Genomic DNA, 72,089 nt, shown 5'->3' with positions numbered 1-72,089 from the left:
TGCTCCATAACACTTGGATTGTGTGCTTACAGGTAATTGAGGATTCTCTACAATGCCTGGGAACATTTGCTGCTAAATAGTATACAGAGGAGATACTAACAGGGGTATATCTAGGGGTCCGAGCTCCCCTGGCAAACCAAGGGACTGGCGCCCCCTCCAATGATTGTTTTTACTGGTACAAAAAAAACTATAGCACTGGGGGGTAGTTTAATTCGCACACCTGTAGAAATAGGGAGAATATATATATCTTTTATAGAACTTACTCTATTGCAACCCACAATTTATTAATTTATTTATGCAAAAAAAAAATGCATTATGGGTAAAGTAATTTACATATATTCAAATACGGCTATCTATACTGCATTATGCTTTTTAACAACTCCACCTTATAATTCACTAGGATGACAGCCCACAATGGTCGTTTCCTAAACCCACATAAGAATATAAACTGTCCATAAGGATCTTGTTCTATTCCCCAATATGGAGGTATCCACAACCTACATGGATCATGGTTAGTTTCTCAAACTGAGGAAAGATAAATTGACTATACTTAAGCTGGCCACACACTAGACCAACTTACATCCAACCAGCCAACTTGTTGATTGGTTGGAATGAAATTCTGGTAACGTATGGGAGTAAATGATGATCAGCAATTTGCTACTAAATGCCAGAAAACAGATGAAAATGGTCGTCAGACAAGTTTGTTAAATGTTTGATCTAAACAATTTGTTCAAACAACAGTTTTTGTTCATTTTCCAGCGTTTGGGAACAAATTGCTGTTTGTCATTTGCTTTCATACCTTACCAGATTTTCATTCCAACCAATCAACAAGTTGGATGTAAGTTGGTCTAGTGTGTGGCCAGCGTTACACTGGGGGTAGTTCAATTTACACGCCTGCAGAAATAGGGAGACAATATATATTTATATATATATATATATATATATATATATATATATATATATTTTATATATTTTTTCAGTTATCACACTTACTACATGCAATACACTATTTATTAATTTCTATATGTCAACACAGGAAAAGAGGGCATCAATAACAAACTAGATGCATTGTGGGCAAGATAATTTGCATATATGCAAATTACCTTGCGAATAGAGCCTTGTGATTGATATGGCACTCTTGTCCTGCATGATTGACATATGGGAATCAGTGAGTGGTGATTGGTATATGGTGGGTATTGTGGGGGAAGAGATATATTAGGTAAAAAAAAAAAATGTTAGTCTCTCTAATTTTAAATGTTTCTGATATGAAGGGACATATAAGAAGCCTGATATACATTAGTAGTCAATGGAGGGCAGAGCAGAGCTATAAGAAGCCTGATATACATTAGTAGTCAATGGAGGGCAGAGCAGGGCAGAGTAGAGCAGAGCGGAGGTGACAAAAGGAGACCAGGGATCCTTTCCTAGTGATGGCTAACTGTGGGACAATGGTAAGAAGAGACCAGAGATCATTAATGTCGGCAATGGCACACCTGGCGAGGGCCATCTAGACCAATAGGAAGGTACGTTCTGGGTCCTAATACAATGAGAGATTGGGGAGTTTAACAAGTGATCTATGTTTACTACATTCTATTCATGGTGCACTCAGATGTTTGATTTTATGGCTATAGAATTTTAACATGAGCAAGTAAATACTATTTCATTTTGATATAACTGTCCTGTTTTATATATTTATTATTTTTCTGCTAGTGACATCTCTCAGCTAGCGCTGGTGTACATATTTATCATTCTTTTTTAACTTAGAGGATTGACAACACTCATACCAGCTGCTGTTTGACAGCGCACCCTATTGGTTATATATTGTGCTATTGCCTGTGGGGGGGGGGGTATGGCAGCCTGAGAGCTGGTGGGATGATGCCTGCTTTCATGCTTATGGGGGCAGAGTGGGGCTTTTAAGATAACTCAGGGGGGTGGCAGGAGTGACACATGAGGGGCCGCTGCCGCGGCATGGGAGATGGGCTGCAATGACACATGAATGTGGGCTGGAATGGCAAAGGAGGGGGCTGGAATGACACATGGAGGAGCAGAAGTGTGTATTATGTGAGTCTTGCTTTTTCAATGTATTTTATGTGGTTCTGGATTTCAAAATGTATTTTATGTGGATGTGGTTTTTAAAACATATTTTATGTGGCTCTGGATTTTTCAGTGTCTTTTATGTGGATCTGGCTTGTTTCAGTATATTTTATGTGGATCTGGCTGGTATTTTCAATGTGCTGGGCTCGCCCCCAGCGTGACTAAATACAGGGGTGTGACACAAGGTGACTCCTGCAAATGTCATACCAAAGACATGCACACAAAAATGGGGCGTGGCCTTGTGACAGCTAGGCTACGCCCCATTTTTGAGCGGCACACGCACCTGCTGTTGACTCTTTAACTTGACTAAAGATATTTTTGCCTCTGACTGGTTAGCTACCCCTGCGTTTTCCACCTGTTATTCTCTTCCCCAGTAAAACCTTATTAATCATTAATATTACAAGCTAGATGTCCTTTTTAACCGGTACTTTTACTTAAATAAAATAAATAATGATAACATAAATAATATTTTAACAGCATAATTTTCTACCATTACATTTATTTTACTGTTCTTCACAACTACATTTTGTTCTCTGTTATGACAAGGAAACATTTAGTTTATGACTGTTTAGAAGACTATTTAAACTTCATAAATAAACTTGTCATGCAATAAAACAAATGCAATTAAAATCAGTATTACAAGATTTTGCATATTAATGTTAGCACTTAATTGTGTAATGAATAATCCATCATCCCTGGAGTTCTTACAGGTTTTCACTTCCACAGTATATTTGTCTCAGTAATTTACATTTAACGTATATCTTTCCCACAATGAGTTCTCTTGGGCTGCGTTTCACCTCACCTTAGTTGTATTAGCAGAGTAATCTGTGACACACTCTGGCTCCATAACCTACGGCAGAGTGTAAATGTTGGAGATATGAGCACCGAACCTATAACCTGTTAGCGGAGTGTGAAGTGTGAGCAGACGTGCAGGGTGCAGTAGTCCTCCACACAGATTGCTATGCCAGGATACAATATACTTGGCCAAAGTACATGTGGTATTGAATACAGTATGTAATGCAGTTGTAGGGGTTGGTGGCAGTTAGTCCACACTTGGTACAGCTAAAGCACCATACACACTTGGCGCGATATTAATGAGTGATTGAACGATTACGACATCGTAATTGTTCAATCACTCATTAATTGTGCACAAATCGTGCACTACAATTTTGGAAACGACCAGCGATGCACGCTCCCGCTGGTCGTTTCCAACATCTATTATCACCTGAACATGCTGGTCAATCTGCCGATAACGACAGATTGGCCATGTTCAGGGATGAGGGAGGGTGCTTAAAAACTAAATGATATATCGTTCAGTGTAGGCACTACAGGGGATCAGGAACGACTGTACGATTACGATGTGTGTAGGCTGCTTTAGCTAGTTCTTAAGGTGCATATACACGTAATGATTTTTGTTACCAACGATTTTCGTTCACATTTTCCCTCGAAAAAGTCAACGATTTTTTTAATATGTAAGAACGATTTTTTCAACGATTTCCTGAACGATGAATGATGAATTAAATTAGATGTAAAATGAAGTTGAAATAGAAAATCAGTTCAGGGAGTGGCCGTTGTTCATCGTTCATTCTGTCAAACATGAACAATTTTCTGAATGAAAATCATCATGTTGGACAGTCAGAAGGGACGATGAACGAAAACTACAAACGGGAGCGCGCATTTGTGATTTTCGTTCATCATTATAACTCAGAAACTGAACGATTTTTTTAACGACTTAACGATAACGACGTCGTTAACGACAAATCGTACAAAAAACCGTTACGTGTGTATGCGCCATTAGATATATTGCATCAGGTAGAACAGCAAGTAGCATTAGACACAGGGATGTCACTGATGTACAACGGTATGGAGATATATACTGTATATGAGCAGCCTGTAGCTTAGGGTATTGCTAGGCATTGTGGCATGATAGCAATAAATACACTGGTGGATGGTAACATTATTTCCCCTCTACTATTGCAGTGGTGATACAGTGTACTTGCAGTGCGCAGTAAGGTGAATCTCCTGGGTCCATCCATTCTCCTACAATGGAAAGATGCATGTAGACGCAGTAGCGCATGTCAGCGGGCGGTTCTGCCTGTCTGAGTTCCGGCTGATCCTAATGGTCTCCCAGTCAGCTTACCTTGCAGGAAAGCACTCCTTCCAACAAGTTATTTCATCCTGAGAAATATAACTGATACTTCTGATAAAGTGCACACACCTGCTTAATACAATCATTTTACAGACTTTGCAGACACCAGAGAACAAAATAAAGAATAGGCGAGAGAGGTTGTTTGTTCTGCATCTGCTTCGTATTACTCATAATCAGTGGTGGATTTTACCTAGGGGTTACAGCTCCCCCCCACACTAAAATCGGCCACGCCCCTGTGATCCCCCAGTCTCCCTGCATGTGAATTAGCAGACGTGGCTTCTCATTTGAAGAGCTTTCTGCTAATCATACGTCTTTCCTCCCTTTGGGACAATCAGTTCGGACTGTTATTAGACCAGTGGTCGGGGAACAGGGGTAAATTACCCCACATGGGGTAAAAATTAAATTCCTGGGGGTAATGGACGAACAGCCGGGCATGCATATGAATCATTCTATATGATTCATATGCATGCCCGGCTGTGCTGCAGGGAGGCTCTAAGCCGGACGCCCGCTGAGATGTTATTACCAGCGGGTGCCCGGTTCCTTCCCTGCAGCGCCGCGTTAGCCAGAGGCTGGAGTTCTCTTCTGAACTCCAGCTTCTACCTCTCTCCAAGCGCACTGTAGGAGAGATGTCATGACGTCTCTCCCATAGTTCCAAGGAGCAGCCGGGCGGACAGGACGGTTGCGGATGCAGGAGCGGGGATTAAGGTAAGTGTGTTTTTTTGTTTTTTTTTGTACAAGCGGCACTACAGGGGCATTATATGGGGGCACTACTACAGGGGCATTATATGGGGGCACTACTACAGGGGCATAACTATGGGGGCACTACTACAGGGCATTATATGGGGGCACTACTACAGGGGCATAACTATGGAGGCACTACTACAGGGGAACACAATATAAAATTCTTTAAAGTGACACTAGCGCTTAAGGTTAAAAAATATATTTAATGAATATAGAATAAATAAGACAAAAATTTCCCACATTGTTTAAGGGAAAATTAATAAAAAACAAATAGCAGCAGAGTATACAGTGAATGTACAGTACATGTAGATAAAGCAGCAGATTATGCAATGAATGTTAGGAACGAAGTAGTCCATAAACTTAAGTCACAGCCTTGATAAAGAGCTTCCAGCTCAAAACGCGTCGGCGCTAGTCTGCAGGATCACATCCTTTAAGCCTGTGAGTGTCTGGACCAGGGTGCTATCCAGATCCCCTGTTTCCCCACCTAAATAGACACTCACCTACGTCACACGGTATGCATTGTATCACATATGGGAGTTAAGTTTATGGACTACTTCATTCCTAACATTCATTGCATAATCTGCTGCTTTATCTACATGTACTGTACATTCACTGTATACTCTGCTGCTATTTGTTTTTTATTAATTTTCCATTAAACAATGTGGGAAATTTTTGTCTTATTTATTCTATATTCATTAAATATATTTTTTAACCTTAAGCGCTAGTGTCACTTTAAAGAATTTTATATTGTGTTTTCTATTCCTGGGGAAAGGGATTACCCCATTTTAAAGTGTCTAAGCTGCTGAGGTTTTTTGCGCTAAGAGATCCACCTTCTCACCTACTACTACAGGGGCATTATATGGGGCACTACTACAGGAGCATAACTATGGGGGCACTACTACAGGGGCATTATATGGAGGCACTACTACAGGGGCATAACTATGGGGGCACTACTACAGGGACATAACTATTTGGGCACTACTTTATGATTTCCTTCCTTTCAAATCAAGGGGGTAACGTCTGCATATTTAAATATATTTTGGGGTGAAAGGTAAAAAAGGTTCCCTGACCCCTGTATTAGACGAAAGCCCTTGCAATGGGAATCCGCTTCTGTTTTTATTACTGCAACCTTATTCAGCTTCTTTGGGCTGCAGCAGATACAGCCTCTAGCCAATGCCGTTTTTCTGCACATGAGCAATTTTCTTTGTGGATTTTTTTCCCACACAAGGCTTTAGTACTGCAGCCCGGGCAGCCCATGCATTAAAAAGGTAGGAACCGCTGCTGTTCATAATTTATTAGACAAGCACTAGAACATTAAAAATCTCTTTGCAGAAATACATTATAATACAGTGTTCTCCCCAGAAAATATTTTTATCTGGGTGGCATCAACAAGTAGCCAGGTCGTAATAATGAAATGTTGAAATCCTGACCTTATATTGATTTAGACTTAAAATTAACATTTTATATATTAATTCTCCTTTTCTTCTTAGAGTCCCAGTCATCACAATTGCTTGGTCATGGACACAAATAAGTTTTTTAAGTGCCCAGATACTGCCCAATCGCTTTGTGGATGCTAATATTTTTTTTTACAGCTCTCAGATACTGTCCTCATTTGCTGACTTCACTGCCAGCCCAGACATTGCCCCCAATTGCTGGCTACACAGATTTTTTAATTGCTCCCAGATACTGTCCTCACTTGCTGGCTTGACTGCTCACCAGCCCAGATACTGCCCACAGTTTCAGGCTACACAGATTGCCCCCCGGTAACAAACACGTGAGAGACTGGCATTAGCAGGAGGACCACTCTCTTCAATGTGCACAGGTGACTGTTCCCGCCAGACAGCGTGCCTTTGCCTTTATTCAGGATGAGGGATCTCTGCCCTCCAGCCTGATGCTGTCCTGCACTGTGAGGCAGCAGAATGTCGCGTCACATCGCCATCTTCCATCCCCTCTGTCCGGTGTCAGTACACAATCTGGGTAGTGAGCATATCTGACTGTCCTTCCGGCAACAAAGACACATTGGAGGGGAGACTGTCTGCCAGAGTGAGTGCTAGGAAGCAGTTGATTCTTGCCGGAAGAACCATCTGAAAAAAACAGCTCGGGGAGAACACTGTAATGTGCATATCCGGAGTCACATATCTGTCACACAATGTAAGAACGTATTATAGGCAAGTGTTTTTGTGAAGTGCATGCTCTGGAACTGAGAGTATGCAAGTTCATGTAAGGGTCTAATGCATTTAATTGGTTTCTCCGTACAGTATGTTTGAAGACGCGTAACTGGGCTTATAAAGGCATTGTCACATAGGTAGTGTCAGGGCCATTAAGAGATCAATGGGGCCCAGGTACTGGAGGTGTGGCCAAATCCAGAAGGTGTGGCCACGTCCCTTTAAAAAAAAAAACTTGAAAAATACTATTTGTGACGCCGCTAGCTGCACAGAGGGATAACAGTCCTGGGCCCAGGTAATTTGTACCCACTCTCCCTCCCAGCTCTGCTACCCTGGGCAGCGTTCAGTGAGGGCATGTTAATGAGACTGCGGGTTATGTAGAGTAGGATATAAGCGTAACTGTGTCTATTTTTTTAGGGGTATCTCTGGCACCTAGTATAGGGCTGGTGCAAGTGCACCCTGATGATGATGATGAAGTTATCAAACAAAGCAGTTAATTTATTTAGCTACATGTCAGCTCGCATCACGTGTAAGTGCAGCCATATGCCGCACTTGCGGTAGCCCCATATCCACAGACTATGGTTCACAGTCTCAAAGCACCGCGTTCAAAAATCCATGAGTCTGGGGTGAGATAGGTGTGATAAGAGGGCGAGATGAGGTGCTGTTGCCGGTATTTCTACACCGTTGCAACATCACTTCACAAGTTGTGTACACAGCTGCATTAATATATGCATTGGTTTCCATGAACACAGTGTGGGAGCACAATGGTCCTCATTCAGACCCGGTCGCAAGCACTGAGCGCTCGCAACCGGGTCGATGTTAAGGCCCTGCGCACATGCAGCGGCCGCACTGCGTGTGCGCAAACCCCGGAGCGAGAGAGTAATTCTCCTGCTCCATAGCTCACTACAAAAGGGGCGGCTGTCAATGTTGATCGACAGCTCGCCCCGTTTTGTAGGTGGGGCGGGGGGGGTGGCTACACAAATGGAGGCGTTCCTAATGGAACGCCTACCGTTTTGTGGGCGGCCACACTGACATCAGCAGTGATGTCAGTGGGGAGTTTCCTGCTCGATCAGAGCAGGAAGCTCCCTGGGGCTTGCGGTTGCCGAGACCCAACCTTAGGGTCTCGTCGCAAGCCCTTGACCATTGCGACCATCAACCTGGTTGGTCGCTAAAGCTGTGGGTGTTAACCCACAGCTTAGCTAGTGACCAGGAGGCTGCACTTGAAATGTGAAGAGGCCGCCCTCATTCAGAGAGAGCGCTCGCTTATTGCGACCGCCTCTGAATGAGGGCCAATGTGCATCAAGACCACAGTCCTTTGGACCTCATTCAGAGTCGGTCGAAGCAGTTTTAGAGGAATTAACAGGAAAGTATCAGACTGGAGCGTAACACAAAATTATTAGCATACAGAGAAACCTGACTGGAACTAAGGACCTCATTCAGAGTCGGTCGCTGCGGCCGCACGGTCGTACGGGAAAAGGGGCCGGGTATGCAAATGATGCACTCGCATGTTGTGTCCCTAAGATCGGATCGGTAGCTGGCCGACCAAAAAATACGCCCACTTCTCGTACGCATTGCACGTCATCTCCGGGCATATAAGGATTAATCGAGACCATCGGGAACCATCGGAACTGGTCGTAGAGCTTAAGGTTGAGCATACCCTCTCTTAAGCTCTACGATCATGTCCGTGTAAAAACCTCCCATGTCACATGTGCCATGACGCTACTTTGTTAATTATGCACTCCCATAAACCGTATGTACTCCCATAAAACACCGTTTTCATAATTAGGCACGCCTGCGTTCGGATCTCCACTCCCCCGTTTTCAAGCACCTCCCCCTGTTAACACCCACAAACGCCTCAATCTGTCACTCAAACTACCGACCTGGCTGTGTTCAAGGAGAGAGAAATTTCTGATCGTAGCGGCTAGTTTGCGCACGCGCATTGCGAACTTTACGCATGCGCAGTATAGCGAACATCGGTGGCGTACGCCCGTGCGGCCGCTTCGACCGACTCTGAATGAGGTCCTTAGTCCTTACATACAAATAGTAAGAAAATAGCAGAAAACATACAGTAGTAAAAGTAAGGTTAACACACTGTGCAGAATCTGCTATAGGTTAAGTTTAAGTGATGTCAAACACTATAACAGATGAAACTACTGTTTCAGATGTACTACTAGACATACACTGAATGAAATGATTCACTTGATCTTGACTGCACTTCTGTGCACAGCATGTGATCATCAATAGGTACCACTGTGACTCTCCTGGCCTCAGTTAATTTACCTTTCAGTCACGTTACTATGTGGATAGCTTTGTACAGTAAAAATGACACTACAAATACAGTAATCTAAAAGTAATAAATGTAAAATAACATTACATTGCAAGCTGTTAAGACACAAAGCCCTATTTTTACAGCAAATGTTTTGATTGAAGAAATTATTTTTTATTTAATTTTTTTTTACTTTTCAGTTATCCGCTACAACATATTTTCTATTGGAAAGTATGGGTCAAAAGGTTTGTCATTTATTTTTTCATTGATGTTTCTTGGTTTGTTTTTACGTATAACTATGATTTCCTAGTGAGCGGTACGGTACATAAAACCACAGCATGTTTCATTCACCATAAGCAGTGTGATCGCCCATGATTAAGTGGGGGAACTATCTTGGTTAGGGTTGAATTATTGGTACTATGAAATCATGCTATGGGGTGGAAAGAGTGCACATAGCCATAGCTAATGCAGTCTAATAATAGCACCATCACTTCTGTATAAACAATTCAGCTGTGATTCCCTATGGAGAACAAGGACCAATTGTGAGGTCTTTAAATATTAACAGGTTCTATTTAAGCTCCAATTTTCTTTTGCCCTTGTGAACCTTTAACGGTAATCTCATTACTGGTTCATTTAGATTCTCATTCATTTAGGTTACTTTTCTGCCATATGTTAACTCATTAACATTTAATTTATTCACTCTATTATTATCATATACCTTCATCACACAAACCACAAGTAATATCAATATTTAGCATATTAATTTGAACCAGTATATATTCTCAAGGGACAGAAATAGAATAATTAGAATAGAATAGAATAGAATACATAGAAATAGAATAAAAAATGGTGATAAGAGGCAGTGTACAATAAATTAGATATATAATTCTTATTTTTCTATGTTAGTACCTGTTGGTATTCATCACTGAAATTATTCTTTTACTGTTTTATTTTTTTATTTCTGGAAATGTAGTAATTCACAAATTTCTATACCTGCCACATGGGATATTAGGTATTTAGATCAATAAAAGATATTTATTTAGTTTACAATTACAACATCAATACAATATAATTTAACTGCAGCAGTTCAGTAATGTTTCTAAAAAGAGAGCAGATGCTATAATGTCTACATGGACCAGAATCTTTAAGGAATGTTTCCAGCACCTTGTTGAATACGTGCCACAATGAAATCAGGCTGTTCAGGTGCAAAGGGGGTTCTAACCTGTACAAGAAAGGTGTAGCCATACGCCCTAAGGGTTCTGCTTTGGGCGGGGCATTGCTGCTTTTTGAAGACTGTCCCTTGGGGGGCGAGGAGTTGGGGAGAGCACTCTCACACCGCTGCTCTGTACAATATCTTTGCAGTGCGGGTAGAGATTTGGGGCAGCCCAGCATCCCCGGGAGTGCAGGGCACTCACTCAGACTGGTGAAAACATTGGTGAACCACAAGGTCATACCCCTTCCTGAAAGAACATTGTACCTCCCATGTGTTGGAAGGTATGGTGAAACAAATAAATTGGCCACTGATATATATGTGTGCATAGACACTAAATAACATAAATACAGTAGACCCACACATTAGCTCCCACATGGCTTTACTACATCCCACCTACATAACATTATCACAGCTCCCACACTTACTCCTACAAACATTACCTCACCATGTACACTATACACATAGCACATAACATTAATACAACCTCAAATAATATTAAATCACCACCCAGATAATATTAATCGTGCCAAGATGTCATTAATACATTGCCTAGATAACATTAATAATACACTCCCCTGGATAACATTAATTCTGCCCCAGCCTCCTCAATAACATTTGTAAACTGCCCAAATACATTGCTTTGAAGAAAGGACTGTGTTTTCTGTACCAGCTAGTTTGCATAGTGCAGGAGAATGATAAAGGAATTGAATGAAGAGGAAATGAAAGGGACAGGGAGAAGGAAGGGGAGGGCAGAGGAGGGAAGAAAACGGGAGGTACAGATCTCAGTGGATTGTTGGTTGGTCTCAAAGAAGGGGTCAGACACCAGCAGTGCCAGCCCCCTCTAAATTGGAGCCAATCACAATAATCCCAGTATTGCGGAACGCCAACTAGACAGAAAATGTTGGTGACAGCAGGTGTGCTCAATGGGTAATCCGGTCTTACTAACAATGCTTCTACATCTAATTGTAACTCAACTACATGAACATGTAGCCTGGAGCATTAGGGTATTGCTGGGTGTTAAGTTGTGCTGGGCATCAGAATGGTAAAAACAGTAGCAGATAGTTGCACTATGCCCCTCTAATGTAACGATAGTAATATTGTGTAACTGCAGTACTCTGTGGGCTGTGCACGGTTGATATATCTGATGGATTCTCCCAAGGTGCGTCCATTCACTAGAACGCTAGGAAAGAAAGACATGTGAACAAGGCTGCGCATGTCGAAGGACAGGCTTACTGCCGAGCTCTGGCGAATACTACAGACTGCAAGCTTAGATACCTGACTGCACTGAGGATGGAGGCAGCGCAGGAGAGCTTCTCATCCAACAGTTTCAACTTGGCATGACTAATGCACATACAAGACCATAAGGTCATGTATAGGATTCCAAGTTAGATTTTGAAGATCCCTCTTTGGAGTAGAGCTTCAAAAAAGTAGCCCATAGGCTACAATGGCTAAAGCTATCTAAAGATAGGGGATGATGTGAAGATGCTGGTAGACGGGATCCCGGACATCAATATACTGATGCTGAAATCCAGACACCTTGCAGAATGCCGACCGTCGGCATCCCAAAAGTAAGTATGAGGATTAACCCATTGATGGGGGGCTAGGTTTAGGGACCTCCTGGGGGTGGTTAGGCACCAACCAGGAGGGTTAGGGTTAGGCAGTTGGGAGGGGGAGTTAGGGTTAGGCACCACCCGAGGATGGTTAGGTTTAGGGTGCAGGAAGTGGGTGTTAGGGTTAGGCACCACCGGGGGGACGATAGGGGTAGGCACCACTCAGGGAGGGATAGTGGGGGAGAGGGGGAGGGTTAGTTTACTTACCGGCTCCTGTCGGTATGTTGAATATCGGGATGCCGCTGTCTGTCTTCTTACCGCCGGCTTCTTAACTGCCGGTAAATCATACTGATTCCAAAGATAGTATCAGCTATTGGTGAGGTAAGTCCATGAAAGGCTTTTTTATTGGAGCTTGATAACTTGAAAAAGACTGCAGTAACCATTGAAAAAAATGGGAAATGCAGTGTCCTGCAGTTCCAATATCTCCTTCGTTCAGCCTTTGCTAAATTGCAGGAACACTTAACTCATGCGGAAACTACAATTACAAAACAAGACTTACTGTACCAGCAAAGGGCCATCGGCACACGGAACGGCTAGGGAGAGTACAGTACCTAGGGTAAGATACTGGCCATTTGGATCTTACCCCCAATCCCCAATTCTTTCACTAGGTGAACTATAATACATTTTACCTATATACATTTGTGTCTGGTATTGCTTTCACATACCCTTTTATTTTCTCACAATCATGGCTCTTGTTATAATACTGTTTTATATCCCATACACACATACATGTATTCAGTGTTTTTCCCCTCTCCCCTCTCGTGCCTGCTGATACATACTCTTATCACTTGTTAATCATCTATCATTTGTATTTATTTTTATTTATTCTTGTTTTTATTTTCTCTGACTTCTTGTAATTAATCACTCTTGAATTTTATTTTTTATTTATTCTGATATTTTTTATTTGTTTTTTATTTCTTATTTTATATTTACTTACATTTTATAGCACATTTATTTCTACATACCAGTGTTTCCTATTCTGTCTCGTAGCTGTATGTGCCATATTCCCCCTCAGTTTTGTACTCTGCTGCATGTGTTCCTGATAGCTATTAAGTAATAAAGAAGCTTGCTTGATTTAAAATACAAAACAGAGAAATATTACAGGATAAATGTAAAAAGTTAGATAAATTCAGCAGGTTGTTTGAATAGATGAACTCAACATTATCTCAAAAGGAAATTATTTTGTCGTGACTATAGGTTGTAACCTCTAAACCTGAATATTTTAGCAGTGTATTACATGTGCTAAATGGAGACAGTGATTAACATCAAAGTTAGTAAGAGAACCTGGTCGGGTCAGCGATTATAGTGACAGTTACTGAATAATTCAATACTTGTCACAATAATGCCACCCCCGCACAGTGTGCTTTGAATTACTATGATCTCAATCTATGCCGCGAGTTCTATGAGTCTGAAACTCAGACCCATTGTTATGAGCCAAATTACTTATTGATGCAGTCAGTATTATCTTGTAAGGTATTTATTTTATCTTGAACAATATTCTAATTTAACCTAGGAACATTATTTGAGAACATTTTTTGATATTATGTTGGCTGAATCTATAGCTACAGTATATACTATATTTCTAGTAGCTTGATGCAGAATATGTCTTATTGGTGAAAAACACAAATGATAGTTTCCACATACTGATTACTACACTATGGGCCTGATTCAGACCCACTCGCGAGCGGCTGTCCGCTCGCAAGTGGGTCGATGTTAGGCACTGAGCATGCGCACGACGGAGGGAGCGCCAGACGCGACGAGTGAAGGAAAGTCCTTCGCTCGTTGTGTCCGATCAAAGGGGGCGTGCTGTCAATGTTGATTGACAGCACGCCCCCTTTGGTGGGCGTGCCGGGGGCGTGCCTCCCTGACGGGGGCGTTCCCACGGGAACGCCTCCCGTCAGAAGCCGGCCCACTGACATCACTAGTGATGTCAGTGGGAGTGATTTTGGCTCTGATAGAGCCAAAATCACTCCGGAGCTTGCGGTTGAAAACCTCAACCGCAGGCTCCGGCTCGCAATTTCGATGGTCGCGATGGTCTCGACCATCGCGGCCATCACAAAGCACGCTCGTATAGCCTGTGGGTGGTGACCCACAGCTATACGAGCGTCCAGGAGGAAGCTCCATGAAAATGGAGCCCGGCCCTCATTCAGAGCGTGCGCTCTGCTCAGAGCGTACGGCTCTGAATGAGGGCCTATGTATTGATTTAGTTGTAATTGAAAAGCATATTTCTCTATATTAACTGATGCCATGTGCAATGTGATGTCTACAACATGCACATAAAGGTCACAAATATAGGAGCACTGAGCATGACCAAAGAAATAGATTCATTTTCCAAAGCATCCATCTGATCAGTGACTATGTGAGTGAGACAGATATAAAAATGACATTACAGTATTTAAAGGGAAGGCAAACACAAATAAACAAAAATGTCAACATTGGACTTAGGGCCTGAGTCTGAGATTTACACAAAGCCATTATATTTGCAGATTGAGCAATTGTATGTAAATGCGCTTGCGTGAAAACAGCATTGCGCACGTGCAGCGATTGCCTTACGATTACTCTCCAACATTGGAACTAGAGATGAGTGGGTTCGGTTCAATGAGAACCGAACCCACCCGAACTTAGCAGATACGAGGTAGATCCGAGTCGGCTCGGGTTTTCCCGCCTGACTCGGATCTCAAAACGAGGCAAAACGTCATCATGCCGCCGTCGGATTCTCGCTGGTTTTGAATTGTATAAAGGTCCCGCGATCGCTGCCATTTTTCATTCCGGCTGTGGAGAGTGAAGAGGGAGGGAGCTAGGAGCTGTGCTGCGCTGCTGTTGCATAATAGTGACTTGTGAGGTTGTGCTGGAAGCTGTGATGTGCTGCTGTTGTGCATAATAACTGTGGGGCTGGCTGGCTGTTGTCCAATCCATACCATATAGGGGCTGGCTGGCTGTTGTCCATAGGGGCTGGCTAGCTGTTGTCCATTCCATACCATATAGGGGCTGGCTGTTGTCCTGTCCATAGGGGCTGGCTGGTTGTAGTCCATATGGGCTGGCTGACTGTTGTCCATAGGGGCTGGTTGGCTGTTGTCCATATTAATCCATATAGGGGCTGGCTGGCTGTTGTCCAGTCCATAGGGACTGGTTGGCTGTAGTCCATAGGGGCTGACTGGCTGTTGTCCATAGGGGCTGGCTGGCTGTTGTCCAATCCAGGGGCGGATTGGACCACCGGGACAGCGGGTCATTTCCCGCTGGGCCGGTCCCCTCTTCCCTTTGCTGGGCAGCTTGACACCCTGACCGGCAGCTCTAATGGCTGCTACAGCAATCAGAACGGAGATGAGCATCTAACCTGTAAAAGATGTGACGTGAAAATGGCCGTGGGAGGGCTGCTGCGCATGCCCAGCGGCAGCAGCTCCTCCCATCGGCCATTGCGGAGCTCGTGAGTGACAGGCTGTTCACGGCACCACCTCCTGCAATCGCGAGCACAGGACAGGAGCCGGGACTTGGGAGCGGACCAGGCAGCTGCAGCCTGCAGAACTCGGGAGCGGCCGCGGCTGGCTGGCTGACTTTAGGTGCGTACAGTACAAGTTAGTCTCTATGTATTAAAGCACTATCTTAAATCTTTTATACAATATATTGCAGGAGTCGGGGGAGGAGGGGGGGCACGAGGGGGGCCCATATTGTGAGCAAAAATGTTCACTGTGTGTACATGACATATTAAAAAGATCCACATGTAGGATCCTCTCTCTCTCTCTCTCTCTCTCTCTCTCTCTATATATATATATATATATGTGTGTGTGTGTATATATATATATATATATATATATATATATACTGTGTATATATGTGTGTATATATATATATATATTTTTTTATTACCAGTTATTTATACAGCGCACACATATACCACAGCGTTTTTACAGAGAATATTTGTTCTTTCACATCAGTCCCTGCCCCAGTGGAGCTTACACTCTATATTCCCTACCACATGTACATGCATATACTTACACCTAAAATACTATGACAACTTGTGGGATGTGATGTATATGTGTGTAGATATATATTCTAAGCATTAACCTTAGTATAATGTATCTGAAGATGACTTAACAGCAGCGGCATCATCAATATTCCAGGACACTCTAAGGGTGGTATTGAATTGTTTTCGCGATCCTGATCTCCCGTCTAAAGTGACGGGAGATCGCGGTGCATGATTCAATTGTTACTGCTTTTCGCGCTGATTGCGCCCAAAGTGGTCGGGGTTTAGCTGCATAAATTTGCTACACCCGACCAATGTGATGTTTGGGCGCCCAAACATGTCACTTTTCGCCCATTTCAGCTCGCACCCCCCTTTGTCTAAATTGCATCGCGCATATATCCTGATGGTGTTTGTACTGGCACTTATTCAGATGCACACATGCAGAAGTGCATTGTAAATGTGTTCGGCGTTCCTGGGTAGTAACAGGTGGTTGGCTAATCATATGCAGATATATTGTAGTATGTGTGTAGTATTGGAGCATCGCGGGTGTGTCACTGGAATCAGTATGAAATACCATGCGGCCGGCGGTTCGATTCCCGGCAGCGGAAGCCGAACAGCGCTGGAAATCCCGATTGTAGCTAAGGTAAGTATAAACTAACCTAACCTAACCCCCTAACCCTAATCCTCCTTAGGGGTGCCTAACCCTAACCTCCCCCCCAAGTGCCTAACCCTAATCCCCCCTCTAAGTGCCTAACCCTAACCCCCCCTTCCCCACTGCCTAAACCTAAGTCCCCTGGGGGGTGCCTAACCCTAAGTCCCCCCCGGGTGCAATAAACCTAACCCTCCCCCCCGCGGATGTCCGCTCGCGGCGCCCGGCATCCCTTGGATCGGGATGCCGGGCGCCGGTCTCCCTTCGTCGGGGAAATGACAGGCGTCTAGATATAGACGCCGGTCATTTATCCCACGCCGGGATAAAGCAGTCGGAAACCGGCTGACGGGATTCCGGCAGCCGGCTTCCCGATTGTATACCGTGTCACTGCAAGTGGTTGCATACAGAGACGTAGAATCGCTCACATTGAAGGCCATTCTCAGATGAATGGTCCTGCCCCTAAACAGACCCCACCCCACAACAGACTCCCCCTCTGCAACAGACCCCAACCCCATTAGGGCTGCTTCCAGAAATTTCAAAGGCTGGTTTTCCATCCCAATCCGCCCCTGGTTCAATCCATACCATATAGGGGCTGGCTGTTGTCCTGTCCATAGGGGCTAGCTGGCTGTAATCCATAGGTGCTGGCTGGCTGTTGTCCATAGGGGCTGGCTGTTTTGAGGTTGTCCTGTCCATAGGAGCTGGCTGACTGTTGTCCATAGGGGCTTGCTGGCTGTTGTCCATATTAATCCATATAGGGGCTGGCTGGCTGTTGTCCTGTCCATAGGGGCTGGCTGGCTGTAGTCCATAGGGGCTGGCTGGCTGTTCTGCTGTGTTGTCCAGCGGGTGCTCTGTCCATCAGGAGTGCTCTTCTTCACCCCCAGTGTAAAAAAATAAAAACAATCTTTTGTGTGTGCGTGTTAGCCACACCACCACTGTAAAAATAAAAAAAAAATTTTGTGTGTGCGTGTTAGCCACCCCACCAGTGTGAAAATAAAATCAATTTTTTTGTATGTTCGCATTAGCCATATTTATCAGCAATGTAGGTGCGCAGGGGTGCTGTGTTGCCTGTGTCGTTTATCAAGAGGCTTCTGCCTCCCAAGTGCCCCCAAAAAATGAATTCAATCAAGCAATCTTTTTTGTGCGTGTGTGTGTGTCAGGAGTGCTGTCTGTGTCATTTATCAAGAGGCTGCTGCCTCGTTTAGGGTGCTCTCCCTCCCAAGTGCACAATAAAAATAATTCAATCAATCAATCTGTTTTTTTTGTGTGTGTGTGTGTGTGTGTGTGTGCGCGCGTTAGCCATGGCATCACAAAATGCCTTTGCTGAGATTTGCATAAACATTTTCAAAGGTGAAATTAAAAATTATGGTTTAAAAAATGAAATTAAGCAGCTAAAACTGTGTTCTCTGATTATAGTATCCCTACTCCTAGTCCCTAACCATGGCCCCTCTACTTGAATTTCAGTGAGGCAGAGGGGCAACTCCATCCAACCGTATTCCAGAGTGCAGCTGCTCCTCCTGTAGCCCAGGTTAGAAGATGTGTAGGAGGTGTGGTGATGATATGGACTAAAATGAAGCTCACATCCTCTAAAGTGGACAATGAATCCCCAATCTAACAAGGAGCGCAGCTGTAATTTATACACAACACAGGATGGGATGACGATATAGACTTGGGTGATGGTATAATTTGGTGTGATGTATACATCATCTTCTTCACACAATATTAATTTGTCCCAGCTGGAATCCACCATTACAGGTGCCTCTGTAATTTTTGCACGTAATTGATGGTAAAGGTCTTCCTCGTAGAATTTGCAGTTCATTTTGATGGGCATCATCTTTTTCACATTTTGGGGAAGTAGTCTTAGGCTGATCACTGACAAGGTTCCCGACTGTGCTGAAAACTCTTTCTGAGTACGCACTGGAAGGTGGGTAGCTCAAGTAAAGCAAAGGTAGTTTTGTGTAAGGGCCTCCAAATTGCCTCTTTTTCCTGTCAGAAGTTATTTACATCTCTTCAGATCTGTGTCTGTTGGGAAGAAAAAACATTCTGGGATGAAAATCCACTCCCAGCAGCAGGCATGGCGCTCAAGACATGATGTAAGACTTAAACCTTAAATCTTAAATGTTGCATTTGCTACTCTGTTCCGCTTGTCCACAATATCTGCTCCAGTTAAGTGGACAGTGGGTACAAAGGCAGTTTGAACTCAAGGCCACTAACTAACTATGTTTTTTTATTGTCCCTGTACAAGTTGGGAAAATGATTTTTCGGAAGGTTTGCAAAAGATTATTTAACAGTTAATTGTTTTTGGAAAGCACTCTTCCTGGTCCCCTTCTCGGATGAAAATCCACTCCCAGCAGCAGGCATGGCGCTCAAGACACAACATAAGACTTAAACCTTAAATCTTAAATGTTGCATTTGCTACTCTTTTCTGCTTGTCAACAATATCTGCTCCAATTAAGTGGACAGTGGGTACAATGGCAGTTTGAACTGAAGGCCACTAACTAACTATGTTTTATTTAATGTCCCTGTACAGGTTGGGAAATGTTCTTTCGGAAGGTTTGCAAAGGATTATTTAACAGTCAATTGTTTTTGGAAAGCACTCTTCCTGGTCCCCTTCTGGGAAGAAAACCCACTCCTAGCTGCAAAATCAGGTGCAGGATTCTCAAAAAAGACACAAAGTAAGGCCTTAAATCAGGGGTAGCCAACCTCGGTCCTCGAGAGCTACTAACAGTTCACGTTTTCCAGACCACCTAGCTGGTGCACAGGTATATTCATCACTCACCAACATATTTGGAAAGATCCATAGGTGGAGTTAATTATTTATTATTACACTTGTGATTCTGTGAGGATACCTGGAAAACATGCACTGTTGGTAGCTCTAGAGGACCAGGGTTGGCTACCTCTGCCTTAAATCATAGATCTTACGCTTGTCCACATATCTGTGCTGGTTAAGTGGCACTTTGAGGCCACTAACTAACTATATTTTTTTAATGTCCCTGTACAGGTTGGGACATGCTGTTTCATGTGGAAAGCATTACTAGAAGTCTTCCTGCTCCCCTTCTGGGATGAGAAAATACACTCCAAGCAGCAGGAGAAGGCATGGCCCTCAAGGATTCTTCTGGGGCAAGGACTAATGTGAATGTGTCAAATAGTTTTTTGTAAATGCCTTCTCCCCTCCCCTTCTCCCTCATAAATTTTCTTCAGAATCAAAAAATTAAATAAAATGTATTACCAATCAACCCTTCCTGTCCCTGCCCTGCCTTCAACTACATACATGCTCCAACTCCCTCTGGCGTCTCTTGAATAATAAAAACATTTGTTTCTGGATGTGCCATGTTTGGTAGTTGAACTGTCACGTGTTTGTGCCGCCCACTGCTACCGCTTAGCTTAGTCAGCCAGCTAGCTTGGTGCAAATGTTGGGCCTAAACCGGATAAAAACAATACAGTGAGCTGTGAGGTGGTCAAAATTAACTGGAAATGAGTGGAAATAAATGTTATTGAGGTTAATAATACTGTAGAAACAAAAACAGGCCCATTTTATGTGATTTTAGCTGTTTTCATGATATTTTAAAAAAAAATCCAGATCCAAAACCAAAACAGAAAAACAAAACACGGAGGCAAAACCTATCCAGATCCCAAACCAGGGGAAATCCAGATCCAAAACCAAAACACAGGGGTCGGCGAACATCTCTAATTGGAACCAGTCACAAAGTGAGTGCTAGGTAGTCAGTGTTTGGGGGTTGTAACGGGGCAGTGGTTAGAAAAACGCATAGATGTGGCCAACTCTGAATACAGGCGATAATTCCAATTTCAGGCAATACAGCTATTTTCAAGCACACAATGCAGACACTTTGTATGTGACTATAAATCAGCTCCTCTGGCTTAACTGACTGGATTACATGAATAAAGTCCTGCAACTAGTTTTCCCTATTCCAGACATGCTGTTTATCAATTGCCTTAGACAGTTAAATGAATTTTGGAGGAGATGCAAAGGGCATAAATATTATGTGTGTAGGAGACTCAACAGGGTGCTAGGGGGCCCCATAGCAAAATTTCCTCGGGGCCTCCATAGGTCTACCTATACAGTGCCCCTGTGGTTGTGCTCATTATGCAATACCCCCTGTATGCATAATGGGCACTACTGGGGGCACTGCATAAGAGGCATTAATACAGCCCCTTATGCAGTGCCCCCAGTAGTACCTCTTATACTGTGCCCCCAGTACTGCCCCTAGTAGTGCCCCTTATGTTGTGCCCCCAGTAATGGCCTAATGCAGTTCCCCCAGTATTGCCCCTAGTAGTGCCCCTTATACTGTGCCCTCAGTAATGCCCCTAGTAGTGCCCCTTTTGCTGTGGCCCCCCTCCCCTGTGTAGTACTTACCTCTCTTCACGCTGGTTGCTGGGCAACACTCCAGTCCATGCCGTCAACTCTCGTGTAGACGCTGCCGCTGACTGTATCTAACTAGATCCAGCAGCAGACACAGGCTCCTCTCTTCACGGGTGACGAGGGTGACGTCATGACGTCATTGACCCAGGGGCCCATGTTCCCCGCACACCCTGCACCCATTATAGATACGCTCCTGATTGCATCCCATTCCTTCCCTATGGGAAGGAGATCCGGGTTGCGAAGAGGGATCCTTTAGGATCCCTCCGCCCTTGTCCGGCTCCTTCCGCCGGACGTCGGAGCTCTTGTGCACATGCGTGACCTGCAGGTCATGCATGCGCATTACTGTCACTGCTCCGAAAGGAGCAGTGAAGCCGCTCGCAGGGACGGCTGAATTCGCATAAGCTGTCACTGCACCGGAGCAATGATGAATTGCTCCAGATTCCGCGGTGAGGTAAAATGTTAATTATCGGTACCTCGATAATTAACATCATGAATAGGCCCCATAGAGTTTGCGAACTGTACCTTTTGTGGGGAACATTAGGGAGAGAATGAAAGAAGATGCACCAGATTTTTGAGACTCTAAAGATGCTCTCAGTCCTTGCGCATTCAGACGCATGGCTGTATAGCAGGGAAGGGCTTGTCTAAGTATTTGCAAAAAGTTACAGACGCGTGACCGACAAAAGACGCAGACACAGATGCCGCTGCGCCCAACTCACAATCAGGCCCTTAATGTGTTAATTAGAAGCATGGTCCAGGGAAATACAGTTTTACATTAACAGTAACAGTATTCAGATATTTTAAAATGACAAAATACTTTTGCATTGCCAAATAATACAATTCCTCCCCTATGCTCACTACTTGGTGTATTCAAATAATACACTTATTACTTCTCCAGCCTCACAGGAAGTGAGGTAGTAGGACTTCCTGCCCAAAAGGAGATAAGTGATACAGGGGTCTATTTACTAAGCCTTGGAGAAAGATATAGTGAATGGAGATAAGGTACCAGCCAATCAGCTCCTAACTGCCATGTCACAGGCTGTGTTTGAAAAATGACAGTTAGGAGCTGGTTGTTTGGCACCTTATCTCTGTTGACTTAATTCCATCCAAGGCTTAGTAAATAGACCCCACAGTACTGTATATACTATACTACACACATCTAAAGAGAAAAGGCGTCTAGCTAGTTTTCTTCTAGTGCCTTCTGTAAAGTGACAGGAGCTGACTGGTTGCTGTGCATAGCTTCACTTTTTCTCTTCGACGTTTTGAATTTTCTTTTTAATGATATATTCCTCTGTCATGTGTCATTTTACATTGTACTCTGTAGTCCCATATGCTACAATATCATCTGTGTTGCTTTGTGACAGCAAATGCTGCCCTAAAATGTGTTGTGACCCTATACTCTACCTCGCAATGGAAGATGTTATATGCTTGAGAGCCCTGATGTGTGCTTCCATGTTAGAGCTTACATTTTGTAGTGGTCACTGCACTCTTCAATAAAATATGATTAACAAGTAACTATTATTAATTTCTTAGTAAATACCAGGTGGACCAAGATTTGTTTGAAAAAAAAACATACATATTGTGCATTTTTCAGTATACTTCACCGGCTGTGAAAGGTTATGGCAACATAGGGTTATATAAAGTAAAATACTAGTTATTGAATAATATAATGTATTGGTAACACCAAGCCATATTTGCATAGTATGCACCACCAGGGCTGTAACTAGGGCTGTGCAAGTAGGACAGCCTTAAGTGGGCCGCAGGTAACTAATATTTTAGGTTAAATTGCTTACAATTGCGGCTCAAGTGGTCCCAGAATCAGATTTTGGTGTCTGTTGCCACAGGCGATAACATTTCTATTTATAACTCTGTATGCCACTCTTCATTAGCTGATACCTCCCAACTTTAATTAAGAGATACAACATACATCTGTAATGCACACGTTTTAAACTATATGGACAGTAGGTGCAGCGTTTTATATTTTTTTATTATCTGCAAATAAATGTAATTTTTTTTATCGCAATAAGTGTTATACTTATTGACCCTGGAAGGAGTTATAAGGGATAACATTTAAAGAAACCACTATATGTGGATCTATGCAATACATATGTAAGCATACATGTAAGCATGCTGTGAAAGTGTGTATATCATGTGGTGTTTAGAGATACAGATACTTACCGGCCTGAACACCAAGGAACAGAAGGGATAAAGATACCTTTATACTGTATGTATGGTGAATATTGACTGATGTAAGCATTATTGTGAGCATCCCATTATATTCTTTTCTTCACGGGTGACCTTTTACCAGTAGACCTACACGTATCCCATAATCTAGGATTAGTACATTGGAGTCCAATATAGAGTGTGTGGACATATCAATAACAGTTTGTAACATACTACACTATCAGTTTTCGTTCTCCTTTTTTTCCCCTTATATGGTTGGAGGAACAAATCAGAATAATACATAAGGAGGAGGTCATAGACTTGAGAAAGGAACACAGACATTGTGGATCATACATAAGTATATTGTTTTTATTATTCCATCAGTGGAACACAGCGGTCTATTTTGTTTGTTTTAATTAAGAGATGGTTGGGACTTTCTTGGTCACCGAAGGCAGGCAATGCCGAAAAAAGTTGAGGGGGGGGGGACAAGTGGCAGGGGGAGTACCTATGAGCCATGCCCCCTTTCTTGATGCTGTGAAAATACGCATCCATTCACCACTTGCTCTGCTGAGCAGATAGTGAAAAATGTCCAGGTGCCAATTATAACATAACTCTGGCAGTCTGCAGCTTCAATGTGAGGGGTTACTTGACCCCCTATTTGAAACAATATAATAACATAAAAAGAAATGCTGGTTGTCAGATTGTTTTCTTTTAATATATAGTATTGTTATACATAAATTACAACATCCGGCCAGTGTAATATAAAAACAATAAATTACCTATAAGATATTATTTACCATTATTAATGACTGGTAATCAACAAGTAATAATCCTAACAGCATGCATCCATATTTAGGAAATTTCAGAATGCATTAGGGTGTATCTGTGTTAGTAAATAGTTAGTCCGAACAGCATGCAGTTAATTTAAAGAAAGTTCCAATTAGTAACTCTGTTACTTACATCCTTTGTTAAGCACTTCTCAGTCCAATTTAAATAGATTTTTGCAGGATATGTTTAAGCTCCAATATGTATTAGCCCAATAGCAGTGAAAACTTTCCTTAAAATAAAAGTCAATTGCACCTCCTGGCTGCTGGTGGCATACAATAATGCAGTTTAGTAAAGGGATTCCAGGGATCAGCGCTGGAGCAGTCACTGTAGATTAGTCCAACCAATACATGACCCACCCGGGGTATGTAAATCAACACCGGCTTTTAGTTGTTATCACTTCTGGCTTCCTTTATGCGTTTCTCCGCCTCTCTGTATGAATGGTCAATCAGCTGCTTCCTCAGAAGGATATTTACTGATGTAAAAGGATGTGTTTTTATATGGTTACCATTAGATATGTGCGGTTCGGTTCTCCAGAAATCCGAATCCACCTGATTTCGTGAATCCGGACAGATCCAAGTTGCGGTGCTGATTTCCTGAGGAGATCCGGACAGATCTGAGTTGTGGTTCTGATCTTCCCGTGGTTCGGAGTTCGGTTTTATATCTGAATTTTACATTTTGGATTACAAAAAATTACATGATTTTATCTGTTTTTGAAAACGTTTTATCAATTTAAAAAAAAAAAAAAACATCCAAAACACTTGACGGTGGTTTTGCAAAACCAAAACACAAAGTTGAATCCAGATACAAAACTACAAGACGGGGGTCAGCACACATCTCTAGTTACCGTATTACACGCATGCATGCTCCACATGTGGTCCAAGCCTCAATTTCAATATATTATATGGTTCGCGCATGCCTACTTCCTGTTAAGTAACAGTAGATTATATTCCGTGGTCAGCATGTGCACACCAATGTGCGTTTCTTATGCGTTCCACGCTTTACTTCTTGTTTAGTGCTGGTTGGTAACTGCAACAAGTCTTTTTTAATCATTTATGCACATTAGCTTTATTACTTTCTTAATTTTGAATTTACTTTCTTATATGTTATATATATATATTGTAAACAGAGCAGTGGGTGAGAGGGGGCTTCCCAATTTCCCTTCCCACCACAGGACACTGTGGCCCGTGGGTGTGACAACGGGAAAATGCTGGAAAACGGGACTGTCCCACCAAAACTGGGACAGTTGAGAGGTACAGTATGCATCCTGTATGGTACCAAGAAACTGTGCTGCGGGTGACGTAACATTTCACTAGATACACTGTATTATACAAGTTATTATCTTAGTAGAGTGTATAGAGGTAGTGAATTTCATATATGGAATCAGTAACATTTCACTTTAAAATAAGCTTTCCAATAAACACACAAAGAACTAGATACATGCATATTATTATTAGTCAGACATCCTTAGGTAGCGGTCGATGCAACAATGCAATAACTGATTTCCACCAGACACGTTCTGGGAGCTATTTGTCATTCTTTACAAACTTATAACTATTCTGAGAGGAGAAGGGAAAACATAAACATGTACTGTAATTAAAGAGGAAAAATGCATACTTGTTTCATTCATATTTTTAATTATTGCTTAATATATACGGCAAAACAGTGATCTTAAAAAAAAAATTAAAAAAAAGTATTTTCTTCCATGTACTCCCTTTGGTATATTTACAGTATGTTTTCATATAATTAAATACTTTGAAGTAAAGATAAATCATGATAAGCCAGGCTAATGGTGAATTGTTGACCATGATGGGGAAAACATACACTTACTGCCTGCCTCTCTCCCAACTAACTAACTGTTCAACTCACATTTTAGCCCGAAAACATTTGCTAATTATGCATGCCCCTCATGGTCCTTTCTTTGCACATATGTTTATAGTACCCCTTATATGTGGGGAAGTACCGCCACTGCACAGCCTTATGCTGTACTGCACATGCACAAGCAGAAAGGGGTCCCATAAGAGATCATTTGGAAGGCTGGGGGCAGTTACTAGAGTAAGAGAGGCAGTTGGTCAGAGGGAAGTTAGAGGAGAAGAAGTGCAGCTGAAAATGGTGGTGATAGCAAGAGGTGGAGAGTGGAAGTAGGTATAATAAAGTGGAAGTAATAGTCGGTGGATACAGCACAGGGCTGGATTGAGGTTTGTGGGGCCCCCAGGATACCTAATTTGTGGGGACCTCTACCAATAAAATTGTCAATCAGATATTCTAGCAATGTTAATAGAAAGTATAATGTGCAAATACTCCCAGCACCACAAATGTGTTACACACACTGTAATGCCCCCAGTTCACATTATGCCACACAAGAAAACCCTGTTCTCATATGCCACAGTGCCCCCACGCTGGTGATGTAGCTATTTGTGATGGTCTCCCTATGTGTGGGGGCCAAGGGCAACTGCCCCGGCTGCCCTGTTATTATTCCGGCACTGATACCAAGACACAGGGGTCAAGTGAGGTCGAGTGAGGGGAAAAAACAAAAGTGACAGATTGAGCAGCCGCCAGCAGAATGAGGTTCCTCCAGATAGAGAGAGGTACCATGGCACGTCCCTGAACCAGGGCTGTAAGTAGAAGAACATTTAAGGAATAAAATGTTTCAGTGTGTATAAACCCAATATTTGCCCAGTGAGATCTGAACTATTGGAACTGTTTTGCCAGCAGTCAGCAGTCTATTCCCCAAAAAAGTGAAGTAATGTATTCAGAGGAGGACATATACTGTAATACAAAGTGAATGAAAATGTATACAGAAAAACTGTCCAGTCGAAATCTTTTGTTAAAGCTGGGTACACACTGGAGCAATGAGTACCCAGATGATATGGTGGCCGACAGTCCGACATATCGTATCCACAGTACACATACGAATGAAGTAATGAAGGATGGAATGTTCCTTTGTTTCGCACTTCATTACCTTGCAACGGGCCACATGCGATATTGTCCGGTTGGCCGTGCAGCATAGTCGACGGGAAGATAGCTAACGACCGCGGGAGCGTAAATCTGGCATACACACTGCACAATGTGCCCGATTTGTCGTTCCGATTTGGCCAAATCAGCAAAAACTAAACTATATCGCTCCAGAGCTGAGAGCAACTGTAACTGTCACTTGGTTCTATTAATTCTGTTAATCATTACAACTTCCTAGCAGTGACTGCAGGAAAAACAACAATGATTATAGCACCAGTAACACTTGTTATACTTGCTTGGAGATTGTGAAGCAAAGTAACTTGATTTATGAAACCTCTCCATAAGATAGTGGTAACTCCTGGCAGCAAAGTCGTGTGGAAGTTATTGCAGAGCATATAACTAAATGCACAGAGCAGTGATAAATATTGTGTTCAGATCACTTTAAAATGACTGATACTAGGGATGCACAATAAATATCCAACCATTAATTTGGTTGAAGTGGAGAAAGTGACTTTTTTGGAGCATTATTTGTTGTTAACACCATTTAAAAGACTCAGGGGTCTATTTACTAAGCAGTGTTAGTGTAACACCGCCTAACACTGGGCATACATAAGAATTGGGTTTCTAGGTTCTTTCTCGGGTACAGAGAGGTAAAGAGGAAAGTATACAATAGTTTGAAGAAAATGTATTATGTATTTTATTGCAGTGAAGAAATTATATTTTGTTAAATTGCACTTTTGCCGTGAGAAGTAGAAGTTCAATTACAATAACAATTACAATTCACTCGACCAAAGCGACGAATCAAGTTTTACTATACAGGAATATTCCTCTCCTCCTGCTGATTCCAAGAGATTAATGCATACAATGCTTTTTCAACAGCAGTTTACCTTAGATGCTTATGAACCAACAATAGTGACAATGAATAACAGTTTTTAATTAACTATCCTGTATACTAACTATTTTCTTAAGCTTTTCTGGCCAGAAAACTAATAGTACATGAATAAGTATATCCCTTAAGTCCTGTTGGTGTACACTGCGTTGCCCGGGATGTAAGATGTTAGAACTAGCTTTACACTGTCATTAAAAGAGGTTCCTGCACTTATAGCAGCTTAAAGTACTCAAGCTGAACTTATTTCTGTTGCAAATTTTCTCTCCTTATTAATCCTGGCTGACAGTCTCTGTAAATAGATTACTGTATCAACGAATTACGTCTTACTGCTGCTACAAATGTTGCAAGTCAGTTGCTAATTATCCAGCCACTCGAACGGCTGACTGTCTGCTCTATCTGTGACTGGTATAAGCACAGCTGACGCTCCCCCTGGGGTCTGTCAAGGGTTTTATTTGGCTCAATCTAATTGCGTCCTGCCATTCCCCTTACCCTGACTCCCCTGCTGACTGACTTGGCAGTGTAAATCTGCTGTTCCAAGGGGCAAAGAATTGCTTGGTTACTTTGTACAATAATACGTTGCTTCCAAGGGGTAGCTCCTGGTGTTACTGTTTAGGAGGCTTCCTGCTGCGTACTGCTCTGGTGGGATCGCGGCAGCTGCTTAGCGACTAGCGATTATCAATGGAGGGTGGTGTGTAACAAGTATCTTACCACTGCGGCTAACCTAGTCTCCTCTCCGTTCCCACAGTGCTCGATACCGCCTCCAGAGGGCCCAGGATAGACCCTCCTCTGTCCACTGACTGATCCCTCGGACCCCGCCTCAGCCGCACCTCCTTCCAGTGCTGTCAGGTTCCTCGTGCTCACCAACGAGTAGCAAGGGTATTTCTCCCCTATTTAGAGTTCCATGGAGAAGTCCTGCTCTTGTGCTCCAGAGTATTACTGGGTCACTCTGTCCAGACTGTACCATAGTTTCCCCTTTTATGGGGACAGTTCATACAGCTATTTTACCAACAAATTACATCTTAGAACAACATTTATCACTAAATAACAGTGCCTTTTTTCTAGATACATACATTGGGGCACTCATTACTATTTTTTACTGGCACAGCTTTAACAGAAATGGGATCCCCTAATTTCGGGGTGTCAAATTAGGAGACAGAGTGAAAAGTGATAAGAAAGTGATAAGGTGCCAGCCAATCAGCTCCCAACTGTCATTTTTCAAACACAGCCTGTGAGATGACAATTTGGAGCTGATTGGCTGGCACCTTATCACTTTGTTATATCTTTTAAGTTTGTCTCCTAACACTGCTTAGTAAATAGACCCCTTAGATACATGCCTCCCAACTGTCCCGATTTCAGTTGGACATTGCCATTTTAGAGGCACTGTCCCGCTGTCCCACCCGCGGGACGCAGTGACCTGCAGGCGGGGGGGAAGTTGGGGAGGACCTGCTAAACAACGCTGCTCTGCATAGCTAAGCAGCGGTGAATGGATGAAGCGCGCCTGCGCGCATCATCCATATACACAGTGCCAGCTCTTGAAGAGGATTGGGGCCTGTACAGCAGCTCTGGATTGCTGGGCAAGCCCCCAGCATGATGAAAATGGGTGGCATTTCCCGTGACACCACGCCCCTTGCCAATAGTCCACGCCCCCTATTTCCAGGCACACGTCTGCAGCACGTGCACCTGTCCCTTCTGGCCGGACTTCAATGTTGGGAGGTTTGCAGATACAATACTCACCCTTGCAACATTATCAGAACACAGGGCAGGAGCCTGTACACAGGGGAGTATTCTTATTTGACACAAAATATGCTTTTTTAAGAGACTTAGGGGCCTATTTATTAACATTATTGTTACTAAAATAATGTTAAAACGGGTGTTTTCACACCCTTTTCACATTATTTTAGTATCATGTGAATTTACTAAAGGGCAATTGGAGTAGAATTTGCAAAATTCTACTCCTCCGACACAGCTTTATCGTAACCTGCATGTGGATATTAGTACATCCATGTGATGTTTCCTAAATTTGCAATGCAAATTTAGTCAGAAATATTACACGACAACTGCATGTATCGGCCGCAACATAAGATAAGTGCACCACCCCAAGATTAATACCATCATTGATTATTATTGTATAGATATATAAAGCAGATATTGTTTGCAGTTAAACCTTTGTACCACTGATGTATTTTAGATAAGGTTAAGCATCTATTTATTGGAAAAAGGGCAATATATACTATTTATTAGAAGTTTATTAAATTGGTCAACGAATACAAGTATTTACTTTTACTAATTAAGAGCCATATTTTTCACAGATTTGTTGAAGGGAATTTATAATATTAATTTATAAGGTTATCATCTAAAAAGGAAAGTTATTAGGAGCTACTTAATAAGGGAGTAATTACAGAGTCAGTGGTGTGCAATTTACTGTGTGGTCTACAGTTTGTGCTTTGTCAAGTTAAGTGGAGAGAAAACAAGAGATCCGAAGTATATACGATCTATACTCTAAGGTAAAGGTCACCCACCGCCACACATCACTACCTGTCTAAAACGGGTGTGGAATGTTAGGTCAATAGTTCCCATGTCAACATGCGTCAACATGAGATGTCGACATGGTCAAAATTTTAACATGTCTACAGTGACCATGTTGACATTCAACATGTCTACACGGATGACATGCCGGCATGATAGAATGGTGGCCCAGAGGCCACTTACCTGGTCCCGACAGCAGCGGTGACTTCAGCACTGTCTTCCAGGCTCGATGTCTTCCAGACGTCTACAGCGATGACACGTGCACCACTCAGAGCTGTGATGAGCAGCAGTTCTAGTAAATATTTATTTCCTAATTGTTCCCCTTGTGCCTAACCCTACATTCTAAGGATGTCGACATGTTGCCTATCAACATGTAGACCTATGTCGACATTCTAGTGTCTACATTGTGGTGTCAACATTTTGAATCTCAACATGGTCACTGTCGACTATGTGACCGGATCCCTTGTGAAACAACATCACTCTTGGGTTCTGTACCCTGTCATCGGTTCACTAGAAATTGTAGCTTAAAAACTAATTATGAATGATTTATTAATTCATTTTATTATTACTTTAAATCCCAGCTTTATTATTCATTATATTTTAACACTAATATATTTAGTTGGCAGACAAGAATAATCAGTAGAAGTTAATTACTGAATAAAAGCTGAACCATGGGTCATATATTAGATTCATGGACATAGCTTGGATCATGGTAAAATACATTAAAGACAAGTATAGTTTTTATGATGTTCATAAGAATACCTTCCAAAATTGTTCTTAAGATCTAATCGTAGTTTGCTCTTTATGCTTTAAAGTGCACTTACCGCTTTACAGGAAAAGTGCACTCAAAGAATTTAGATAATGCTTCATGTTTTACATACATTAAGGCACTTAATGTTTTCAGGGAAGCGGTATGATTTACCGCCTGACCCCTGCCCGGCGGTTTGAATCCCGACACCAGGAGGCCAGCAGAGGAGGAAATCCTGATCGTCGAAGGTAAGTATGGATTAACCTATTTCTAACCCCCTAACCCTAATCCTCCTTTAGGGTACCTAACCCTAACCTTCCCCCCCAGAGCCTAACCCTAATCCCCCATCTAAGTGCCTAAACCTAAACCCCCCTTCCCGCTGCCTAAACCTAAGTCCCCCAGGGGGTGCCTAACCCTAAGTCCCACCTGGGGGTGCCTAACATTAACCCTCCCTCCCCCAGCCTAACCCTAAATCCCCCCCGGGAGCCCTAAACCTAACCCTCCCCCACCGCGGCTGTCCGCAATGGTGCCCGGCATCCGTTTGATCGGGATGCCGGGCGCTGGTCTCCCAGCGTCGGTATGACAGGCATCTAGATTTAGACGCCTGTCATTTAACCCTCACCTGGATTAAGCAATCGGAAAGCCAGCTGTCGGTATTAGGTCCACCGGCTTCCCAACTGCATACCGTTTTCAGAGGTTAACGTGGCTAGAGAAGACAATGCGGCTGGCCACTAGTTTTTGCTATCCAGTTAGCAGTGCAGAATTAACCGTACTAACTTTCCATAGATTTTAACACTGCTATTTTTCTCGCAGCCCCTGAGCAGATGAAAAGTTTGGGAAAAACCTCTTTTAAGATATAAATGTCAGGACTTGATTCATGACCAATCTGGGCTGTAGATTGCTAGCGTATGGTAACGATCACACAATTTGTGGACCGTTACTAGTAAAATGATGAGCAGATCTGTCTTTCCTGAAAAAGATGTACAAATCACTGAAAAATATCTGTAATCTATCGGTATATTGGTGGATTAAGGAATCTTTAGCTTGGAGAAAACAATCACAGAATATGTGCATCGTTCTTTTGTGATTGTTGATGCATGGGCCCCTTAACTCTATTTTGTTTATACTTATTTTAATTTTGATGTGAAATAAGGAAACTATAAGGAAAACACTAAAGGGTAGGAAACCATTGATCTTTATACATATTTTTTATGTTATACAGAGACAGCAACAACAAACACAAGACCATCACTAATTACTTATCAAATACTTATCAATGCCACCATTGTTGTTATCTCATGAATGACACTACACTATCCTTATCAATGCAACTATACAGTTTACTGTAGTACAATACATGTTGTAAAAAGTCAGTGTAGATGTTTTCAACCGAAAACGATTGACCTAAATCAGGAGTATCCAACATGCAGCCCTCTAGCCATTGTGGAACTACAAATCCCAGCATATCCCACCACAATTTTGCTATTAGGGCATGCTAAAACTGTGGCAAAGTATGCTGAGATGTGTAGTACCAAAGCAGCTGGTGTGCCACATGTTAAATAGCTCTGACCTAGATTAACCTGTGACTTTTCCATTCCATGTGTGCCAAAGGCCTGTTCAACCAGCTGGGTGGATCACCTGAAATACAACTTTAGGGAAGGTGCAATTAGCTTCCAGATTCTGACAAAAAAAAAATAATGCATACCCTTTTAGCAGCTAACTTTGGCCTGATTCAGACCCACTCGCGAGCGGCTGTCCGCTCGCAAGTGGGTCGATGGTCTGCACTGCGCATGCGCACGACGGAGGCTGCTCCGTCGTGCGCATGCGCGAGACGCGACGAGCGAAGGACTTTCCTTCGCTCGTTGTGTCTGGTCAAAGGGGGCGTGCTGTCGATGTTGATTGACAGCACACCCCCTTTGGTGGGTGTGCCGGGGGCGTGCCTCCCATATGGGGGCGTTCCCAAGGGAACGCCTACCGTCAGAAGCCGGCCCCACTGACATCACTAGTGATGTCAGTGGGAGTGATTTTGGCTCTGATAGAGCCAAAATCACTCTGCACCTTGCGGTTGAGAAACTCAACCGCAGGCTTCGGCTCGCAGTGGCGATGGTCGCGATGGTCAAGACCATCGCGACCATCATCCTGCACGTTCGTATATGCTGTGGGTGGTGACCCACAGCTATACGAGCGTCCAGGAGGACGCTCCATAATTATGGAGGTGGGCCCTGATTCAGAGCAAGCGCTCTGGTCAGAGCGTCCGGCTCTGAATCAGGGCCTTAGAACATTGCATTACATTGCACTTACGAATTCCATTTGGTTTATTTTTGTGAATTTTCTTTAACTGGCACATTTTAGATAGTAACGTTACCTACAAAAAACAACTAAAGATCAGTTGTACTAAAGACAACTCTGACATCCTGTCATTTTTAGACCAGTAAAAATGTGATGGCTTAATAATCTCTAGAGCACTAGACATTCTGCTTTAGATATTAAAGGAGTGTCAGTGGTTAATATAGAATAACTGCCATGTAATGCCATTGTAAGCCACACTTATTTTATAATCATCAGTTCTAACTTTTTCATGGTATGACATATTTAAAAAAAAAGACAAGACATAACTAGTGAATAATAGTTGCTAGATACTCCAAGTAAAGTACCATTATTAAGTTATACATATTCAGTGTCAATTTGTGAATCAGTCACAATACATGTTATTTGCTACAAAAATTTGCAGCAAAAAGCCATCTATTCTCATTACCTGCCTTTGTGAGTCAATATGATGGCTTAATGGTTGGCAGATAGTGGCACTTGGGTAAATATTGACCTAGGTGCAATTTTAGTTCAAAAAGATTTTGGGAGAAATTTGCTAAGTGCAGTTTAGTGAAACTGTTGGTTTTCTGTGATTTTATTGGCAGTTCTAATACTGCCAGATTTATTAAAGGCCAAATTGCTGGAAAAAAATAGTTTTCAAATTGACATATTAGACATCACCATCCCACATTGTCTAATATGGTGAGACTACAGGGGGATATTTATCAAACTTTCTATAAAAGACAAGAGGAGGTGTTACCCATTGCAAACCATCAGGTTGTAGCCATCAATTATCTAGTACATAATATAAATTCAAATATATTGAAAGCTCAAATCTGATTGATTGTTATGGGAAATACCTCTTACAGAGTGTGGTTTTTGCAAACCACAAAAAAAATCCACCTGAAAAAAAGAGGTAGTTGTGAGATACAAGATAGATGAAACTGCATGCTGATTGTGCTATCTGACCATTGAGAACCTGAAAAGAAGCACAATACACATAATTATTATGAATGCAATCATTATTTATTGATTAAGGAATAAAGAAATGAACATCTTAAGCATACTTGCCAACTCTCCCTCATTGTCAGGGAGACTCCCTGAAATAGTAGCAATCTCCCTGTCTCCCTGAAGAGTCTAGCAATCTCCATGATTGCACCTTACCCCCAAAATGTAGCTGTTATATTAAAAAGAAACTGAGATATATACATTCAAATGGAATCATTAGTATAATTTCCCTGCATTGGTTATAAGGCACAATGACCCCTATGGCTATATGCATTTCCTGAAAAGTATCAGTGTGTTTTCATCAACAAATAGATTTTACAAACTGCTTTGGGGCTCATTTACATTTGGATGTAAATCAAGTTTATGACACGCCCCTCAGATGTGGCTGTACACGCCCACTTTTATCACGCACTCATACTATAGGGGTTACTTTCACAATCTCCTTGAAATGAATATATTAACGGGGCATATTACTGTATGATCATATTTAAGAGGCCAAACTAAGTTTCTAATTATATTATGGGCTATTTAATTATAATGGGAGCAACAATACCTTATTTATGGTGGAGGAAAGACAAGTGCCAGCATGCCCTGCAGACAATTATCTGCCCTGTGTGAATATACACAAAGCAAGTGTCCATTCTCTGGATTAGAAACAAATCATTTACTTCTGTTTTCACTGTATAATCTGTTGAAATATGGAATGCGCTACTGCATTGCCTCCATGAATGCTCCATGACTGAAACATTCTCCTGTACCAAGACGGCCGCGTTTGCTCTTCAGAGTATGTGCATCACCATCTTGTCACTGTGTATGAGCACCATAGTGGAACACGGATGTGTTCAGTGGCATAACAATAGCCCCTGCAGACTGCGCGGTGGCTTGGAGGTGCACATCTGTGGTCAGTTTTTATGCAGATTCCATATGGTCCAGATGTCTACATGGAATCTGCTGAAAATGTCCCTCCAAAAATGGCCACCACCTAGGAGGAGACAGACGGTCCTACTTGACCTCTAGCATCTGTCAGGGAAGCACAGCAGGTATAGCATTACGTGGGAGAACTGGGAACGCTGACTTTGTTGGGAGAAGATGCAGAAATCTGCATCTTCTGCCATGAAATCCCTGATAACTAGCATGAAAACCCTGGCAATGAGCATGAAACCCCTGACAATGAGCATGGAACCCAGTGCATGAAACCTCTGGCAATGAGCATTAGACCCCTGACAAGGAGCAGTTAATTTTAAAGTAATTAGAAGCTTTACTGTGTGGCATAAAATTGTGTCAAGGGCATAACTGTGTGTGTCATAATGTGTAATGGGCATTACATTGTGGGACATAATGTGTAATGGGCGTTACGGTGTGTGGCATATTGTGTAATGGGCATTACAGTGACTGGTATAATGTGTAATGGGCATTACAGTGTGTGGAATAATGTGTAATGGGCATTACAGAATGTGAAATAATCATAATGGGCATTACAGTGTGTAATAGGCATTGTGGTATGTAGCATAATGTATAATGGGCATTACAGTGTTTGGAATATGTGTAATGGGCATTATGGTGTGTGGCATATTGTGTAATTGGCATTACGGTGAGTGGCATAATGTCTAATGGGCATTACAGTGTGTGGCATAATGTGTAATGAGCATTACAGTGTGTGGCATATTTTGTAATGGGCATTACGGTGTGTGGCATAATGTGTAATGGGCATTACGGTATGTGGAATAATCATAATGGGTATTACAGTGAGTGGCATAATGGGTAATGGGCATTATGGTGTGTGGAATAAAGTGTAATGGACATTACGGTGTGTAGCATATTGTGTAATGGGCATTACGGTGAGTGGCATAATGTGTAATGGGCATTATGGTGTGTGGCATTTTGTGTAATGGGCATTATAGTAAGAAACAAATTGAGGTCTTCCTCCAAAAACAATACTAATACAGACCTGTCACCAATGTTTTTGACGCGTGTAGTATTAGCAATCTCTTACCTATCACCCCTGTTCCCCCATTTTGTTGTAGAGGCTGTCTCTACTGTTAAGGGCAAGCTTATTATAAGGATAGGTCTTTGCTGTGTTCTCTATATAAAGGGGATAACCCCACGCAGGGGCAGATTGGCCCTTACTTTAAGCGGAAAGAATCCCGGTGGGTCGATTGGTCTGTGGGGCTGCTTGTCAATTGTGGCCCCACCTCCCGAATCACATTACCCGGCTGTCACTTGTTTTTAGCATGACAGGAAGCCCTGCTGCTTGTCACAGTTAAGCCAGTTCCACACTTGTCAGTTTTGACTGGGCGGCTGTTTTCTGGGTGTGAAATATAGTTAAGCAGGGAAGCAGGTGGGTCCTTTCACATGGCCCGGGCATGGCACTGTTGCCATGTTACAGCCGGGAATATCCACTGGAAGGACGGCTGCCATGCCGTGCCCGTGCCATCCCTGCACACCAGTGGTGTATAGGAAACAATGTTTTCTTACACACACACCAGCTGGCTTGTGCAGCAAAAAAACATTAAAAGTGGCTCAAAGCTGCAGCTTGTAAAAGGCACTGAGTGCCTGAAAAACACCGTCCGGCTTCTGCCTGTTTCTTGGCTGGACGGCCAAAACCGGCAGGTGTGAAACTAGCCTTAGTCCAGCTCTATGCTGTTTGTGGCCCACCTCTTCCCATGAGAATAGGCTTTACTTACTGTTTAAAACTGCACCAGGAAGGGAGATGATTCATACCCTGCCAGCACCCGGAAGAAGAGAGCTGCGGGTCGGCGGCGGCAGGTGGGGTAAGTAACGGGGCTGCTTAGGCAGCCAGCCCAATTGTCTCCTCTCTACTCTCTCCCCTCCCCAGGCTGTGAAGTTGAACTTTAACGTCACAGCCTGGAGAGGGGGCAGAGTGCAGAGGAGACAATCTTGGCTGGCTGCCTGGGAGACTCAGGCAGAATGGGGCTGGGGTGGCTGCCTGGGAAACAGACAAACAAAACTGTCTGAGACTTCCATCGGCACCTGTTGCTGGAGTCATGCCTTTTTTTTTAAAGACAGACTGGCTGATAGGGAGATGAAGATCTGTCTCTGGGGGATGGGGGGGCTATTCTGTACTAGTCTGGGGTGGGGGAGGAATGATGAGCTGTCTGTCTAAGGGGGTTATTCTGTACTAAGGGAAGATTATCTGTCTATGGGGGAGGGGACTATTTTGTGCTAAGGGGGATGGTGATCTGTCTGAGGGGGAGGGGAGCTATTCTGTGCTAAGGGAGATGATCTGTGTGTGGGGGGCTATTCTGTGCTAAGGGGAGATGATCTGTGGGGAGGGGCTATTCTGTGCTAAGGGAAGATCATCTGTGTATGGTGGAGGGGGGCTATTCTGTGCTAAGGGGAGATGATGATCTGTGGGGAGGAGGGCTATTCTGTGTTAAGGGGATATGAACTGTCTGTGGGTCAGGGGGCTATTCTGTGCTAGGGCAGGAGCATGGTGCTGGGGAGATGCAGGATGATGGCACTGGGGAGACACGGGATGATGGTGCTGGGGAGACACAGGATGATGGTGCTGGGGAGAAGCAGGATGATGGTATTGGGGAGACGCAGAAGGATGGTACTGGAGAGACAGGGGGGTAGCACTGGAGAGACACATAGAAGGGATGGTCTGGAGACACACTAAGGAGATGGTACTGGAGACACACATAGAGGATGGTAGGTGGTAGGACCGCTAGTACTATTAGAAGAAAAGACTGTGGGACAGTAACATCAGTAAGACAACAATTCTAATGAAATCATATTACTGATGCAAATGGTACCAAATGAGCAAATATATTTTATTAATATAAAATTGTTTGATATGGGAAACTCATATTTTGTCCTGCCCCAAAACTTCTGTTATTATCTGGTTGAACCTCTGTTGCTTGATAATGACATTGGTTTTGTTGCAACACAAACAGGCAGCTTCCAGGCCATAGTATCTCCTGCATGAATAGTGAATACCAAGATACTGCCTGTCCAGGGAGGATCAATTTCTTCAGAGGTTCCCCATTGCAGAGAAATCATATAGGTAAGAAAATGCAAATTCACATGCTTGCTGTACTTATTCACTAGAGAGAGGGACTGTTGGCATGCTTATCAGCTCCTAGAGCGGTGGGCATGCCGCCAGCATGACTAAAATGGGGGGAGTGGCTTGTGGGCATGGCATTTTGCATTAGACCACACCCTTTGCCACAAGGCCACACCCATTTTTCTGGGCACATAGGGCCACTTTCACAGTTTTTTTTTCAGGGCCACTTTAAATTCCCACAGGATGAGGCAAGTATGGATTTTTTTTTCACAGGTACAATACACATGGATTATCTACTTGGCGAAGTGGACGTGATTGGCTTCAGGGATAATAGGTGAGTATGAATGATTGTGTGTGTGTGCAGTGCATGTATGTTTTAATAAACTTGTACTTTCACGGTGTGTGTGTAATATCTTTTTTTTATAGTTCTTTTGCAGTGGAACTACAGGTAGTAACGGACCTGTAATGCCCCACATGCTGGTACTTGTGGTTCTCCACGTACCAGCATGTGGGGGAGGCATGCTGGGACCCGTAGCTCTACTGCAAAAGACAATCTTTTTTACTTTTTCAATTACACTACACTACACTATTAACCCGGCACCCACCGCTCCAGCCTAGGCCTGGCGTGCCCTGGAGAGGGGGACCCCTATATTGGGGAGTCCCCAACTCCCTAGGGATCCCCGGCCTGGGCTGACTAGTGGTCAAGAGTAATGCTTTGGCCGGAGGACCCAGTGAAAGGGTTCCCCTGGCTGTTGGTTTACTCCCCTGCTAGAAAAGTCTGGTGCTGGTTATGGATAATACAGGGGACCCATACGCTTTTTGTCCTCTGTATTTTTACACACCCATGCCACGACTAGTGCAAATAGGCATTTCTCATTGGATCTCGCATTTTTTGGGAGTTCGCATTTGTGCAATGTTTGAGAGTTTCATAAAACAAACTCGCTTTTGCAAACTCTAATTGGATTGACCCCTGAGAATGCAGCTGCGTCCACTGACACACCCATGACACTCCCATAACATGCCCCTGTGACAGACTTTATTTGTGCACATTTAAGGCCAACTCCCAGTCACATCCCAGAAGGGGCATATTAAGAGATTCAGAGTTCCCTTCCTCTCTCCCTCATGGCCGGCAACAGACTGAACGCAGCAGTAGACAGTCTGTTCCCAAAGTCTACTGCGTTTTGTGCTGGGCTGCGACAGCTGACGTGGGACTTCGGAGAGGAGAGTATTAGAAAATATGGGTACACCATGCACCCATTATAGATATGCCCCTGCTTCCCAGGAATGCCTATGGATTTGCCTCGCTGTTCCTAATGCCAGCTATCCCATGCACTCAATGCATGCGCTGTAGGTGTTTTCATTAACTCTGCCACCATCAGCATTGCATTCAGTTTATGTCCACCTCTGAATCAGGACTGCAATCCTATGAATTTATATTTAGAGTGATTGTACTGTGGGATATTCAAAACCTGGTCTGTAAGAATGTTGGAAAGGGTGTGGTATGATATGTCATAATGTTGACATGAGAATGTCAACAAGGTCATAATGTCAACATTGACCATGTCAACATTCATACTGTAGATGAAATGTTAATATATCGTTTCTGGTGGCCCAGCAGTCACTTACCTGTTCCTGACAGCTACAGCGGCTTCAGTATGGCTTTCGAGCCCCGGTTGTCATGTGACTGTGACTTTCAGGTGCGGCTTCCAGCATTCAGGTAAGTGTTCTTCTCCAAACCCTAATTCCTACCATTAATCTTCCCTCTAGTGCCTAACCCTAAACTCCCCACCCCCACAGCCTAGCCATATCCTCCCCACCCCACAGCCTAACCATATCCTCACCCTAGTGCTTAACCCTTCCCCCACCCCCGCAGTCTAACCCTAACCTCCCTACCCCCACAGCCTATCTCTTACCTCCCCCTAGTGCCTAAACATTACCCTCCCCACCCATGCAGCCTAACCCTAACCTCCCCACACCCACAGCCTAACCCTCCACACCCCCACAGCCTAAACCTAACTACCAAACTTCTGCAGCTTAACCCTAACCCTACTGTCAGCAGCCTAATCCTAACCTCCCCACCCCCACAGCCTAACCCTAATCTCCCCACTTGCGCAGCCTATCCCTAACCTCCCCCACAGCCTAACCCTAAACCTCCTGCCCGCAGCCTAAGCCTAATATCAACATTTTGACAATGTCCAAATTTCACATGTCAACATTCTGAGAATGTCGGCATATTGTCTGTGAACAGTTTAACAATGTCGACATCATAGCTGTCGACATTGTGGTGTCAACATTATGAATGTTGACATTGTAATGGCTACATCCCATTGGTAGATGTGTCCTGCAGAGCAGAGGTGAGTGGTTGCCACGTGCACCTGACACTTATACACGTGGGAACATCTGATTGGCCTTAGTATTCCAGCAAATTTGTAAAACTGATAATCAGCTCTTATCAGATACGGAGGATGATTGTGTAATGAGCATCAAACATTTCTGGCAGTGCTGATGACCGTATATAGCTGAAATAATTAAATTATATATATAAAAATATCCGAAGTCCTGCTATTTGCAACTTTTATTGGATATGCTTTATGGAACACAAAATGTAACTATTGTTTCGGAGCTGGGATAATGGCTTTCACCTCCATGCAACTATTTAGAATGATAGGGGTCCAGTGTTTGTCATTTAGTCATGCTGCTGGTATTTCAGTAACTAGGTAGGAGAATAAAGAATTTCAAGCATTCCTCATCCACCGACAACTAAATGGCAGCTGCAACTATCAATTACATGCAACCGACACACGCACTGAAACAATGTTTCTTGTCTTCTGGAAGTATCTGGGGGGTATCTTATTATATAATGGCGGGGTTCTGACACTGCTGCCTCTTTATATTCCATTTAATGGAAGAAAAATGTCATGTATACTTCAAGTTGTAGTCTATGTAGTTTATTTCTCTATCCACTTAGCAGAGAACTTCCTCAGATGGCTGAATTCCAATTCTCTTTGAATTTTTACTTTACATTTTTCACATTTTCAGGTACTTGACCTATATTGAGAATAAGCAAATTTATCATTCATGTTAATTTATTAGCTATATACATGCAAACGTCATATTAATTCATAATATACAAATCCTTCCTGGAAAGCCGACGAGACTAATAATTTATTTTTAGCTAAATTCCTACTATTAAGTCAGTGCTCAGATTTAATATGAAGCACAGTAGCAAAGCACAAGAATCTCTTTATTCGCATGTGATTATAGCCTATCACATGTGACAAAGGAAAATATGGCTTACCCTACATAAACTCTACATTAAGATGTTCTTGATTTTATAACAGTTATAGTCATATTACTGTACATTGTAATATATGGAAATATGACAAAAGTAAAAGTAAGACATGTAGTATAACATTATAAATGGAATGCATTTAAATATTCATACATATACTGTCTATTCTGGTTAGTGTAAACATATTATAATGGTGTTCTTACCATAGGCCATGAAGTTAACGTTCAGTATTACTGTAGTTCTAACATGTCCATACACAGGTGCTCAATGAAATACCTGAATACGAGCAATTGTAGCACTTGGGCCAATTAGCAGACCATAAATTGCTCAATTTTATAGTAAAAGGTTTAAGCAGGAGACTCTGGGGCTAGTGCAGAGTGATCACTAAGCCTGATTGCGTAATAGATCTTGTGTGGAATCACAGGGCCGTACTTAGGGGTGGGGGAGTGGTGCTGCTGCCTAGGGCGCAGGGCCTAGGGAATGGCACCATCATTGCCGTGTGGCAATTGTATTTGCCGTGAAAGTGCCTGGAACATCTCCTTGCAGCCTAAAAAGACACAGCCTAGAGTGTATTTTGAATGCTGTGGATGCCCAGCTTCCCCCTAGTCCCGGTGGTAAGCCGCCTCAGAGCAAACCGGAGCATCCTAAGGATGGCACCCCATTGTGACATCATGACCACACACATTTAGGAGGTGGTGCCAGCATAGGGTGCCCCATCAACTGGCTACAACCCTATGAAATCTCTTTACATAGACCATGAATACAGACACATGCATATTGAGTGATGCTGGAACTTGACCTCGTCTATGCCTCTAGGGAAAGGATGTGAGAGGGGAGTGATGTAATAACATATCCTGAGAACATTAAGGGCATGTGCGGGTTATTACAAATAGATGCCACACAGACGCATTTATACATTTTAGAAAGATGTATGATTGCCAAGTGATCAGGTACAAAGACACAGATAATGATGATGATGATGATGACGGTTGCCAGCTAGTATACTGCTTGTGATTGGCTGATTTTGAATGCTCTGGTAAAGCTCATAGGTGCTTTCTTTATTTTCCGGGCTATTACTATGCTTTTATGGACTTGTTTTAGGAAAAAAATTGTATAGTTATTTTAGCTGTATTGAAGATTTTTTACAAAATATTATTGATGCCTAATAGCCAATGCGTATTTCACAAGCAAAAACAAAATATCGTAATGTGTCACTTGGTGTAAACCTGGCACATATAGTATACTGCCAATACAAATCTTGAAATAACTCTGGATAAAGTAATTCAAGATCCTCCTCCCATTCATCATCACTTAGGGTACCCAGAACATTTTGATTTTCAGGAAGATAGATGGAAAGGCTCCAGCCAGGGATCTGTCACAGTTTTTATTGGAGTGAGATTCATGGGAGATGAGCACATTATCACTGCCATAGTGAATTAGATATATTTGTAGGTTTTCACACTATTGGAGGTTTGTATGTTTCTTGAGGACTTACATCTGAGACAGGTAAATTAATTTGATCAGAGGGTTAAAGAGGCATCACAAGAGTAAGATGCCTCATTAATGAAGGAACAGTTCCATTCAGATGTGACTGCAGTTCTTGATCTGCCCACAGTTGCTATAACAGTATAGTGCACTATCATATTGTTTTAATTTGAGCAAACTCAATACTTTTCCTTTTGTGTTAGCATTAGAGATGAGCGGGGTCGGTTCTCTGGGAGCTGGGCCCTCCCAAACTTCGTGTATCAGAGCCGAGATCCAAGTCCGGCACGGGTTCTCCCGCCTGACTCGGATCCGAAAACGAGGAAAAAAACACGTCATCCTCCCGCTGTCGGATTTTGGATAGTATAAAGGTCACGGTGATCGGCGCCATTTTCACTCTGGCTGTGGAGAGGGTACAGAACAGATGCGCTGCTCTGTCTGTGTATGTGCTAATGTGTCACTGTGTTGTACTGTCGGGGGCTGCAGGTTGCTGCTGTGTTGCCCATAAAGGGGCTGGGGCTGCAGTACATAAAGGGGTGCTGCTGTGTCACTGTTGTCCTGTCAATCAAGGAGCTGGGGCTGCAGTAAATAAAGGGCTGCTGCTGTGTTGTCCAAAAAGGGACTGGAGCTGCAGTACATAAAGGGGTGCTGCTGTGTCACTGTTGTCCTGTCATTCAAAGGGCTGGGGCTGCAGTACATAAAGGGCTGTTGCTGTGTTGTCCATAAAGGGGTGCTGCTGTGTTGTCCTGTCCATCAAGGGGCTAGGTCTGAAGTTCAAAAAGGGGTGCTGTGTTGTCCAGGGGGGGGTGCTCTGTCAATCCAGAGGTGCTCTTCCCCAGTGTAAAAAAAATAAAAGTTAAATAAAATTATCATTCCACAAAAAATATAAAATAAAAGATCTTTTTTTTCAGGTTTTATTGTTCGGTGACACTGCCGGCCAGACTGCAGTTTATCATCTATGTATTTGTGACTCTGCAGTTGGTCCATCCGCATTCTGCAGGGGTGCTTTGTTGTCCATAAGGGAGTGCTATGTTGTTCATCAAGGGGCTGCTGCCAGGTTGGGAATTGCTTTTCTAGTAAAGTGGAATCTAGATGGGATTTGGTAGTGGGGACACAGGACTTCAATTAACTGTCTAAAACCCACTGCATTATTGGTGGATATTGAATGCACATCTAATACCAGCATAGCTGTTATGGTGTCAGTGATCCATTGTGCAACTGGGTGACTGCTGTCAAACTTGCTACCCTTGCAATGGTTTGTTTAACAGTCAATTGTTTTTTTTAAAGTACTACTCGTAGTCTTCCTGGGCCCCTTCTGGTTTGAAAATCCACTCCCAGCAGCAGCAGCAGGCATAGCGCTCAAGGATTCTTCTGGGGCAAGGACTGATGTGAATTATTAAATATTTTTTATAAATGCCTCCCCTTCTCCCTCATAAATTTGCTTTGGAATCCAAAAATTAAATAATATATACTACTAATCAAATCTTATTTTCCCCACCTTTGTTTCCTGATGTGCTATGTTGGAAGTAGAACTGCCACAGCTGCTGCAATCTTTGACATGTGGTTGCTGAATGCCAAAAATGTCCAGAAATGTTTATGGCCACAGACAGTATCTCCTACATGTCCCTTTAATTTAAAACAAATATTCTAAACCACCAAGTTGATTTTGTGGGAAAAACATGGGAAATATTGTTCACCCATGCTCTCCTCTCCTCCCTCATAAATTTGCTTTGAAATAAAACAATGTAATCAAATTTACTACCAATCAACCCTTCATTTCCCTACTTTCAACTGCATACATACTCCATCTTCCTCAGGCCTTTTGATTAATGAAAACATATGTTTCTTTATGTGCCATGTTAGAAGTTGAACGTCCACGTGTTTGTGCCACCCACTGCTGCTGCTTAGTTTAGTCAGCCAGCTAGCTTGGTGCAAATTTTGGGCCTAAACTGGTTGAAAACAATATTGTAAGCTGTGACTTGGTCAGAATTGACTGGAAATGAGTGGAAATTAATGTTATTGAGTCTAATGATACTGTAGGAACAAAAAAAAGCCCAAATTATGTGATTTTAGCAGTTTTTATCAATTTGTGAAAAAAAAATACAGATCCAAAACCAAAACACGCAAGGTGCGGTTTTGGCAAAACCAAATCCAGATCCAAAACACAAAGGACATACTGTACAGATCCAAAACCAACATTTTTGCAGTGTTACATGTCATTATTACAGTTGACTTATTAGAAAATATTGTGGTTAGTGGTTATATAAAAAACATTATTCAATATTTGCAAGTTAAAAGGACACAATGGGGCTGATTCTGAGGTGGGTGTAAAGCATAAAAGAAAGAGTACAGTAACTGTACAGTGAGAGTACAGTTAAACCATGCTGCGTTGCATGTGGGGCAGATGTAAAATGTGCAGGGATTTAGATTTGGGAGGAGCGTGTCCAAACTGACATACTGACATCTACTTTGTAGTCAAAAAGTATCAGCTTAATGACATAGCACATGTGCTTGTAAAGGGCGGGGTTTACACTGAACACAGAAAAAAAGGGATTTGCCCTCCACCACACTGTAGCAAAATCAACAAAAAATACTTAAATCCTACATAATAATAGAGACTCAGAGATATTAGTTACATACATTTGCAAATATATGAATAAGCAACAGGCCATCGTCAAGGCTCCTCTATACTGGCGTCCCTAACATTAAGGGGTTCACGTCCGAAAAGCAAGGTAAAAAATTCCAGCCAAGGACCATCCCCAGGGCAACCTAACCTAAGAAGAGAAGAGCCATTAGCAGTATTAGAGATAAAAGGATAAACCAACAGACCTACAGTAGCAAGGTATAGGGTGGGTGCTTTAGCCAGGTGGCAATCATATTCCCTAGAACAAAGAAAGTTTGCATGTCATAGATTCCTGCAAACTACTGTTTGTTTGTTGGGAGGCTTGCCACCTAGCAATAGCTGGTGGATAGACTACTACAAACCTAGTGGTTGCTCTGAGAAATTTTGATCCTCTGGGGATCTGAAGGTCTCCAATAGTGAGTGGAGGACCAATGAGCGGCTTGCATTATAGACTGCAAAGGTAACCCTTTTGCAGCTACCAAAGTGACTGGCACACTGCGGAGGAAATGACCCTTATTCAGTGAAATGTCTATACTGAAATCTCGCGAAATGAAAACTATTAATTCTGGTATCGTGGAAGGAATGGCAGTATGAAAAGGTTTACGACAAGTAATGAAGAGTTGGGAAATGTTGCCTCTGTGTGAAGCCACGATAGCGAGAAAGGAAGACAAACATGGCCGGGGAAGGAAAGGCATATGGGAGGATGAGATCTTTAAATGAAAACAACATTGCATCCATGCGGAAGGCAACTTGGATCCAGATTCTGGAAATGAAGGTCTAAACCTGAGCATTGGATGGGGTTGCAAATAGATCCAACAGCGGTTGGCCAAAGGTTGTCACAATGTTGTGAAAAAGCTCTGGGGGGGCACCAGAGCACCCAAGGATAACTTGACCACTCTCACTTCTAAAAGGTTTATATGGGCTTCTGATTCCTGACCAGACCACTTGCCTCTTACAGCTTTGTCTTGTGTGAATGTTGCCCAGCCTGAGAGGAAAGCAATTGAGGTGATTATGACATTTGGTAGGAGTTCTAGAAGAGGCCTGGGAGGATGCAGGGGAAGGACTAACCACTTCTCCTGGTGTGCTATAGCTGTGAGTAGGATTTTGTTTGACCAGGTGTAGCCTCTCCTGAGAAGAGACTCCAGAAGTTTTTGAGAGTGTCTGCAAATGAGGGGTGAATGTAGAAACCCTGGATCTAACATTCATATATTCCCAATAATTTTGGCGAGTTCTCTCATGGTAAGCTGGCGGTAGAGAATTCGAGAAACAAAGGTCTGAATGTCTGTCCATTTGTCTGATGGGACTGCTATAGAGAATGGGAATCATTTAGGAACCCCTGAAAGGTTATACACTGGCATGGGGTCAGTATTGATTTGGCATAATTTATCAAGAAGGCCAAGTTGAGAAGGAGGGATACAATTAAATCTCACTGAGAAAGTAACTTCTCGCATTCTGAATGGACTACCAGGAGGTCATCCAAATTAATTATGCAGCAAATTTGTTTTCGCCGGAGAGGTGTCACTACCGCTTTCATAAGCCTTGTGAATGTGTAAGGGCCATTGGACAACCCGAAGACCATCACCATCCTTTGGAGAGGACGTCTTTCAAAAGAAATCTCAGAAGCCTTCTGTGGTTTGGATGGACCTGAATTGCATGGAAGGCCTCCTTGAGGTCTATCTTTATGTAATAGTCGTTTTGAGTAAGGAGGAAAGGAACCTCTGCCAGACTGAATTCTGAATGTATGATGTCTTATGCACTGATTTAAGGATTTGATGTTCAATACGGGTCTGTAAGAACCATCCTGCTTCCTTATGGGGAAGAGGTGACTGGTCCAACCTTTCTTGAAAGTATCTGACAATTCTATTTTGCCCTGAGATAATGCTAGGGTCAAAACGTCATCTAGCCAAGGACTGGCGTTTGTGTAGCAGGGGAATCTCAATAACAGGAGGAACAAGCCTATTTGTATGATATTTAGCAGCAACTTGTCTGTGGTAATCTCCCTCCACAAAACTATCGCATGAGAGAGGCCAAGGTGGGAGAGTATTTGTAAACAACTTACCATGCCCTCTGTCTCTTTTAGAGGGGTTGGGTATGGTGGGTGCCACACCTCTGGCATCTTGAATCCTGTTTAACTGGGCTCCTCACTAGTCATAGGGTGAACCGCTGGTTCCTGCAGAGAAACCCTCCTGAAGAAAGGGCGAGGCATAAACTTTATTAGTGGCCTTTAAGGTCTGCAATGAATTCTGGGCCGAAAAGGTCAGGGTTTACAAGGTTAGGAACGTCCACTGGTTTGGGAGCGAAATCAGTTAGACCAGCTCTAGCCAGCCAGTGGGCTCTATGAGTATTCAATATGAAATTGAAAGTCTGTCCTACAATTAGGGTAACTCTGTTTTGTAGCTTTTAGAAGAGCCGTCTTAGAAGCTACCAAAGAGCCTAAGGGTCTGCTAGCAGATTCCTCTTTCTCTGCTTTACCCAGTATGAATAACAGAGGGCCAGCAGTGTCAGATACATTAAGCTGGATTTTTCTGAGTATTTTGCCAATAGTGTCACTCTGGGCTTTGTCACCAATGAGTCAGGACAGTGCTGGCTCAATTTCGGGGGCCAAAAGAGCTGGAATCTCTGGAATCCCTGTATGGTTGCAAAGAACCATTTCATCCTCTTTTATGAGGGTGGTTCTAAAAGCTAACTGGGCAAAATTGTACACCTGGGAATGTTCGTTCATTGCCTGGTGAGAGGCATAAACTTTATTAGGCAGCGTTACTGTATGTCTGCTAATGCCACTCTGGCCATTTGCAGGTCACTATACTCACCTTTCTTAGAGGATGCTGAATTCTGGTAACCTCTTCTGACTCCCAGTCTACTGAGTGGTGACTTACATCGTCATATTAAATGGGGGCAAGAGAATGCTGCTTACTGGACCCTCTCTGAGAGCGCAGTTGCGCTTGGTGCCAGGTAGTGGCTAGAGAAAAAAGCCAGTCATGGATAGGAGATGGTGGTCTGTTACGCACCACAGAGTTATTCCAGCTATGGGTAATACCTGGGAAAGAGATGTTTAGTCCTGGACAGACGTCTCTTGTATTACATTTTTATCTTTGAGGTACTTGTTCTCACAGCCTTGTGTGAGAAAGGTGAAATGGAGGGGGAGTGAACCTCCAGATGCATACTGTCTGCCTCAGAGCTGTCCCTGCTGTCTTCTGACCTGACAGGGTTCAGTAATTTTTTCCTATTAAATATGAATTCCTCGGATGAGGAAGAGTCCCTAGATAGTCTTCTTTATACTGTAATTTTCTATTAACATGGCTGACAGATGGGGACACAGGCAAAGTATCTGTAGCAGACACAGAGACTGCGTCCTCTATCTTAAGCCACTGAAGTAAAATCTGCAGGGGGCGAGCTTTCCAGGGTAGATAATCGCACTCTGCACAGACGCGATTATCAGCACTCATGTACGTGCTTGCATTCGAGCACATGCATGCTCAACTCACAGGAGTCACACCAGCCTGCTCCCCCGGCTGTGAAGAAGGTAAATTCAATTTCTTTTAACTCTACCTTCTCCAGTGGCATTTGGGAGCCTTGCCTACCTACACACCAGCTGATACTAGGTGGCAATCTTATTCCCTAGAACAAAGAAAGTTTGCAGGTCATAGATTCCTGCAAACTACTCTATCTTACACTGCAATGTAGATGTCCGTTTTGGACACGCCCTCCCTGCCCTGTAATATTTACACCCCCCAGCCCCTTAATACTTACACCCCCCCCTCCTTACCTCCTCCTGAGCTCGGCATGCTGCTCCATCTCTGCTCACTGAAGCTGGGAGGAGGCATGTCCATGGTTCAGGGGATGTCATCATAGCCACGCCTCCTCCCAGCTTCTAAGAGAGCCAATGTCATGTTTATACCAGGGATGAGTGGTTCGGATTCGGATCCCCGCTCCGAACAGCGGGGATCCGAGTCCACCCAAGGCCGAACATCATCCTCCTGATGTCAGATTCTTGCGAGAGTTCGCCTCTACATAAGGAGCCAAGACTGGGACTTGGCGCCATTTCACTCCAATGCTCCGCGCGCTGCGCAATGCTTGTTGATACTCATTGGCTGTGTATAGGTGCACACTGCACACTGATGTGTGCTGCGTTATACTCTGGTGATTAAAGTGTCGAGACTCACAAGTGGCTGTGTGTACAAAAAAAAAGTTTAAAAAAGTATATAAAACTTTCAAGAAAGTTAAAAGTTTAAAAATAATTTTTTATTTTATTTTTTGGTGCTGTACCCCACTGTGTATACAGGCACCATGACTCCTTGGGCCTTAGACCTCTGTGTATAAAAGCACCATGACTCCTTGGGCCATAGCCCTCTGTGTATACAAGCACTGTAACTCCTTGGGTCTTAGCCCACTGTGTATACAAGCACCGTGACTCCTTGGGCAGTAGCTCTCTGTGTATAAAATCACCATGACTCCTTGGGCCATAGTCCTCTGTGTATACAAGCACTGTAACTCCTTGGGCCTTGGCGCACTGTGTATAAAAGCACCGTGACTCCTTGGGCCTTAGCCCTCTGTGTATAAAAGCTCTGTGACTCCTTGTGCAGTAGCCCTTTGTGTATAAAAGCACCGTGACTTCTTGGGCCTCAGCCCTCTGTGTATAAAAGCACCATGACTCCTTGTGCAGTAGCCCTGAGTGTAAAAAGCACTGTGACTCCTTGGGCCATAGCCCTCTGTGTATAAAAGCACTGTGACTCCTTGGGCCGGAGCCCTCTATATAAAAGCACTGTCACTCCTTGGGCCATAGCCCTCTGTGTATAAAAGCACTGTGACTCCTTGGGCAGTAGCCCTCTGTGTATTAAAGCACCTGACTTCTTGGGCAGTAGCCCCCTCTGTAAAAAAGCACCATGACTCCTTGGGCAATAGCCATCTGTGTGTATAAGTACCGTGACTCCATAACACGCAAGTACTGTGACTCGCAGTGAGTGTTGATTAGTAAATATATAAATAAACTTAGTAGTTTTGTACAACTTGAGTGTTTTAATCAATATGCATCATGACAACCAACCAAATGTAAAGGAGAAGCAGCAACAAAATGCTAGCAGTGCAGCTGCTGGAACCAGTCATGATGATGATACTAGTCATTCACTATCATCCAAAGCTGATGATCAAGGGCGTATAGGCTTTAAAAAATTAGGGTATCTGAAATAAAAAATCGAGATTTCACAGGGGTAAAGACAAAAAACCTCTAAAGGTTAGTGCAGAAAAACAGAAAATTGGTAACATACCATTTACCACACGCAGTGGCAAGGAAATGTTCAGGTCACTAAGGCAGTAGATCAAACTGTGCATTCAGAAACACAAATGTCAGATATCCTTGAGGAGAGTCTAAGTGTGTACACGAGTGCTCTGTGTGAGCCTGACCTTTCAAAGAAGCCACCTTCCACAGTTTCTGCTCCCTCTTTATTTGTGGGGATGAGCAGCATAAGTATTGCTGATGACATAGAAATTGAGGATGCCAATGTGGAATTGCAAGAGGTTGAGAGTGATATTTCTGTAGCTCACATTGGCACTAATGAGGATATTGAGGATGAGGATGTTGTTTGTGTAAGTCAGGCACCAGTGGAAGCAGCTCTTGGCCATGATAAGAAGTCCATTTTCATTCCTGGGCATAGGATGAACAAATCCACCTCTTATGTCTAGAATTATTTTTACCCCAATCCTGACAACATTTGTCAAGCCATTTGTAGCTGTTGTGGAAGCACAGTAAGTAGATGTAGGGACGTTAAGCATCTAGGTACCTCCACGCTATTACGTCATCTGCAGCAAGCTCATGACAAGTATTTTATAACATCAGAAACTGGTGCTAAAAAAATAACAACAAGCAGTCCAGCATCGGCTAGCTCCCTTCTCTCTACTAGATCCCAGCATCCGTAATCTCCACCACCAACACCTTCAACCTCAATATCCTCAGTAATGATCAGAGGTAGTCTGGCATCCAATTTGCTAGGTGACTCATCCCCTTTCTAGGACTCCTCAGAAGAATACTTGAGTGCTATGCCTGCTGCTGCTGTTGGGGGTGGATCTACATACCAGAAGTGGACCAAGAAGACTACTAGTAGTAGTTTAACAAAACAATTGACTGTTAAAGAATCTCTTGCAAGGGGAAGCAAGTAGGGCAGCTCTCACCCAGTTGCACAGCGGATCACTGACGCCATGACAGTTATGCTGGTATTAGATCTGCGTCCAATATCCACAATTAATGCAGTGGGTTTTACAAAGTTAATTGAGGTCCTGTGTCCCTGGTACCAAATCCCATCTCGGTTTCATTTTACCCGAAAAGCCATTTCTCGGCTGTACCAGGACATTAAAAAGAACCTAATTATTGACCTACAAAATGCCATTATAACAACTGTCCACTTAACTACAGATATGTGAACAAGTGGTAGTGGGCAAACTAAAGATTATATGACTGTAACAGCCCACTGAGTGGGTGAATCACCTTAAGCAGCGGCAGAAGCAGTATCTAACAAACAACACAAGCTCATTCTGAGGCAGGCTACTCTATGTATCACCGGATTCAATAAAAGGCATACTGCTGACAACCCAAGTGATGTCAAGGAAACATGGCTTACCCCACATGAACTTTCCTCAGGATTTGTGATTTCTGATAACGCCACAAAGATTGTGAAAGCATTACAGCTGGGTGAATTTCAATACATCCCCTGTTTTGCTCACACAATCAACTAAGTGGTGCAGGTTTTTTTTTTTAATGACGGGCATGCAGGAGATGCTGTCTGTGTTTCAGGACATTTTTGGCATTCAGCAACAGCATGCAGGAGATTGCAGCACCTGCAAGAACAGATTAATTTGCCCTGCTATCAACTGAAGCAAGAGGTGGTAACAAAGTGTAACTCCACCCTTTATATGCTTCAGCGGATGGAAGAACAGCAAAAGCAATCCATAGCTATACAACAAGCCATGATATTGGGAGAGGAGGGGGAATGTACCTTAGCCCAACACAGTGGAGAGTACTTTCTGTCTTGTACAAGGTGCTCAAACCATTTGAAGTAGCCACATGTAAAGTGAGTGCTGACACTGCTAGCTTGAGTAAGATGATTCCCCTAATTATGCTTTTGGAAAATCAGCTGGAGAAATTGAAGGAGAAGATTAAACAAAGCAAATCCGCAAAGTATGCCGGACTTGTAGATCAAGTCTTTTATTAGCTTTGCCAGGATTCACGGGTGGCCATGATCTTGAAATCTGATCACCAAATTTTAGCAACCGTACTTGATCCTAGTTTTAAGTCGTATGCTATGTCTTTCTTTCCATCTGACCCAGATCTTAAAAGATGCAAAGAGCTACTGGTGAGCAAGTTGGCAAGTGTCACAAGCACTACAACATTTCCTCCTTCAATTTCAGCAGCAGCCAGAAATTTTTTTTTCCCAAAAGACCCAGTGGTGATGCAGATAAGTCAACCCAACATTTTGACATCTGGTCAGGTCTAAAAGAATTGCTCAACATTAGTGACACCTCTACCGTAACTCCATTTGATATGATCACCATCCAAAGAATGGTGGAGGATTATTTTCATGATACCATAAAAATAGACATGTCACAGAGTCCCTTTGAGTACTGGAAGGAAAAAAAAAGGCAATTTTGAGGCCCTCGGATGAACTGGCTTTGCATTACTTAAGCTACCCACCCTCCAGTGTGTACTCAGAGAGAGTTTTCTGCACAACTGGGAACCTTGTGAGCAAACGGCGTAGGAGGCTACTTTCTCAAAATGTGGAAAAGATTATGTTCATCAAAATGAGCTGGAAAATTACACAAGAAATACCTTTTCCAGCAATTACGTCACAGTACAGAGTCTTCTGTAATAGTGGATTCCAGTGGGGATAAATTAGTATTGTGTGAGGATGATTTACACACTGATGAGGGTGAAGATGGCAATGACAATGACATCATGCCACTGTAGAGCTCTTGCTTTAAGCCGATTGGCAGCTTGTTTTGTGGGGGTCCAAACAAACCAAGCACTTCAGCCACAAAAATGGCAGTCCTTGTTGCTGAAGTGCTTGGTTTGTTAAAGTGTGCATGTCCTTTTTAATATCCAACATAAGGGTCCCCAAGAGGGCCCAAGGACAATTCCATCTTGCACTACCTTTCATTTCTGCCACTGCTGTATGGCAATGTTTCATAAATGTGCTTTAAACTGTGGTGTCTATGCCGCTGCATTGCTGCTCTGTCACTTAGTAACCAGTCAGCTCACTACAACCTTTGACCAATAATGGTGAAAACAATATTATAAGCTTTGAGGTGGTATAAATTGACTGTGAATGACTGGAAATCAATGGAATTGTTATTGATGTTAATAATACTCTAGGAACAAAACAAAAAAAGACCAAATTTTGGGATTTTTAGCTTTATTTGTGAATTTTGTAAAAAATCCAAAGCCAGTCATGGCAGGTTTGGCGAATCCAAAGCCGGATGACGAATCAGACCCAAATCCAAATCCAGCAAAAATCTATGGTTTGTACATCTATAGCCTAAGCAGGTCCCCTGTGAATAGTGAAGCTACATCTGCACTGAAGTGGTTGTAAGGTAGTAGTGGCTGAAAATTGGGCAAGGGTGCAGATAGAGAAGTTTGGAATCCCTTATGTGTAATGGCCCCCAGGAATCCACTGAACAGCTCCAGGCACTCACAATGCAGGTAGGGAAGGTACTCACTACACCCTGGAGTTGCCGCTCTGGAGAGATTGCAGACCTACGGAGAAGCACTGGACAGCCACTCTGGCAAGCACCCTTCCTCCATCAGCAGGCTGGAGACAGGTGTGGCTGGTGTCACTCCAACGAACAGGCCGCAGCATCCGGCGGCTCAGTGGTGGTCTCATGGCACCCGGGACCAAGTTCAAAATGGCACCAGTGTGATAAAAGAGCTCCGGTGTCCAGTCTGAACTGCCTACCCATCCCGGGATGCATTGACACCGAGGTAACTGTGGTGGCTGACAGGAGCACTAGGGAAGCACAATCAGCAAGTATGGCCGCCAGACCATGCCCCCCACCGATGTAATTTTTAATCAAGCTCCAGTTGCGAGCCAGTCAGAACTCGTGGACCAGCAGCCGAGTTCCTATTGCCTCGTGACTGGCTCCTGATTAAAAAAGACATCAGTGCTGGCTGTGCTTGGCAGGGGGTTGCTTGCTGGGCGGATGGGCCCCCTAAGCTGCCCAGCCCCAAAGCAAGAGCAACCCTTTCACCCTCTAGTTACACCAGTAGTTTTACAGTTTGTGCCAGATTCTGAGTTGGGAGTAGTCCAAAAGTAGGCACATCCCGTGATTATCAGCAGACTGCACGTGCATGGAAGACTGCGCATGCACTACACGATGTGTACACTCTTTGATGGAGGATACAGTTCACTCCCTGCTCTCTTTCCATGAAATGGGCATTTCTGGGCAGCAAACAGGTGGGTAATGCGTGTGCTTTCTTTCCATGAAATGGGCATTTCTGGGCAGCAAACAGGTGGGTAATGTGGGGGGGTGTTATAAGAGATCCACAGGTTTTACCATAGTATAAGTTGAAACCAAATGGTCGACAGACAAAAGGGCAACAGGTACAAAAGATTGACCAGGATAAATGGTCTACACACAGATGGTCTACACTTTTTTTGTTTTTTAAGCCTAACCCGAACCCTCCCCCTAGTGCCTAACTGTAACCCTCTCCTCCGGCAGCCTATCCCTAACCCTATTTTTTTTTTTTTAAATAAAGATCAAGTGTCGACCATTGGTGAGTTGACCATTTGTCCATGTTGACATTTTGTACCCGTTGACCTTTAGCAATGTCTGGTGATCTTTTGTCCCTATCGACCTATTGCATGTTGACCATGTGGTGTAGACCTATTTCATGTTTACCTTTTTCCGTGTTCATTTGGGGTGTGCGTACAGAAAAGGGACACCTTTTTCAAAGGGATCTTATGCATCCAGCATGGGCTGGGTATACTGTAAGTGCCGATACTAATGGTGATGGCTATGGCTGAGAAAAGAGTGGGTGGGTAATACAAATGCATGAGGCCAAGCGGATACTCACATAGATGGACAGATTATGCATTGGCATGAGGAAGCAAATCTAAATGCAGCAGACTTCGACACTTGCGGCCAATTTGCTTCCAACTGAGAATTAGGTCCTTTGTGCCTTAATTGGTGTTAGATGGCATAATCTACTCCTTTATTATTGATGTTATAAGATTATATAGGGGTTTGCATGAAACACTGGCACTATATTACTGTAGTACCATCCACACAGGAACACAAATTTAGGGACAACATCTTATTTGGCTCAGCATATGGGTACATGGGTTGGCCAGGATGTTGACAGTCAGAATAACGACAGTGACATCCCGACAGTCAGAATCCCGACAGAGCGCCGAAATCAATTCATCACAAAAAGTGCCACCTGGCGAAAATTCGCCTCATTCCACAGAAAAAATAAGTTACGCTGCTGCTACTGTGTATTCAAGTGTGCTTGATTGATCCAAATAATTAGCCTATCTGAATCATGAAAAAAAACATTTATTATGCACACAATAACAATAAAATAACATTGTAAGATGTATCTCTCAAATGAGAATGTTGAAACAATGATACAGTTGTTGCAACAACTCTTGTAGCTAATAAAATTGTATCTATATGTTAATAGATCAAGTTCCCATAAAAATCTTGGCTTGAGTAAATTTATAAGAAAAATAAAGTTCTAATGCTCACAGCTTGTTACCGCATATAATAATGAGAATATCCTGTGAGTATATTAATGTGTGGCGGCATCTGGCTGGTACTTGTAGTGTGCCGGAACTCGTTGATTCAAATGAGTATTGTAAAGGTGCTGGATAATTCAATAATAATCCACCGAGATAGCACTCCACCCAGCAATAAAATATGTGGCAGAGTTCCCACAGGACAAATAATGTGGAATGTCAATCCTTACTTGGAATGGCTGACCAACACTGCGGTCCATTAGTAGTCTGTTTGCCGGCATCTAGCTTGTAATAGTGGTGTAACAGAGCTCATTAGCTGGAATAAATACTTGCAGAGATGCTTAAGTATATCCAAATGAGCTGCCGTGTGGCGTCACACGGCAATGGTGAATAAAGCAAAAGTCCTCCCAGGGCAGATGAGATGAAGTGGCGGCTTTATTTCTAAAGACAAATGCCTGACTGACACAGCGGTCATATGGTGGTCTCTCGTCTCCGTCAATGAGGTGACCTTTACCGCACTAGGGCTCGTCTTTGCTGCCAGTTAGTAGTAGTCCAGTCCAAGTCAGAGCACACACATCTCCACGTGAGTACAGGTACTCATGGTGAGCAGCAATATGCACTTAGAGTTCTGAAGCCACTGATCACAGTGTATTGACCCCTTTGATGCATTTCGCTCCCCTCTTGGAGCTTTTTCAAGATAGGGGTATTCAGTCTCTATCCTTTCCTTAAATAGGGATTTAAATAGTTCAAATACCAACAGCTGAATTACCTTAATTACTTTAATTACCTCATTCATTGATTCAGAGAAGCTTTAGGCTAATAGTACACCTTGATTAACCCTATATTACATGAACAGACATTCAATAAATTCCTAATTCATCTTATATATAACATAATATCTAAATATCACACAGACAACATTGAGATTAAAGTGACACAAATAAATATACACGTAAATAAATATATTAATATATTAATAGATAATAAATACATAAAGAAAATAATAATATATAAAATGTAAAATAATAAATAATAATATAAACAAACAATAATAATAATAACAAATATATAGATATAAATGTATAAAGATAAATATAAATGCAATTCATATACTTAAAGTATCGTTAATAACACCTGTTATCAATCTCACTTTAGATTTACACTGAGTTCACAGCACTGAATAAATATTTGTTTGAAAAAACCAATTCATTTATATATTAGTCTATTCATAATTCCACATCTTCTTAGAATATCTATCATTTATTAGTTTCTTTATTCCTTCATTGTGCAGATAGAACATTCACATAGCATCTTTCATCTCTAATAATATAATTTTCATTTTATTTCTTCATATAAGATAGATATTGATCTTAGATCACATGTTTAGTTAGTTCCATCCATATATAAACATACATATACATATATGGCCCATAAGTCTTGATATAAAAAGGGGGCATACATAATGTATGGAGATGTAAAACATAAAAAAAATTAAAAATATTAAAGGCATCTTATATCAGATAGTACTAAGTATCTTCAAAAAACAAATAATTACACAATAACAACACATAGAGCATACCATGTAATATATTATAATACAATATAATGAACATACACAGAGACCACAGGTACAGAGCATATCTCATCCCTAATATTTGGACCAACTTGGAATGTCCTTAATTTAGATTTAAAGTAAAATTAAAATTTATTTTGCTTTATTTAAATACCTACTTATAAACAAAAATCCTAGCATTACCAAAAGATGCTAAATTTTGTTATATACATTATTCAGTATGTTAACATGTCACAAAATATAGGAGGAATTATGTGTATCCCATCCCTAGAAAGTAAGAGAGATAATTGTGGTGGACATATAAGGATGTAGGATGTTAACAGTGATGGTAATCTACTTGCAATAATCTACCCTCTCCCACCCTTAACCTTCTTGCTGTAATAAAATAATAGACAGAAACTATATTGTCTTTCCATAACAAACAAATGTGATGGAATAGCATATCAATCCAGACAAGAGTAATCGAGAGCTACATTCAAACCTTTCGGATGGATTGTATCTAATTTGAAAATCCAATATGATTCTCCCAAACATAATTTATTGAACCTGTCCCCCCCTCTTTTGGTTCCTTCAAAGTGTTCAACCCCTGTTAACTTAAGACCTAATGGATCGCCTCTGTTTGCCAAAGCAAAATGTCTAGACACATGATGACTGGGTTGTTCTTGTTTGTGTTGATGTATTGAATAAATTCCATAAGTGAAGTCTCATCACCCTGTCAGATGAAGATGATGTCATCTATAAAGAAACCAGATTTGCCAACCTGTTATGTTTGGAACAGATCTTATTGTCCTCCCACCTGCTCATAAAGAGGTTTGCATAGCTGGGGGCAAACCTGGTCCCCATAGCAGTACCTGTGGTCTGGTGGGAGTATTTACTGCCAAACCACAGTATGAATGTTATGCTGCCAGCAATGAATTGTGTTTGATTTGGCAAATCTGGTCCTCTGTAAGCATTTTTTAGATGACGTCATCTTCATCTGGCAGGGTGATGAGACTTCACTTATGGAATGCCAAAGTATTTCAGAAAAGTTTTGTGACACTATACAAGTATTGACCGACCAAGGACCAGCATTTGGGCCGCAACTCTCTGCAGACTTGTACACCATGTATGGCTGTAAGAACTTGAGGACTACTGCCTAACCCCCCCCACACACACACACACACACACCAGTGTCCACAGCTGGGCCTCTCAATGTCCACAGTCACTATTGACTCCCACTACACACACCAAAGAACAGGGGATGTATTTCCAACAACCACATGCTCCAACAATAACTATAATTACTGGCCACATATATATATATATATATATATATATATACAATCCTCAATGTTTCCAACAGAGGAAAGAAACCAGCACTCCAATTAAATGTGCGATTAAAAAAGCCATGTTGTCAGGATAACATGTCAGCATACATATTTTCAGACTTTTCAAAACCATGAGTCTGGAATATTTTACATGTTTGAGCCAAGCCCTGACAGCTGTTTTGGTATAAACCCTCTCTTAAGAGGCATAAATATATAAATATATATATATATATATATATATATATTCTGGCAAAAGGTGCAGCACTGCAGACATATGGCTGCTATATATATATATATAAATATATATATATATATATATATATATACCGTATATATAGGGCATCACACTAGCAGTACTGTCTGGAAATGCTTCCTCGTGTGCAACTAGCCCCTAGCCATTTTCTAAAAAATATGACAAGCAGTGATGGTGTATAAAGACTATTTAACACATTTTTAAGGTCTATTCATAGAGCAGAGAGAAGCCCTGATTTGCAGTAAACATCTCTGCTTCGAGCTATTCACAGAGCAGGTTACGATGTAGACATTCATTACTGCTCCGTGGCTGAATCGCATCAACATACTGTAGTGTGGTGAGTGTGATTCATTAAAAGACAGAAATCTCAGCTTTCCACTTCTACTGTGTGTTCAGATTCGCCATCTCAGGATTGTGTAGTCTGAACATCATGATGAAACAGGCAGGAAAGCTGATTATTTCCCTGTGTTTCTGTCACTCTCCTGGACCTAGCTCTGCCCCTTTATTTCCCATCTGCCCCTGCTGGGGCTTGTGCTCATTCTCACAGCACTTCAGGCAGACATAAGGCAAACAGACAATGCATGCGCAGAAAAGAAAAACACACTGAGGCCACCATAAGGATAGACAAAAAGGAAGAAGAGGATCGGCAAAGAGCCAGATACAGGATCGCAATGGGGATAGTAAATATTCATGAATACCAACTAAAAACACGGTAATAGAATACGATATTTAGTGATAAGCAAAACCAAGATAGTGCACTTTTACATGAATAGACCCTTCTTAAAGAACAAAGGAGAGGGAAAGTTAGACCTAAAGATCTAGGGGGGATGTCATTGGGCACTATACTTGCCAGGAGTCCGCAAAAGGCATATTTTGACTTAAACCTATGACAAAAATGGAAATTTTAACTCGTTTTGGTGTAATGATGTCTTTTCAAGCACAAAGAGTTCATCGCCGTGATTGCCAAGTGGATAAGCCTTCCTGCTGTCAAATGCACGACCTTACCCATCTGATCAAGAAGTGGCTACAACCAGAGGCTCTGTCAGGGCTACAGATTTATGGGGGGTAACGGGGGATGGCTAGTCAAGCACAGGCGTGTCATGAAAGTTTTGTGACCGTGTTACAGTCAGCTAATGCATCTTTGCAGGCAGCTACACTTGCCCATGCAGCTTCCTCCAATGGACATCCTAAGCTGCCATAGGGTTGCTCAAAAGATCGATAATTTGAGACCGAAGTTGTGTGTTTGTACACAAGTGGCTATTTAGAGACACAACCGATGAGAGCATCTCTGTACAAATTACAGCATCTGTGGTATTAGCATAACTTCTCAGTACCACTGCATACCATACATGCCTACTCTCCCGGGAATCGCGGGAGGCTCCCGATTTTTCGGGTAACCCCCCGCGATCCCGGAAGATTAGGCGTATCTCCCGCATCCCGCCCACTTCCTAGTGAAGTGGGCAGGATGGGGAGATTTTACATGAAATTATCGGGTCCGTCGGGAAGGGGCGGGGCTAAATTAGGCAAATCTCGTCATTTAGCCCCGCCCCCTCCTCACGGACCCGCGAATCACGGGGGTTTCTGTAAAGGGGGCAGGGCCTAATGCCGTCTATCGTCTGGCCCCGACCCCCGAAGAGGAGAGCAGCAGGTCCCCTCCTGCTGCTCCCGGAAAGCTGCCCAGCAAAGTAGGTAAGTATGCTGCATACAAAGATGCAGCCATGACAGGATTAGCAACTACCTTGGAATCAGACCCTAGCTATATCTTAATGCTTTTGTCCTAGGCTTCCCATTCTGCCCTTTTCCTCCCACACCCTCCTCAACCCTTCTTCCCATTATTTTACCATAACATATAAATCCATGGAACACGATTTCCTATAATTCAAATGCTTTATTACTCAGGAAATGCAACCTATATTGTATTACTGAGTGCCAGAGGTGTAACTAGGGTATTTGGAGCCCAGGGCAAGATGAAAAATGGAGCACCCCACCTATGTACTGCAAAAGTCGGCAAAAGGGATGTGGCCACTGAAAAATGGGGGCATGTCAACATGACACACCACCATTTCTCGTCACTCTGGGAACATTCCTTTCCATTTCATATGCACCTTAATGCCCCCAGTAGTAGTGCCCCTTATGCAATGCCCATAGTAGTAGTAGTGCCCCTCATGCAATGCCCACTGTAGTAGTGACCCTTATGCACAGGCCTGCTGAGAGCTGCGGCGGGCCCGGGTAATAGGGGGAGTGGTCTAATCGTGGGAGGCATGGCCATGCCCCCTTTCCATAGAAAAAAAAAAAATGCAGCGCCGCGAAGTGGCACTGCGCGCTGCGGAGGGGGGCGCTCTGCCCTGCTCAAAGCCAGGGGGGGCACGATCAGTATGATCGCTCCCCCCCACAGGCATAGGAGACTGCTGTGGCTGCTGCTCAGCAGCCACGAGCAATCTCCACTGCAGCTCAGCACACACTGTGTGCTGGGCTGCTGTGAGGGAGGGGGAGCGGCACCGGACCTGGGCCCCCGCCGGGCCCCTCTGGAACCCTGGGTAATCTGTACCCGCTCCCCCCCCCTCTCGGTGCCCCTGCTTATGCAATATCACCAGCTGGGCTGCCATCAAGGGGGGGGCTGCCGGGCCCGTAGTCCCGGTCCCAGAGAGATTGGGGGTCCAGGTGACAGCGGTGCAAATATGCACAGGCAACCAGGGAGAAAATAAGTGCTACCACTGGCATTTCAGATATATGGCGCATCGCTGGACACGAGCAATCACAACTCGCAAACCAGCAGCCAATCCAGAGCGGCCGCTCTTGACTTGCTGCAGGTCCGCGAGCTGGGATTGGCTCGTGGCCGGCACCATATATCTAAAGTACCGACGGCAGCACTGATGAGTTTCTCCCTGATTGCTGGTGCATATCTGCAGGAGCAGACACAGCCAGGTGCTCAGAGAATTCCAGCTCAAGCTCAATGACCCCTATATGACAAACCAAATGGTGAGCAGGGGGCCACACTGGGGGTGGTAACACTGAGGGGAAGGGCACACACATACTGAGGGGGTGGGGTAGGGGGTCACACTGAAGGGGAGAGAGGGCAGCACACTTAGGGGGGTAGAAGGGGAGGGAAGACAAATAATGTGATGAGGGGGCCTTGGGGGGCTGCCTATTTTCTCTGAACCCGACCCTACAATTTCTGGTGGCCACCCTGGTCCCCAGTAGTAGTGCCCCTTGTGCAATGCCCCCTGTTGTAGTGTCCCTTAAGCAGTGCCCCCCAGTAGTGCCTCTTGTGCAGTGCCGCCAGTAGTGCCCCTAATACCCCATTTATACCAAAGTCCCGTGTCTGACCCAGGATTTGGAACACTTTTCCAGCCTGGATCAGACCCGGGACAGACCCCTTTTACACGCAGTGCTGACCCGGGCTTTGCTCGGGTCAGCACTGTTCACAGTGGAGCAAGGTCAGCACTGACCCGGCTCTTCTGGCGCAGGTGAGCAGTGCTTCCTTCCCTCCCTCTCCGACCCTCCTACCTCACTCCGCAGTGGTCCAGAGGCAGGGAGGGCGGGTGTTGTGTGCTGATCCATGCTGCACGGCCGGCGCTGGTTGCAGTGGATGCCTGGAGATTATGTCATCTCCAAATGCCACTGAAGCTTGCCAATCAGGCGGCATGAGGCACGATCTGGGTCATCGTGACCCGGATCGCTCCATTTACAGTGCAGGGTGACACGGGAATGACCGATGGTCAACCCTGCAAAGTATCCAAGTTGAATCCACCGAAAAAAACCGGGGTTGATGCGTATTCACGCTTTTCAGGTTGGTGTAAAAGGGGTATTTTACAGTGCCCCATATATAGTACCCCAGTAGTGCCCTTTATACAATGCCCCCGGTAGTGCCCCTTATGCAGTGCCCCAGTAGTGCCCAATATACAGTGCCCCCTGTAGTGCCCAATATACAGTGCCCCCAGTAGTGCCCCTTATACAGTGCCTCCAGTAGTGCCCAATATACAGTGCCCCCAGTAGAACCCCATATACAGTGCCCCCAGTAGTGCCCAATATACAGTGCCCCCAGTAGTGCCCCTTATTTTGTGCCCTTAATGCAGAGCCCAATATATAGTGCTTCTTATACAGTACCATAAGTAGTGCCCCTTATACAGTGCCCTCAGTAGTACTCCTTATGCAGTGCCCAATATATAGTTCACCTTATATAGTGCCCAATATATATAGTGCCCCCATTAGTGCCCCTTATATAGTGCCCCCTATGCAGTGCTCAATATACAGTACCCCCTGCAGTAGTGCCTTTTACACATAAGACACACACACAACACATAATTTACTTACCGGAATCCCCGCTCTTGCACCTGTGCCCGCCACCGCTGTCCGCTGCTCCCATCTCACTCGGTTCTGTGGGACAGACATCATGACTACCGGCGGTGTGTTTGTTTTAATGTATAGTGCCGCGGACCGCACGTGCCCAGCTCGACCTCCTCAAGTTACGCTAATGCTGAGTGCTCCTTAGCGCATTTATTGTTTATTCTGCTACACTACTGTATTTTGTGCAGTTAGTTAGCACTTTTGATGTGTAATTATCTGTATATACTTTACCTTTCTGTCTATATTGCATTCTAAAAGAAAAAGTATTTTTTTCCAGGAGATAAATATAATGGTTTTCTGCTCAACAATTCTTTCTCTGCGCAGGTCTTTAAAAATGAATTAGGAGTGGTTAGATAAGCTGGCCATCCACTATACAATTTTCTGTCCAATCTGGCTGGTTGGAATGAATACCTGGTAATGTATGGGAGCAAATGACAGTCGATGATATGGTTTTAAACACTGAAAAAAGGACAAAAAAAATTGTTAAAATTGGTTACATTTGTGTGTTTTAACCTATTTGTCTGAACAACCATTTTTGTCTGTTTTCCAGTGTTTGTGAGCAAATGGATGATTGTCATTTGCTCCCATACATTACCTGGTTTTCATTCCAACCAGCCAGATTGGACAGATATCTGACAGAAAATTGTATAGTGGATGCCCAGCTATACTGTAAATTACATTTATACGCCTACCCAAAATTAATATGATACTATCTTGAGAAAAAAACAAATCAAATCAAAACAAAGTTGTGTTGTTTACCTGCAGTTTATGGCAGAAATGACCTCATTATACAGTATGTTAGACTATGTGCACATTCTTATTTACATGAGTAGATATACTGTAGGGCCTGATTCTGAGAAATATACTATTTCTGTCACTTCTACAATTTTGTAATGTCGCAGATCCAGGAATTGTATTGAGACGTCCACAGGTGTCATCTCAAATCCAAGCAACTCTGTACTAATACGCAGCCGCATACACAAAACCTTCCATAATCGGCTTCTGGAGTAACCCTATGGTCACTCAGAATGGCCGCCATGAACCGATATGTGAGAGTCATGTTTTGTGCCTACTAGATTGCAGATGCAGGCAGCGACATGCCCTTAAAACATTTGTGATTCACCCATGTTTGGTGGCACACCCCTTTATCTCCCCCAAACGGCCCTTAACTGTCAATCATTCTGTGAATAAAATGACAGTTAAGATCTGACTGGTTGGTACTTTATATCCAACCACTTTATCTCTCTCCAAGGCTTAGTACATAGACACCCAAAATACAGGGCAGATTTAATGTGCAATTTGATTGTCTTAATGCTTGTATGCTTGACAATGTCTTACTTTATTAATGTGTGAATACTATCCCTACATAAATAAATATATATTAATAATAACTATAACAATTACAATAATAATAATAATAATAATAATAATAATAATAATAATAAATTTGCAGTGCCATTGTTAATAATATTTAGTTCTTGTAGTTTTAATCCCTTAAAACAACTGTGGATGTCACAATCTGTGGATGTTTTCAATGAAGTTGAGGTTCATACCTCCCAACACTGTGCTTTGGAATCAATTAATAAAAAAGAATCCTAGACGCTGAGAAGGAGATACTTTTCAATTGCCGATACTTAGCAGCTGTGTAGGGTTGCCAGCCCAGGGGAACAAATAAATACAAATATTGCACAGCGCTATAGTATGGTAATAAATACATAATTATATAATGATTGTAAATATCACTTATTTATTTAAACAGACCATATTTAGATCAATATCAGAATAAAATAAAGGTTGAGTCTCCCATATCCAAAAAGCTTGCGACCAGGGGTATTTTGGATATCGGAATATTCCGTATTTTGGAATAATTGAATACCATAATGAAATATCTTGGGAATGGGACCCAAATATAAACACAGAACGCATTTATGTTTTATATACACCTTATACACAAAGCCTGAAGGTAATTTTATACTACATTTTTACGAATTTTGTGCCTTAAACAAAGTTTGTGTACATTGAACCATCAGAAAGCACAGGTTTCACTATCTCAGTCATGGTAAAAAAATTCTGTATTTCGGAATATTCCATATTTCGGAATATTTGGATATGGGAGACTCAACCTGTATTACAATAACCTGTTGTAGCTGCAACATGTACTAAAAACTCTAAAAAGAATAAAAATAAAAAAAACTTACCACATTTACATATACACTTAAAAAAATGGATTCAAATGTGCATAATGTTGTATATATCAAAGCGGTTATAAATTTCCATATATCCCCAATCAGTTTAAAAAAACTTAAGATAAATCCAAGGAAGGGAAAACTTGTATATGTCTATATGTTTATATATTGTGCCTAATTGTCCCTTGTAATGGGCTTCCCAGCGGGTCCACTGATGAATCTCCCAGCACTGCAGCGGCATCAAAGCTGCATGCAAACGATGTCAGTAATGAATGGCACCAATTGCTGAAAAGTAAGGTATTATTCCAGATGTAAAGGCAAACATCCACCACTTGTATATATTATAATTGTTGCTATCTAGCAAATCCAAATAATACTTTTCTTAGTATGGTGTTAGGCAAATTAAAATCACTCAGCATATGTATTGGCTGTAATATTAAAAGTTCCATATAGCGGGAGTATAATCTCTTCAATAATTGACAGCAGGAAAATGATCACATGCACATCTCTCTGTCCACAGGAGGAACAATGGCGCACAGTGCTGATGCCCCAATAATCCAGTGTAGCGGAGAAGTAACCTTACTACTTGTACAGCATATGTAAAAGTTGCCTTCACACTGGAGCCGCACCGACATGCAGTCCAAACAAGTCAGTCAGTAGCAGCAGCTCAGTGCCGTGATACTGCAATTCCCTTAGCAGCACAATTTGGAAATGTAACAGTAATCTTCACAGTGGAATACAATCCACTAGATCTAAGTAGAATAAAGTCAATCAATAAAATAATGAGTGTAGCGTTATACTTCACCGCAATCACTATAGGTGGTGAGACTGATGAGATAATTATGAGTACTACTACTAACGCGTTTATTCCGTCTTGCGGATTTTTTCAAAGGAAATAGGTGAATGCTGCAATCTCTTGGAAACCATATATACATACACCCTCTTATGGTACAAATTAATTACTCAAAACAGCGGTATGTGATTAAAATCTTGTTCAGTTAAAACAAATTTTAGCATATAATATGTGTTCATTTACAGGGTCAAGGAGATTATGACCTTAAAAAAAATCTATTACAAATCAAACAAATAACAAAATAATACAATATATAGATAGAGCATTTAAATCAAATGAAAACCCAAGAACCCAATAATGAAAAGGAAATACACCAAAGCAACGCACCCAACTAATTGTACTATAATTAAATTGTCTCTCGCCACATGATGTCTAAATAATTCTATTCAGATCAATAGTCTCATTCATACCATATGGTGAGAGACAATTAAATTCATGAATCCAGAAAGCTTCTCGTGTGTAAAGATATCTATACCTATTGCCACCTCTAAGTGTGGATTTAACCTGTTCCACTCCTAAAATGTTTAATCCCTCAGGATTCCTATTGTGGGTCTCTGCAAAATGTCTAGAGACACTATGCAGTGTATACCCCTTCATGATATTCCGTTTGTGTTCACCAAACCTAACCTGCAAATTCCTAATAGTACATATAGTGCTTAAATTAGCCATTGCTATCTCCTTTGCAGCATCGGAGCTTTCTGTATGTCAGGAGAGACGCAGTGTTTGAGGCAGGTCAGACTTTTCTCAGAAACTGCATGGCTGCTCGATCTGCGTTACTGCTACAGATGTTCATGCTGATGTACGTCGTCTGACGGATATGAGAAGGCAGCATTGGGCATCCCTACGCTTTGGAAGATATTAGCATATTTCTGCTAATGCAATCTGTAAGAGATTGCAGTTGCAATAGCCTTAGCGTATATCTCAGAACCAGGCCCACAGTCTGCCATAGTTCTCTTTTAAGGACATATTGTATCAATAGTATTGTGTTGTTTTTATTTGTTGCATCATATTGTGCATACAATGGATAAAAGACTATCATCACCGACCCTACAAGTTCAAAACTAAACAGCCTCAACCATTGATTCACTGAGCTACCAGATGTAAACAACAGCTGCCAAGAATCAATCAAATGCATCATTTGAACGTATTAATTAGATGACTTGAAAGTTGATTGACATGTTTTTAGCCCTGATGTATTAACCATATTATAATTGCTGTATGGCATGGGCCATTGTAAACCTCTGTTTGTTAAGCACACAGGTTCTCAAACTCGGTCCCCAGGACCCCAAACAGTGCATGTTTTCTAGGTTTCCTCACATAATCACAAGTGAAATAATTAGTTCCACCTGTGAATCTTTTAAAATGTGTCAGTGATACCTCTTTCACATCTGAATGCCGGGACGCATCAGAGATTTGTTCACAGGTCCATCCCAGGTGCGACCCGGCTGACAACCCTTTCAGACTGGCGGCCCAACCCGGGACTAATGCCGGGTCGATGATGTCACCGCCATCACGCACTGAGCCGGCGATGAGATTATCTCCAAGTGCTGGCTCTTCCTATGCAGTGAACGGGATCCGGGTCGCATCGACCGGGGTTACCTTTACACTCTAAACCACAAGCTGGGTTAAACACGTGTTCAACCCTTCTTGTGACCAGGGTTGAAATGCCGGGTTTCTCGACCCAGCTTATTTCAACCTGGCCCGTTCAAACTGCACAGTAACCCGGGTTGCTGCGCGTTCACATGCAATAACCTGGTTATTGCTTGTATTGTGAAAGGGGTATGAGTAATGAATACACCTGTGCACCTGCTAGGTTTAGCATAAAAGCAAGCTCAACCTGTTGGAGGTTAGAGCATTCTCATTTTAAAGTTTATGCAGATATTAACTGTGCTGCTGTCCTATTAGCATAAACTAAATTTAGGAATAAAATCTACTTTTACTTTTTAACTGTACAATCGGACTGGTCATTCAATTATTTATTTTAATAATATCCACAGAAGCATATGCATGCCTCCCAATTAAGCTTTACGTTTAAAGCTGTGGATAGATTTAGTGGAACACTATCCCTATTTTAAAACAAAAGTATCCTCAGCCCTCCACCGCGGCATACCTTCAGCATCAGGGGAGAGAACCGATCTATGGTATATTCCCCTAGTCCTCAGATTTGCTTCCCACGTGTGTACAGTGTGTTACAAGCAACACACAAGTAGATAGCTCTCTCCCCAGGGGGCCTGAGCCAAAGCACACCAGTAGTTTTTTTTTTAATAAACATTTTTTTCACTGTCACTATTATTATACCTCTGTGGGCGGGCAGGCAGGCGGCAGGCTGGAGTTGGGAGGAGAGGGGTAGGAAGGGGGTCACAGGACTGTGTAAATTACTGTTCTAACTTCCTTCGCCTGCTGCTCTCTTTCACCAGGCACCAGGAAGTGGGCGGGAACAAGGAGGGATGACAGAATGGCTGGGTGAAGTTTAATCTTGTGGTGCAGAGAGTCTGGATCAGGGGCAGGGCTCGTCGGAGCGGTGCCAAGGAAGAGAGCACTAAATGTGAGTAGCTATAGAATAGTAAATTCTATATAAAAATATATAATGCAGGTACATCATATGTGTCTGCTTTTGAAAAAGCATTTCAGGGAGATTGTGAAAGCAGCACCTATGAGTACGTTTTACAGTGGGCATGTACTGATAAATCTGAGAGGCGTGTCATAAACCTGGCTTACATTCAAATGTAAACCAGCCCAAAAGCAGTTAGTAAGATCTGTTTGTTGATGAAAACACACTAATACTTTTCAGAAATTCATAGGGATCATTGTGCCTTATAATAACCAATGCAAGGAAATGACACTAGTGATCCCATTTGAATGTATATATCTCTGTTTTTTTAATATAACAGCTTCATAATTGCGGTAAGGATGAAATGAGGGAGATTGCTAGACTCTTCAGGGAGACAGGCAGATTGCTACTATTTCAGGGAGTCTCCCTGACAATGAGGGAGAGTTGGCAAGTATGACTGGTACTACATACATACATCCACATTACCATTAGTGTATTAAATATATAATATATACTGTAGTTTGTCATTTATAGTATATTAGATATCTATATATATTTATATATCCAGCACAATGGGCGGCACTCGTGGCGACTGACTCAAAATCATGTAAGGAGCCCCTTTGATAATCAACGTTTCACCATGGTTACATTAATACAAAACTTTAAGCATTAAGAGTTGCTATATGAAATCTGAAAGAAAACAAATGTATGTAATGGAAATATCATTCGGACAACAGTCCTGTGTATATTCAATGTACTAAATGACTAGATCAAGATCACTACATATACAACGACAAGGTGCTACAGGACCTGGTGACTAAAATTATCATTGAGGGTAAATGGGTCCTAAACAGCCAAGATGATTCTAATTCAATGCAATTTAAAGTGCAGTAATATCAAAGATAGCACTGTAAACCCAGATGTTCATTAAGACCTAATGGTGACAGAGTGTTTAGCTGAAAAATCCATTGCGATTCTAACTGAAGTAAAGCTTTAGATCTGTCACCTCTCCGAGACATCGGTAAGAGGTGATCTATAATTTTGTAACGCAAAGTAGCCAGGCTATGTTTCGCTTGGGCTAAACCAAGTCCGATGACGAAACGCATTGGGACGTGGCCTGTTGTAACCCTTCCTAGATGATCCAGTTGCTGGAAAGAAACCCGGAGACGTTTGGGTGACTAACCAGGATTATTCTGTCTCATGTCTGTTATACTTGCGGTGGTTTATACCACTAGCTTTGGTATGCATGCCAATTAGATTTAAATATATGAATTGGAATAAAACTGTTTTATTTGTTTGATGCATGATGTGGTGCCTCCTTTCTTTGCTCTAATTTTTAGATTCATTTTGCCAACCGGATTCAGGTAATACTGTGGGGAAGACGCCGGCTATTAACTTCATTTGGCCCGTGTATTGGATGGTCTCTTTTCTTGAACAAGGGGACTTATCTTTTGAATTATAATGTGTCATATATAGTATATTATATATATATATATGGAATTGGTATGATATCCCGGCTGCCGCATGGCCGGGAGTTCGAATCCCAGCAGCGTCAGCCCGACAAACCAGCAGAGCCCGGCAGCGGAAGCCCGACAGCGCTGGAAATCCCAATCGTCCTAAGGTAAGTATCTACTAACCTAACCTAACCCCCCTAACCCTAACCCTCCTTAGGGGTTCCTAACTCTAACCTCCCCCCCTTGTGTTAGACCCTAATCCCCCCTCTGAGTGCCTAAACCAAAACCCCCTTCCCCGCTGCCTAAACCTAAGTCCCTCGAGGGAGTGCCTAACCCTGAGTCTCCCCCGGGGGTGCCTAACCCTAACCCTCCCTCCCCCTAGCCTAACCCTAACCCTCCCGGGGGGGTGCATAACCCTAAATCCCCCCCGGGTGCCCTAAACCTAATCCCCCCGCGGCTGTCCGCTCGTGGAACCCGGCATCCCTTTGATTGGGATGCCAGGCGCCAGTCTCCCGGCATCAGGGAAATGACAGGCGTCTAGATATAGATGCCCGGCATTTCACCCTCGCCGGTATATGACAGTCGGGAAGCCGGCTGCCGGTATTAAGGCAGCCGGCTTCCCGATTGTATACCATATATATATATATATATATATAGCATATATATATATATATATATATATACGCTTGAATCTCCAGCCAAGGAAAGGAGGCACTCGCCACTTGAATATTAAAAACAATGTTTATTCATAATCCATTTTCACACTTATTGGGATGCAT

The sequence above is a fragment of the Taudactylus pleione genome, unplaced genomic scaffold, assembly GCF_031769625.1.
Source record: "Taudactylus pleione unplaced genomic scaffold, aTauple2 ptg000026l, whole genome shotgun sequence".
NCBI classification, from domain to species: domain Eukaryota; kingdom Metazoa; phylum Chordata; class Amphibia; order Anura; family Myobatrachidae; genus Taudactylus; species Taudactylus pleione.
This window is presented reverse-complemented; position numbering follows the sequence as displayed.